Source organism: Hydractinia symbiolongicarpus, chromosome 6 (genome assembly GCF_029227915.1).
Source record: "Hydractinia symbiolongicarpus strain clone_291-10 chromosome 6, HSymV2.1, whole genome shotgun sequence".
Lineage (NCBI taxonomy): Eukaryota > Metazoa > Cnidaria > Hydrozoa > Anthoathecata > Hydractiniidae > Hydractinia > Hydractinia symbiolongicarpus.
The window spans coordinates 21,799,908-21,871,996 of NC_079880.1; the positions used below are offsets into that span (position 1 = coordinate 21,799,908).

Below are 72,089 nucleotides of genomic sequence, written 5' to 3' on the forward strand. Positions count from 1 at the left end.
AAAAACTGACGCAGCAGGATTGTACATGGAAATTTAATTAAAAATAACAAATGACTTTGTGTATTTCTCTGATCTTCAATAACAAACTCGTCCCCGGTTCATGTCTATTTTCGTTCGCATAATCAAAATAAGAAAAAGAAAAGTTGCGTTCTTAATAATTTATAAAGCCAGAAATTAGAGTTAAAAACTTACGACCGGGAGTCCGAAAGTAAAAATATACTTTGTGGTGTTCACTTTTGGATACGCTGTCAAAAAATCACGGAACATCTTTCATTCTTATAAAATTAATCGTTGAAATGTCTAAGTTGTATCAATTAATCCTAAAAACATTTTAGGTGACGACTAAGGCAACTCTTTAAAAATTAGATCATCATCTAATTGTTAATTCAAAGCAAATTATAATCTTTCCTTCACGTCACATTTCCAGACAATAGTGAAAAAAAATAAGAAGAACGAGTTGGTCAATGATATTCAATAGCACGTTTCACAACGTGATATTGAATATCAGTGGAGTGAAACAGTAACAGAAAGGTATGCATAGAGAAAAATTGTGAAACAGAGGTGCTAAAATGAACAAACAAAATTTGTATTCTTTAAAACAAGTTGAAATATCATATACAAAAAATATCAATATCTTTGTCATCAGCTATGTCTGCTGCAGGAAGATTATTTATTATTTTACATTCGCAGTGATTATTCGAGATTAAGCATTAATGCGAGATTTCTTCTTGGAATCTCTTCTAGAAAAAGATAAAAAAAATAAATCTTTATATTATTCATTTTTAGAACATATGGTGTACCCGTTTCTTTACGTAACCGGAACAAATTGCGACTGCAGGCTGAGAGTAAGCAGAATGCAATAACACGAACTTCAGACGAGTCGGAAAAAATCATAGTATCTGTCATCTGTCTCAAACATATTTCTAGGGTATGAAAAGACTGCATTTACACACTGGTGATCTCTAGCAGTACACATAGGAGCAACAAAATTGTATAACTGATGTCAAAAAATATCAAGTGAATTCAAAATAAACTTTACTGGTTTGGAAAAAGACGCTACAATTACAAAAAGTTAACATGGTATGTTAATAACATTTTAGTGTTCTTTTAAAAAAAGTGTACTTGGGCTTATATATATTTTTCCAGTGTTACATCGGCCAATGCTAGGCATATAATGAAAGAATTACTGACGTTATGTGGTTGCAACATTAACAGATTCCGCTGCTGTGTTACTTCTAATGACATTATTGATAGTTTATCAAGAATTGGAAGGAAAAAACGAAGGTATATCTACTTACTAATTGTTTTCTTTTTGACCAAAACTCGTCCCAACATTGCTAATTTTTATGTACAACCTTATCTTCAGGTTGAACGTTTCAAACATCAAAGATTTGTCGATAACCGTAGAAGCTAATTAAAAGAAGTAAAGTGGAGAGTACAATTCAGGTCACCTCATTGTGCCCCAAAAGTTTGAAAAAATGGTACTTCGAAACAATAAAGTTGTTGAAGAAACCTCAGGCGGAAAGATGAAACTGTCAGATACCGAGGTGACATGCTAAGAAAACATAGGCAATATATGAGCCTTCACACCAATGAAGAATTGCACGGCATGAAAAAAGAAGAATTACTTGATCTTCTAAAAAGTGTGAATGAGTACAACAAACTGGTCAAATAATGAAGAAATTATTAAAAAGGTTCAGGAAATATAGATAGAAAAAACACGGCACTTGATGTGCTGGTATGATGGTTAATCTCTAGCCAGCCATAGTAACCTTCTAATGTTAGTTTCATGCATGTATGTCCCAGCAGTGTTTAATACCGACGAGGAATAGATGAAAAGGACTGACTAAAAGGTCAACGTTTAAGCTACAGTAAAGAAGCCGATTGGATTTACCTGTTAGCTAGGTGTCCTTCTAATGATCAGCAGCTGCTATAGAGTCTTGATAGATTTGAAGATATTTTGAACATAACTTCACCAGTTGATAAAGAATCTAACGTCACAAAGGTGAGAATATTTACTGTCACGTTTGTGGAATTCATGCTGATTGTGCAAGCAATATGGTCCATTCATGGATTATCTTTCGCTGCACGATAGAATCATGACAAGGTGAAAGTATTCTAGAACATAAAGAAAGATCAAATAATTCTCGAGCTTCACCAAAAAAAAATACAATTCTCATGCTCTACAACAACTAAAGAGCTGCAATCCCTTTTACTTAAAGTGTTCATGGCATACAACGATTACCAGCAATAATGGTTGAGAACATTAGCAATACACTGGAGGAGGTGAACCTTGGGAACTATAAAGTGTTAAACAATGAACCATTACACGATATACCCAATTACATTAAAAGCATATACACTGAACTTTCACACCAAATTGAAACAAAGCAAGAGCTAATACAAACTACTGATAGTTCGTTCAACAACAAAGAAGCTAAAAATTCTAGTGACTATAGAAGAAGCTTATTGATAGTTACCAATTGGATAAGATACTTTTGCCTTGAAATGTTGGCAACTTAATGTGAAATTAAAATTTTTTTATACCTTCCTGATAAAGAACAAAGCACTCTTTATTACTTTAAAGCCATATAAGGGTTAACTTAAATTCTTTATTGTTTCTTTGTATTTACTTGTCTCTTCGTCTTTTTCTGTAACTTATTTCACACCGAGTGATGCCCATAAATTCAAGGGGCTTGAAGACAAGATGGGAATTTTATCAGCAATAGCGAAAAATACTTAGATATTGTTTTAAAGAGTAGCTCTTGTAGAAGGTGCGAAGTCATGGATTGGAAGAAAAAAAGAGCCGAAGTAGACGCATTGGCATATATACAGTGGTATATACAGCACGAACCTGATTGTTATTTTAACCACGATGAAAGTCCTCAGGTATTTATCACAACGCTTTTTTTAATACTGTGATGTAACAACGCCGTTTGTTTAAAATCTCAGGGTATCGATTCTTTTCTTTTACTTTTTACTTAAATAATGATCTAAGCGTCATAACAACATTGTTTGTCTGAATGGTTACAATTACACTGTATCTTTGTTTCACACCAAAATAGTTACCAGTTTTTTTTAATGCTCCTTTTTCAGAAAATGGAGTATGAAGGGATATTAATGATGTTCAAACGATCCGTAGAATTGAATGAAGTGCAATATCGACCTGGCGACAGCTCATCATATTTTATTGTTGATAAAGCGATGCGGTATGAATCACTCTGTTTCATTGAGATTGCCGAATGCACTAATCATGTGAAGAAAAGAATCGATTCGGGTTTACGATCCATAATAACAAACAATAAAAGTAATTGTTATTAGCTTGAAATAATTTTCTACTTGAACACAACAACAATTCTGTTATCATTAGGGAAAAAACTATCCAACGAGAAGTCTTTGAGCGAAAGAAGAAGAATAACTTGGCAAAGTGTTGTGCGATGCAAGACCTTTATGGGAGAACCATAAGAGACAATAAAGGTGACGCTAAAGCAATGTCGAAAGGAACGTGGGCAATATTGCACTATAGTTACCAACGGGATATAACTATAGGAAAGAATGCGCATTAGCCAACATCACATCAATTTACAGACGCAATGGTCGAAACAATGATTCCATTGTTTTCAAGGTTGGAGAGTGAATGCTTTCTTGAAAGTGCCAAAGGATATTACACGCAAAACCCCAACGAAGCTTTGAATCACGTTATATGGAGTTTAGCCCTAAATGAACAGTTCACCTATCTTCAGAAAACTTCCTTATACATTTACCAAAACGAGTCTGGGGGAGTAATTATCGTGCGCAGGATAAACGAAAGGAAGTTCGATAAAGGAAAAAAAAGCCTGATGCATTTAAACACGAAAAAAGAGTACACCACCAATCACAACATTTCCATGCAGATATGAATACTCCACGAGGACAAAGAGCTAGTAGACGAACAACGGGAGGGCGTAGTACTCAATCAAGGGGTCGTTGAAGACGAAGAGCAGCGCAGATAATAAACAATGCGTGACATTTTTATTTATAGTGTATATTTTTGTTTGGTTCTAAGCAGGAAAAGGAGCTGGGGAAAAGTTTAGAGGCAGACGAAACAAATGGATTAAATGTGACATTGGAAACAGTGATTATTGGTTTCATGCCCTCTGTGCAAATGTTAAGATGACAGGTAGGACAAAAGACATACCCTTTACATGCCCAACTCATACCGTTTGAAAAGTTTTTGTTATAAGCGTTGTAAAGTTATACATGTTTGCATTTTTATTATTGTTTTATGTTATTTATGAAAAAGATACAAGATTTTACTTTCGACATATTTATCAAACGTTTTATTCTTGTCATTTATAAAAAATATACAAGATTGTACATTCGATTATAGCATCTCCACTTTGATAATAACCATATCTTCCAATACGCACAAGTAATTCAACGTAAAGTTGAAAACCGATAACAAATTAAAACACAGGCATTACACGCGAATTCATTATTGCCAAAAATTCAATTGGTGTGCCACTAACATTTACACAGATATCAGCAATGGAAACTGGCAAAAAAAAATTTAATTCTAATAGAGGCAGCAAATATGTTGTAGGTGTTTGCAATGTTAACTTTAAAATGAACGATGTAGTAGACACACCTATAAAGAATAAAAGAAAAAAGCGTTGGAGACTTCATTGCTACAGGCTGTGTGAAAAGGATCAATGAAAAACAAGAAAAAAAAACAAGAAAAAAACTTTGAACTCTTCGAGAAAAAATATTCTGCGTGAATGCGTCCTCATTGATACCACAGATACCATCTGCTTAACATTCTGGGGTAATTTCATCGACAAAATTAAAGAAAAAAACTGGTACCGATTCACATCGCTAGCGATTAAAAATTATCATGGTGTAAAACTATCCACGACACATTCCACAACAATTAAATGAGTTAAAGATAGCGCTAGTTTGAATTGGGATGATGATGTGCCCAACTTTCTTCAGCATGAACAAGTGAAGAATAAAAATGGAGTCCATTTTGTGCTGCCCAGATATTTTGAAAATATCGGTTGCAATGTTCCTATTATGCACCAAAGATGGATGCAATAACAAAGTAGATGTGGTCTCTGGAGAAAAATTTGCAAAATCTTTTAAATGCAGCAGAAAAATCCTTCTCAGATCATGTCCCACTGGTTTCCAAGGGAAAATCGAACTCGCAAAAGATGATTACGGTGACACATAGCGTTACTCCTGACATGTTGACCATTATTTTGATTGTTCAGTCGTAGAGAAATACATTAATAATAGCAACAAGCTAGACGACGTTGTGCTTATAAAAATATAAATCTTACTTACAACAACTTTAAACTTGTCCTAGTAAATAGGAAAATAATTTACAAAGAGCTCAACTTGTTAGGTCTTTGGAAATAAGCTAGAGGTTGTACTTCTCTAGAGAAAATGCCTCTAAAAGCACAATTCTCCCTTTTTTCAAGGAATTAATTAAAAATAAATAAATAAAACGGACACAACCCATTTGATAAGATGAACAGAACTTTAATCAAGGGCAGGTAGGTTTCGACCTATATTTCAGAACCTACGTACCCTGGATGTCTAGCTGGGTCCCCTCGAAGAGGTCCGCGGATGGTTATCAGCAGAAACTAGACATCCCTATCTCCCTGAAGTAAACTTTAACCGCTTTCTGTTCAACTGTGATATTCCTGCTTTTTAACTCAGGTAATAAATGGAGTCGTCACTTTCCAAAGACAAGACCTAGTATTTTGACTGGGGTAATAAGTGGAGTCGTCACTCTCCAAAGACAAGACTGAGTGTAGTCAAGCCCCCTTGCTGACTCATTCCGGTTAAAATATTCTATCTCAGCTCTTCTAAAAAGAAAACATATGACTCGTGTCTGTTAATAAGGCGGTCATCACAGAAAGTTACTGCTCTATCGTTGCAATGTATCCACCTGTGTACCATTTGGTCGAAGGCTATGGTTGTGTAGTGACCATTGTTTAGCCGCAATGGTTGATAATAGCCCTTAATTGAAAATTTTTACGAAATTTCACTTCTCCATCTACGGTTAAAGGTATGGAAAGGGTACCAGGGTAAGCAGTAATACGAGAGGCAATTTTTGACACAAGGCCGTTGGCGCTGGCAAAACGTTTTAGCTGTAAAATGAGATGGGAACCACACGACACTACTTCTTTTTCAACTAGAGTAGGCATTAATGTCTGACAACTCCTCGCTTTCGAAGAAATTATCTAAGGAAGATTGTAACATAGGGTGCACAGAAAGTTGGATGCATGGTGATATAACTTCTGAGGAGCTGGTAATATGACATGAATTGCAAGTGGTTGATGTCTTGATGCCAATACTAAAAAGACTTCCAAGAAATAGAAAGTCTAATGACAGACCAGGTAGGAGATATTCAAGAACCACGGGGACGTCGTGCTGAGCAAAGATATTAAATGCACTTCCCTTCGCAGCTGAGATATGATGTTTCATAGCACGCAAAAAAAGGGAGGGATCAACTGGACTTCTAGAAACAGCCAAACTTTGAAGAACACCTACAAATGCTTCGCCTAGCTTTGAGGTTGTTTTGCTGACAGAAATGGCTTCTTTAACTTTTGGAAGGTTATAAAAACATTGTAAGATGGAGTTTGCATAACATGTGTTTCCCAAGTTTTTTAGACCGCTATTCCTAAAATCAGGGTTAGATGGCAATGCGACTGTTGTTTTGGAAGACCTTGTAGCAAGTTTTTCGGGAAGTAGACGCAAAACAGAATCGTGGCGAAATGTAAACCGACCCTGTGTAAGAGCAGTTTTGCAGCCACCTAAGACGTGGGCTGTGGTGCGCACTTGCTTACCGCATAAGAAACAGGAGGTTTCAGTGCACAAAAGCCACCTTTTCAAATTACTTGGTGATGGGAGAACATCGTAGGTAGCGCCTAAACAAAAAGCAAGCAAGTTTGGGGGCATGCCCAGCAAGAAATTCCAGGAGAGATCGTTTTTATTGTAATTCTCCCATCTGGTCCAGTACCCTTGCACTTGCAACTGCATAATTTTTTAGATGACTTTCAGAATTGATGGGGCAGCAGGAAGACCGTCTAGATTCGTCAAGGGAACGTCATAGAACTTATCCTGAACAGCCAAAGATTTATCTTGGTCTAAGGTCTTTGCATTTTGGATCAAGCAAAGCCTTACCAGCTGCAAACGGGTTTGCCCTGAACGCAAACTGCGCCTTTCTGAACCTAATCTTTTTCATTAACCGTCTCTCTGCATGACGTATCACCTTTATTTTTTCTTGCGTTTCTGCTAGCAGCCCCTGTAGATCTGACTTCTGGACACGGTCGGACAAAGTTATTACCTGCGTCACAAGACAGTTTTTTAACTGTATTAGTTTAATGGACCGCAAAGTTCTCCTATTTTTTCCAGAAAGATTTTTAAACTTTTTAGCTTCTGGATGGCCAAATGTTTTTGCACCTTCCTCATATATCGTGTCTTTGATAAGTTTCACCTTAGCTGATAATGATTCGCTTAGGTTTAGACAACTACTTAGTCTGTTAAAAACAGCTATGTCCAAGGTAGACCAAAGAGGATCGATCATATTTTACCCCATTTTATTGGTGTTTTGATTCGCAAATCTTCAAGACATTTCTCATCAATGTGACAGGGATGGTTTGTGTGGTTTTTATCCGGAAACGCATTCGCTGTCTGAAACTTTTCAGCACCACGTTTTGAGAAGATATCCTGAAGGACGACGCTACACTTTTTCAAGGGAGGAATTTGGTCTGACTGGCAAGAATTAGCAGATCTATTTACCTCAAAATCAATATCCTTATCGCTGTAGCAGCTTTGAGGTTTTGGGTTGTTTAAACTTAGAACTACAGCGAAAGAATATGCACAGGACAAGGAACCACCCTGCGTTGCCTGGCGCACAGGGCAAGGCTATAATTTTCACAGCTTCGCCACGACTGTGAGGATTCGCTAGAGACTAAGAGTGTCACTAGTCTTTCCCAGTGTCAACCAGCTACCAAAGCATACTTTTGGATAAAAGATGTGTCCGAGTCACTAGATATGGGGATATTGAGATAAGGATTAGAAGAGGAAAAACTTTCAACAGATTTATTGTACTAAACGAGATTTTCTCCATCTCTTGCAAACCTTTTCAGGTGCAAGGTTAAAATTTCGCTATTCCTCGTAATCCTTGTTTCCCTAGTGCTCTCTTGGTGCAGGGAACATTGTGGGCAAAACCATTTATTTTCATTCTCCAGATTTTCAGAAGCTGGAAACATACTAACTGACAATTGTACGCTGGAAGACTGTGGCAGTGTTAGGATGTCCTGATTTTCAACAGTGACTAAAGAACAGAGACAGGTGTTACAGCTAACTGACACCGATACTTATGTCGAGATGTTCTGAGACGCAATTACCGAGAACCCTTTCAATTCATCAAAGACAAGAAGTAACATCTCTGCCACATCTTGCTGAGAATTGTATTGGAAAGTTGTATTACCAGAAGAGTGTATCTTACGTTCTAGGGCCTTGAGAAAGTTTGAAGGATCAACGGGGGTCAAAGAACGGTTTAACATGGTCATGTTAAGAGCATTCGGCGTCATAATTGGTGACAAACGGGATGACTCCGAAGCACTCTGGGACCATAGGGATGGAATAGTACTTAGTGCTTGCAAAATAACATTAGCATAGCACGTATTGCCTTTGTTGACAAAACCTGCATTTATAAAAATTGTCTTTATTTTGGCACTAGTTTTGTTACGGTTGATTTTTAGAGAGACCGGAGTGCGTGGACCTGATTACCGACCCTTGGGCATTTCTTTTACTGAAGCTGGATTACTTTGACGAGATGCAACAGAGTTGGGTGGAAGAGTCTTTCTCGTTCCGGGTGCCTTAATTAAGGAGTCTTGAGACCAGTCTGTTGACCCCGAGCAATCCATACACAGAAAGAAGGTGTAATACAGATTTTACCAAGGTTTTTTGCAGTGGAATATGCCATTTTGTTGGAAAAACCCAGCCTTTTCAGACACGCCGTGGTTGTTCTTGCGCAATAACCTCTTGCCTCTACTTCTACAGCAAAGAAATCAACTTGCCAACCACTGGACAGAATTACGTCAACCAAGCAGGAATATTTAGTGACTTGGTGGAGGGCCAATAGTTTGCATTTTCCTGGCAAGGGCAAGTAAAGAAAATAAGGAAACAAGCTAGAGGTTGTACTCCTCTAGAGAATATGCCTCTAAAAGCACAATTCTCCCTTTTTAATTATAACTCGTTTAAGCTTATTTGAAAATATAACTATATCAGGTCTTAGTTGTGACACAGCAATGTGGCCTGGAATAACAAAGTTTTGACTAGTGTCGGCAACAACTATCCAACCGTTGGTGAGATGCAATATAGCTGTAACCTTTGTCTTTGATTTGGGAATAACATAAGCACCTGCCTTAACAAAATTCATAGAAATACATTTCCTAGAGATGGTAGGTGGAAGTGCTGACAGGAATTGTTTTAAAGTGTCAACCAAGTGCACTAGCACCGGATCGTGCCTAAACGTATATCTTCCCTGAACTAGAGCTATTTTACATGCACCCAAAATGTGAGCAGAGGTGCAGATTTCTTTGTGGCACAAAAAACAAGATGATTCAGTAATTATCTTCCAACGTTTTAGATTGTTTGGGGATGGTAAGACATCATATGTAGACTGGAGACAGAAAGATAAAAGGTTTGGCGGGGTAGCTAGTATGTCTTTCCAGGAAAGATCGAATTTAACATAGTTCTCCCACCTAGTCCACTGACCTTGGACTTGAAGCTGCAATGCTCTGGAAAGGTAACTTTCTTCTTCAATTTTCTTTGATGTTTCGGAAACCAATTTCCTATACCCATAGGTGTCTTTGGGTGGTATAACGTCTCTTTTTGTAACTCCAATTCCGGCCTTTCCATATTGGATGGGACCTCTCATCGCTTTGTAATTTAATTCACTTACAACCGTGCCCACTGCCTCGTTCGCTCGCCAGGTACCAGCCTTTACAGTGGGATTAAGTGCAGACAGAATGGGATCTTTCGAATGGCGCAATAGTAGGTGACCGCTGATTTTTGCAGATTTTAATATGGAAGTGAGACTTTTTATGGGTAAAGGACGTGGGGATGGTTCGGCATTTAAGCTTATGTTGGTAATGGAGTGGTGCAAATTTAACCATTTTCTAAAACTTGAGACTTTTTTGTTCAATGCGGGCAAGAATTTTGTTTTATCATCACTGTGCCAAATATAACAATCACAAAGATATTATAATAAAAACTTTGGTTAAAAGTAATCAACAGTTGGCAAGTAAAGTGAAAATACTTAACAACAAAATGAAAAAGTTGGAAAAAGATTGTACGTGTAATGCTCCTATCGATCAAAAAATTTTAACATCAGATAAAAATGTACTTTTTCTTACTGGTTTAAAATCAAAAAACTTGTTTGACAAGCTATTCAATTACATCAAACCAAACGTCCGGCGAAAGTAGAGAGGGGCTTCTGTCAACACAGCCATTGTTCGTAAATACGAAAATAATTTACAAAGAGGTGGCAAGCCACCACAATGATGAACTCAACCTGTTAGGTCTTTGGAAATAAGCTAGAGGTTGTACTCCTCTAGAGAAAATGCCTCTAAAAGCACAATTCTCCCTTTCACAAGGATTTAATTAAAAAATATAAAAAAATAAAAAGGACACAGCACATTTGAAAAGATGAACAGAATTTTAACCAAGGCCAGGTAGGTTTCGACCCATATTTCTGAACCTAAGTACCCTGGATGTCTAGCTGGGTCACCTCGAAGAGGTCCGCGGACGGTCATCAGCAGAAACTAGACATCCCTATCTTCCTAAAGTAAACTTTGACCATTTTCTGTTTAATCACCAAAAAAAATTGGTCCACAGTCAAAGCTGTCTGCAGGAGAAGAATTTTTAATGTGTCTATTAAAAATTAGGCTTGGACTTTTAGATGCAGATCTTGCAAATCAATTTAATGTGTATTTGACATTATGTGGCAGAATTTTTTCCACTTGGATCAAAGCTATTCCAGCAGCTTTATGTTTTGTATTTGTTCCTGACATGGGTCACATCACTGCTTCACGACCCAATAAGTTTAAAAATTTTCCAAAGTTGCATACTATCGCTGATGCAAGAGAGATATACATCCAAACACCCAAAAACCACCAAGCTCAACGTATAACCATAATACCGTCAAAGTACTTATAGCCATAACACCAAATGGGTTTATAGCATTCACTTCAGAAGCTTATGGTGGTATTGTGTCAGATAAGGCAATCTCGTTAGCATCAGGTTACTTAGATTCAATCGAGCCCTATACTGAAATCATGGTTGATAAGGGATTTAACATCATTGAAGAATGCGCAGCATGATTTATTCATGTTCTTGTTTCTCCTGGAAAGTGTGGACAATCTCAAATGTTGACAAAAGACGTAAAGAAAACAAATGAAGTAGCGAAACTACACATATTAGTCGAACAAGTAATACAACGTTTTAAAACATTTCATATCATTGGAAAAGAAATGACTATCAACCTTACTCATCATATTGATGACCTTATTATCATATGTGCTGTCCTAACAAACTTACAACTTCCAATATATAAAACATAGTTATTTAAGTGTGTATTATTGTATAGGTGATATATATACTTGTGATGTTTCGGCACCATTCACAAATCCATCGATCGAAATTGCTGTATCTGTAACATTTTCCCTGTTTATAATCACTTTGCAGTCTCTTAATGAAGTCTGGTTGAGTTAATACTATGTAATGTGCAATATCGACATAATCAACAGATGGCCAACTTAAAATCCCGTCCTCTGTGTCGCTACACTTTTCCTTCACCCAATTATCTTTTAGCGCAAGAGGATCCGAGATGACTTTGTCTTTTACAATTATTTTTTGTAGTGTATTCCTCTAATACGGACCTTTCGCGGGTTTCCAGTACGGGGTCGACTTCAACTTGTTCACAATAAGCTGCGTAAGCCCTGTATGTAGTAGAGACATAAGATATAGGAACATTGTAAAGCAATGAACTTTTTTAAAACTCTTTAACAAATGTATACTTTGCTGCTAAATCATCAATTCCACCCTCAGTAATCTTTCCCAGGATGTGTAAAAAGGTTTTCAGAGCATTGACACTCCACATTTTAAATTTTTCAAATGACATTTCCTTAAGTATGTTATTATTTTCATCCAGGGTAAAAACATGTGTTGCCCCAGATATGTTTATTTACAATTTGCGACGCACGCGTCGTCCGTGGGATTTAAATTGCAGAATATACATAAACAAGACTGAATATTTAATTTGCTTCCATATGTTCTGGCATTTATACTATTAGTTCTTATAAACACAGATGGCAGCGAAGCTTGAGAGCGCAATCGGTTCCAAGTTTGTTTTGATTTGTTTATATAAGAAGGATTTATTTAGAGTAAGATAATAAAAACTAATAGCTTTAATTCTATTTTTTCTTTAAATACCTTTTTAATGATATAATACATATCAATTCCCCTCATAAACGGCTATTTACGGTTTTAGTTTGTTTACCTGCCAAAACCGCCATTTTGAAAATATGACCCTTTAAATATTGTCTGTTTAAAATGCGCGCGCATTACTTTTTCGAAATCGGCACAAGGTGTATGATATTAGAAACAAGCTTTCGATAAGCATAAGTGCCTTTTGGTGGTATATTTTTGTGGTCTAAGAGCCCTAAGCCAGCTCAACCAGTCTGGATGTGAGTCTCTAAACGTTTTGTGATTAGGCGCCCTACCAAAGTTACACCACTTGACGGTACTAATAAGCTCTGCGTAGCTTAAAATGAGCTCTAGGACTCTCCATCTCAGCCATGGCCCCTCCTGGTAATGATAGACAGGGTACATCCCTCGATATTTGTGAGGCTAGCCATGTAAAATATGCACATCTACCTAATGGCTGTTTTTGCGGAGAGAAGAGGAGGGCGCGTCAGCGCCCGGAGCGTAGCGGAGCCCATTTCCTCATTAAATAAGCCAAATATAAAAGAAAAAGGAAGTACGGTGGAGAGTATATAGGATTTCTATACGATTTCCGCGCCTCGTCCCCCTATACATTAAAAATATCCAAAATTCGGCCGTTTTTGAGTCAGTTTCCCAGCGATTTAATATGGTCATTCTTAATTACATTTTTTAGTAAGCGAGACAATATGTTTTCAGCACGGCGATGGAGTTTTTGTTGTTTTTTAACCAAGCGTAAATAGTGCTGTTTCCAGTTGAGATTAAGTTTGCCTACAATTTTTAGCCACGTGATACACATATTAATTTCACTAATATCACATGACTTTTTTCTCGGACACATAGCGCCTCAAACTCAAACTTTCGTTAATCTAAACTATATCGCAACTGACGGAAGGGCTTGTTCAAGAAAACGAAGAAAGGGTATGTTTTTAGCTAGCTAGTATATCACTATTCCTTTACATGTAATGAACTCTTTCTTATTCTCACTCACACTTAAGGCTAGCTAGCATAAAACTACTGACTGAGCTGGCTGGCATAAAATAGAGCAATAGAACAAACATATAACATATACAGCTAGCATAAAAAACTGGCTACAGAGCTAGCATAAATTTAACTACTTAGCTGGCATAAAATTAGCTAATTAGGCTAGCATAAAATTATCTACATAGCTAGCATAGAAAAATTCTTTTGGACAGATTTTCAATGAGATAGGCCACCTAGCTTATACTTATGACACAGTATATAAGTGATATAATTCTACTCTGATTAGGAATGTCCCATTACATAGCTTGTTCTAGCGACAATCCACAATGGTCCAATTTTAGACCAAAGTTCAAGGGCAAAAAATGTTTAGCGAAATCAGCAAAAGTACATACCTATATATAATTCTACAGATACTTCCCTTTCCACTTACGAGGTCAAGTTGGGTATTTTATAACATTGAATTTTATAGAGGGGGTGAGAGCCATATGTTCAGCTAGATATTTTGCAGATAGTAAATTATATACAGGTATGTCACGTGTAATTGTTTACGTTGCTTAGCCACAAATTGGCAGTTCTTAACATTAAGGGGGAATAGAGAGCTATATTTTCGTGGACGGTTGTAGCTAGCTATATATATATATTGTACACACGTCAGGAAATAAACTTTTTTAACCCTGCCGCTGAGCATACATCAGTGCGGCTTAAGTTGCAGAAGCGAAAATTATTTCAATATATATATATAAATAGATAGATAGATGTAGATGTAGATAGATATCTCGTTCAATCGTCAACATGTATTGAAAATCTCCAAGTGTATTCATTATTTTTTACCTAATTTCACGATATGTATGCAAATAATGTCCCAATAATTTCTGTTTTTGTAACTTGACCCGATCCTTACACATGTGGCTCTAATGATGTTTTTGTTCAGTCTGGAATAAGAGATTTTTATCCTACTGTCATAAAAACTTGTTTGCAAACAAAACATATACTGCTATTTGATTTTTAGCTACACAGGCTAACAACAGGCTGTTTCCGCTGTGTTTTTTTAAACCGAAGTTGCAGTAAAGGTTTTTTTAAAAATGTATTACGGCTGTTCGATTTTATGATTAATTTTTGATCTAGCACAAACTTTTCCCATAAAATATTGCAGGATTCTTTAGGAGCATAAAAACAGGTTTTAAGCAGTGTTTTTATTTTTAAATGTTACAAAAACTTTTCCGCAAAATAAAAGTGCTGCATGATTGTTTTAGCTGTGTAGGATAACAACAGGGTGTTTACTGTCTGTTTATTTGAACCAAAGTTTTTCGGATGTGCCCCACAGTATATTTGTACTAATCACTCAGCCTAGTGTTAACGACAAGCTATTACCTGTGTTTCTAATTAACAGAAGTTGTGCTAAAGTTTTTTTGAAAGGGTTTGTTTACCTATACTAATGGCGCACCACAGATTAAAGTACATATATCTTTTACGTTTTACTGGGAACATTTTGTAAAACAGTTTTCGCTATGACATGGCACAATATGTAAATTGTGTTTCTATTCAAGCTAAAGTTGAAGGAAATATATATTTTGTGAATCTGAAAAATATAATTACACACCCGACACACCTTAAATGTTGTGTGTTTCACTCGATTTATGATTGTGTGGTACAGTTTAAAATTTGTATTAATTGTTCCATCAAGCGTTTAACGCCAGGTAACACAGTTACTTGTGGCTTAACCAGCGTAAATTCCTAAGTGTATATAATACTCACCTGTAAAGTTTTGTATATATATTTATGTTTATGCCCTGCTGGTCTAATGGCTATCACACTCATGCAAATGAGAGATCCAGGTTCAAATCCTGGACAGGGCTAGGAAAACATAATTATCTTGCACCTACAACAACCAGGTTTTCATATAATAGGTAATCTTTAAGTAAGACTTCTCTGATTATTTCTATATCTTGACTTTTTAATGTTGTTGTCATTGGAACCAAGTTAATCTCAGATTTATCAAAAAATGATATGTCGTTATGACCGATTGTTTAAATACTTGTAATGGCTATGATTCACTGTATATTGACCTGAGATAAATTTGATAATATTGAGTATACGCAATCTTTGAGTTGTAAGGTGGAGATTTTCTATTAAAGTCATGCACCCCTGCCTTGCCGTTCCATTGCCTTGCCAGCACTGACCGTGCCTTTCTTTGCCTACCCTTCCTATGCCTTTTCTGGTGCCTGCCTACTATGTCCTTGCCTGTGGCTCCCATGCCTTGCCTACCCCTGCCTTCCTGATTCCTCTTCCTATTTCCTTGCCTGCCTTTGCCCTTTCCTTGCCGTGCTTAATGCCTTTGCCTTGGCAACCTCTCCGCAACACTTTCTATATTGATTTCTTGGTTTAATAGTTTGTCTACTTGGGAGTTTTGAATAAAGGAAAAGAACCTCTACCTACATGCAAGTCTGAACAGGTGGAGTATGTCACTGTGTCTGTGGCATTTTGTCAACTTTTTTCCTATTTATGCTCTGCGCGACAAAGGCCTTTGGGGTGTTTTAGGGATAAAAAATTTCTCCGTCTTGCTACACGATTTTACCTATTTTAACTTAGCCGGCGCTCCGTTAAAAGCTGGGCGCGAACATTAAGAGGTCAGATGGCCCATTTAGCAACACCTACACAGTCTAAATAGATGACTTGCTCAGGCAAATTTTCGTAAATTGTTGTTTTGATTGTGCTGCGCGTGCGCGAATTTTCAGCAGGCAAAAACCATTGTTGCGCCAGCGATAGTTCTTTAGCCACAAAGCTTTGTACAGTATCAACGTCATTGAGATGAAATTTTCTACTTATTACGAACACTTGGATAAAGATGATACGATTAAGTATAAATCATACCTGACTTTAACTAATGGATCAAAAATGCCAGACCCCGCAGCAAGTTTACAATACCACCTACTAAATAAACGTTAGAATCGTTTCGACCAACGACGAAATGATTATAAAAAAAATATAATTGCATGACCAACGACCAACTACGAAATTTGTTTGCAAATGACCATCCGATTTAAGTAACTCTTCTCACGGTAATCCACGGAGGGAAAAAAAGTGTGCGCATGCGCCAGCTCGCGGGCAATTTTTTTCTCCGCGTGGTCAATTCATGATGGCGGCGACGAACTTAAGGGTTTTATTGTGCCAAAAAAACTCTTTTTTAAGCCTCTGCGATAGAGATCTCTGTCAGAATACATTTTATTTTAGTAGGGTAGGCCCTCGACCATTTACAAAATCAAAATTGATTTGTTCGATCGCATGCTTTCTTCTTGCATAGCAGCCAACATATGAGGGTGTGTTTTGACTATATGGAATTGGGTGCTAATTAAAGAAGACGATTTCTCCTTCTGTACGCAAAGTTATGCTTCAAAAATTACCTTTTCTTAAAGGGGATTGATTGTTGGACCAGACTGCATTTAAGGTTTGTAGCTGCCACTTTTTTTGTAACGAGAATCGACTTTTAAATTTGAACTTTCTGAGACGTCAAAAATGGTACCATTTTTTCATTAATTAATGATAATGGAAACTGCCTTTATACAACAGTACCTTTAAATTAGCACTATATAGACTATATATAAACAGTATAGATTTACACAACAACATCACTTTTATTATTCCTCATGTTTCCTCTTTCTTATTATAGGACGTAGTTTCTGGGCATTGGGGTTAATCCTTGTGAGGTGCTCTCGAAGCATGGCCTCGACACGTCTGCTTGCTGGCTTCATGTGTTGGTATGTGCTCATTAACTTGTTAAACATAGGGTGTATGCTCTCAGCACCCTGCTCACCATAAAATCCAAAGCCAGTACCCCACTTTCTCATAAAATCTACGGCATGGTCCTCTAGCATGTGTAGCTTTGGCGTTATCGTAACATCTGGCCAATTAGTACGCAGGAAAGCCATCAGTTTGTCAATAGATTGCTCTATACATAAATTTTAAAAAATTAGCTCTTTGATGCAGTGATGTGACAAACAGTCAGAAAAAATCAATAATTAACAGTACTAGCCAGTTATTGTTAAAAATATTTTTAACTGTACCTAATTCAGAAATTAACTGTGGGCCAAAATCGTTTCTACTGTTTATCAAATTGTGACATTTTGCGTAACAGGAGAACAGTTGCTTGTACTTTCTGCAAACTTCAACAGACTCCATGTGAATTTCATTCCCCTGATGTCCCATGTCATACACTAGCTTTGGGATGGAATTGCATATCTGTATTATGTTACCATCCTACAAAAATATAAGTTGATATATGTTGAACATATTCCTTTTTTATTGTCATAAGCATTTTTTTATTATAGATCATGTTTTGTTGTGTAGCTGGCAATAAACAAGCATCTAACAGGTATATGTACGTTATCTCTACTTTATAGAAAAAACTTGATTTCTTTGACTTGCGACATTCAAAGTATATACCTTCAACATTTTATGGACATGGTTGCCAACAAAACTTTTTCCATGGTAGGCTTGTCGTTCAACGTTTAATTTTTTTAATATCTCGTCAAGTTTTTCAACACATGGCCCACTTGCCTGCATTAGATTGTGTTCTTTTCGTAGTCCTTCTGCTTCAGATGTCTAATATAAAAAATACAGAAAAATAGTCATCAAGAGTTACTGACACAACTTATTGCACAGAAGGATATGCACATTATAAAGGTCTCTGAATGCTTTGACTTGCATTAAATTGTGTACTCACTTTTTCAGTCATTTTTCTTTGTAGAAAGTCAATGCGTGGTTCATAAATATCTTTAATATGCTGCTCGGTTTCAGGTTTTTTCAGGATATTGAGTGCAATTGCTTCGTGAATAAGGCCAATTTTTTCTTCACAATCTTTCGCAGTTTTCTCACAATCCTTGATCTTATTGCAAATGGCAATAGAGTCGTTAAAGCTTAAAATCTTGTTCTTGCTTTTCGAAACAGCAGTACTGGCAGCTAATTTGATGTCGAGATTCATACATTCTGATTCCAACATGTTGAAAAATTTCAGAAATGTACCAAGGGAAATATGTAAGGCAGGCAATGCTATCTAAAAATTAAAATGCACATTAGAAAGGGTAACTAAATGTATATATCAGGTTTTCAGCCTTATAAATTGATCAACTAAAATGTACCTGATCAATAGAAACATTGAACAATCTCTTGCATATAACCTTGTTAAACTCCTTTGCCCTCTTAATATCGCCACCAGCCTCATTAAATCTCTGGAGGTCATTAGATAATGATTCCAATGTACGCGGTGCTATACTAAATCTTTCTTGTCGAGGAATTTTCATTTCTTGTGATGTTATATGGCAAAACAAGCAGTTATGTCTTCCTGTATAATAATAAGTATCAGTAACTTTCACAGAAATAAATCTCCACACATGACAAATTTGCAGAGATTGGTATTAAAATAGCAGTCATTGTTTAAAATAAGATGAAAGAGTAAAAACAAAAATTAGTCACAAAAAATATAGAAATAAGAATAAATTAGTTGCATACCATTTGCTCCTGTGATTCCATATATAGATTCCATATATTCCATATATATATTCCATAATCGCCACTAATAAATACACGTACTTTTCTTCCCCTGATAATTAAATAATCATTTGTTAAAACTTTTAGCAGACATGTACTTAACTTTTTAGGAAAACATACCTCCACTCCATCAATTGCAGATCATCAACTTGTGCGGTAAATCTTGATAACGCTAGCACTAAATTTGGTCGATAATCCTTTGCTTCAAACATGGAAAATACCACAGTGTTGTCCTTGCTATTTGGTTTTGCTGTGTTGCATAGCTGGTAGTTCATTTTGAATGATTTGCCACCATGGTCCCCACCCAACTTGATGTGGATTTCATTTTTTAAAAAGGGATGATCAACCATTAAATCGTTACTGTGAAAATAGAGAGTAATAAATGATATATGTAGATATTATTTCTGTCTTTTATACAGATATTATGTATATTTTACACATGTGTAGTCTTATGTAGTTTGTGTTGTACTTTGTATGTTACTTACTCCTTCAGAGTGTCAAGATGGTTGAAAATTTGATAAGGAAGTGACTTTAGGTACCCCCATGGAGCTGCTTGAATAACATACGAGCCCTTTACTTCTTTGTTGGGAAAAGTAAATGGGACCTCTTCAACCACCAAATCTTCAGTGCACCATGTTTTAGCAATTGTTCTTTGCTGATTAAATGCTGCAGGCATGACATTAAAAGTTTTCAGCCATCTATTATATAATTTTATTATTTAAATACTGCAGTATGACAATTTATACACACTAATTAGCCAGAAAATTTGGTGCTGTGTCAGGGATCAGTTGTGCTTATTCTGTTTTTAAATATAATGTTTTTGTATTCAGTAGGAATTTCTAATTTTGTGTACTTTTGTACTTAATTTTATATTCTAAGTGTATAGCCTCACATACCTGGCCATTGTTTTCAGCTTTTCCCAAGGGATCCCCATGTCTACCTTCATTGCAACCAGCGATTCGGCGGTAATCTCAGCATTTGGAATGTTTGCCTGTTTAATTATGTTTTTTCTTTGTTGCACATCAAATCCCTGCAATAGTTTGCCTGTTTGTTTTGCAAGTGCATCCACAGAGTTGCCTGATGTAGTTTGTAGTTGTTGTTTTATAAACTTTGTCCTGTTTGAGATGGTCTTTGAGCATACATCAGTACTGCTTTTATTTGACTTCGGTGTGGGAGTCATGACTAATGGCTGAAAAATCATCAATCTTACAGTAATATTGACAGAAAATTCTTTTATTGCTTAGGTGCAAAATACACACGTTTTTATGTAAGAAACATGCTTTTGGGTTATGCTGGATGTTTCTTAACTTTTTGAGAATGCTTTTCAGCATAGCATGTTCTTAAAACCTAGTTTCTTATAATAAAAAGTTAATTGAGTATTTTGTTATTTAACTCACCCTGCCGCATGTCTTGAATAAAATACTACGATTGGGAAGAGTTGACTGCTCCATTTTTGTCCGAATTACATGCAAAACTGCATCATTAATATCTGACGTGACTTCACTTTTCGTGTCAATGTTCATTACTTCGGAAAGCATTTTCTCATTTTTTTGCGGGCCAGTACAACAAGACAAGTGTTTAACCTTTCTTATTTCTTCTGACACCCTGAATGGAATTTTGCACTTACTGCATTCGGTTGTCAGGTTTTCACTCAGCCGTTGAAATTTAATCGAGGGGTGAACATTTTCAAATCTTGCAGAGATTCTACACTCCGGACATTTAAAATCATTCTCCTTTACACCCTCGACCCAACTTACAAAGCATTTGTAGCAAAATGTGTGTTCGCAGGGAACAACGTTCAAAGGTCTTCTCAATATGTTACGGCACAGACCACACGTGAACAGTTCAATAGATGGGTTAAGTTTAAAGTCCTCAATATTATACTGCTGTGGAATTATATCATCAGGCGTTTTATTATCTATCTCTTCAGATATTTTTTTTGTCCACACTGGATTGTTCAAAGATGGTTTGCCTGACTTGTTTTTTTGTGGCCTGGAACGTCCTTGTGCTTTTTTAAGGCCTAAGCTACACGTGTCACAATGTTCTGTGCCCCCTTCTTTGTGTGGTTTCCACGTTTTTATTTTTATTGAAGATGTAGTTCCCCTTTTTTCAACATTTTTCATTAAGGAGTAGCATCTGAGGCAAAATTTTGGTGGGTGTACATCTTCTATATCTCTAGTTACATCCTGGTAGAAACATTTTTCTATTCGTGAGGCAAACTTTAGGACTGGAAATTTGTTTCTTTCGACCTTTCCTGTATGTTCTCCACATACTCGACATAACTTGGACAGTAAAACGTTATGTTTGTTTTGGTCGTCAGCCATTTTTATTTTCTAATCGAAGCTGGTTTGTGTGCTTCTCAAAAATTTAAATTTATGTTCTTTAACAAAGTGGCAGCTACTGTGTATTACCACAGGAGTCTAGTTTAAGGGTTTATCTAACTTTGTAAAATTATGTTTTTGGCAAATCTTGCGTTAAAAAGTCAGAGAGAGGTGATCAAAACCCTCAAATTTGTGAAGTGGCGCTCTCGACTTTAATCGGCTATCCTGTTTGTTTATAAAATGCTAGGCAGCAAGTACGAAAATAATTAGCATCCTTGGTCATCCTTTCTCAAATTAAGTCGGAAAAAGTAGTGAATGTTTCCTTATTTTGGTAATAAATACAGTATTTAGTGGGTTAGGTCAATGTTGATGACGTCATAATTTTAGTCGGAGAAATTTATTTTGCTTAAGATTTTTAGCGCATGCGCACACTTTTTTTCCGCAAAATCGCGGTTTTGAACGACCGTGTTCTGTGTATGTTTTTTTTTTCTCAGCCACGAAGCGTTTGGACGTATGTTCCGAGTTGGCTGATTAAGTTAAAAACACAATGGTGATTTTTTTTCAATCTGATTTTTATTTTTATTTATTTTTATTATCTACTTTTAATTTTTATTATCTACTTTTAATTTTTAATACTACATGACATACTGCAAAAAAAATATATGTGAAAATGTATAGGTAGGGAAGGTATAGAAGTATTCAATACACTCTTTTAAGAGGTTAAGTATGTTTTTATATAAATTCTCAAAGTTTGAAACTCACCAGAATGAATATCATGCATTTTCATTAAATGCGGTGCATCTGCAAAAAAACTAGATATACCTGTGGGGTGCAAAAACATTTAATGATCGATGAACAACATCGCAATCCAATTTTTCATCCATAGCACTATGCATCCTATAGAATTTTCGATTTGGAGATGCGCCATCTGACACAGCAGCTATAACTAAAAGCTTACACAGGTCAATTCTAAGATGGATACTGCTTCCCAGAATGTTGGCATAAGTTGGTAGGATGTGATACCTTTTGTACCAAAGTAGGCAAATGCAAACTTGAGATCAAATGCTAAACCTCTTACATAAAACACTAAAGCATGTGTCGACAATTGATCTGTGGTGTCAAAAGTAGAGAAGTTAGGTTCCGGATCACCAAGATCAACGGTAACAAATAAGTTCTCCAGAATGCTTATCAAAAACCCGGTTTTCCTAAATTTTTATTTCGTCAAAAGATAGCACTATATATCTTTGATATCCAGTGAATAGTTGAACTGTTTTGATTAATTCTTGCACAACATCAGATGAGGTAAGAATATTTTAACCAGAATGAGTCAGCAAGGGGGTTTGATCATACTAGGTCTTGTCTTTGGAGAGTGACGACTCCACTTATTACTCCAGTTATAAAAAAAATAAATAAAAAATATAATATTAGCAGGGGGGTTTGATCACACATGATCTTGTCTTTGGAGAGTAACTACTCCACTTATTACCTGAGTTAAAAACAAAGAATAGCAAAGTTGAACAGAAAGTGGTCAAAGTTTACTTTAGGAAGGTAGGGATGTCTAGTTTCTGCTGATGACCGTCCGCGGACCTCTTCTTGTCTTTGGAGAGTAACAACTCCACTTATTACCTGAGTTAAAAACAAAGAATAGCAAAGTTGAACAGAAAGTGGTCAAAGTTTACTTTAGGAAGGTAGGGATGTCATTAGACAAGAAATATCATTACAGCTAGCTGTTTTGTCACCTCATCATAAATTATTTCAGCAGTCATATTCACCTGTGTTATAGGGATTATGGATGACAGGATCTTACGTGCTGTTTAGCTGTGTTTTACCCCTAGTAAATGTAGGTATACGTAACACAGCACCACGGGTTGCAAGCTCCTCTTCAACTAAAAAACCTCTATCTGCAAGTACACAATCTCCATGCGTAACTAAGTTCAAAAATCTGAAATTGATTGTCATAGTCTTGTCAGATGGACGACCGCCCCATCCTGCTGATCGAAAACTGACTGTAACAGTTGGGGTTATTCCAATCAAGTATTTTATTGTGTTGTGGTTTTTGTAGTTGGAGTAGGTCTGTGCATGTGCGGTTAAGTTTATTGGTCTTTCTATAAAAAATTCTGTGCAGTCGTTAATGGAAATGCAGTTCTTAAAACTTTTAAATGAAGGTGGTAAATTTGAGGGCATTGCATCGTTATCTGGCCAAACTTTGAAACTTCTAAGCTTTAAGACCAAGGGTTGTATCTAATTGCGAAATATTTTAGAAATATTCCATTCACTGATTCCAAATCTTAAGCTTATGTCACGGTTCATTAACCCAAGGTTAAGTTTCATTAGGACTATCATCAGGTGTTCTTCATAACTAAGATTTCAATATTCTCCTTAATCAAGTTTTCTGGTAATCCTTTTGCCATATGATTTTGGATTTTCTTTAAATTTAGAATAAAAAGAGAGAAGACTTTGTATTGCATCACTTCTTCCATAACCAATGAAGTGTTTTGGAGTAAGTAGCTGCTTAACTTTGTTTTTCCGGATATCAACATGTCTTTGCTTGATGTGAGGATTGAGATCTTTGTTGAAATCCTTTATGCTCCCTTCCAGCAGATGCATTTGTTGACGATTCATGCCAGCATTACGTAAAAACTGGATAAAGAAACCTAACGATGTAAATCTGGATCGCAGAGTACTAGCTTGCACGCCAGATGTTTTACCAATCATTTTAAGCGATGGATAGTGGTAAAAATCGCGAAATAAATGGATGTTCGTAAAGGTATGGCTTGGGAACATTTTCATATCTTCAGAAAAGACATGCCACATCGCAGCAACCTGATTTCTATGTTGTTGCGCTACATTTTTGTTATCTGTGTCTGGTCCCATTGAACAAGCCATGCTCTCCTGAAAGGCATTGAGCAAATCGTCAGAGTTTTCATAAAAGATCAAAAAATAATCTTCTTCCTTAATTTTCCACTTATCACGCTCATTTTGTGATAACCGAATAGCATTAGGTGGAAGGTAGCTCTGATCGATTGTCCTTAATGGCTTTAATTTCTCAGGGGCCGATCTGCGCACAAATTCCTCTGTCTCTCCTTCTCTTGTGTCTTCGTTGACCTTCTCTTTACCCTTTTCTTGGTTTCCTGAATGATCAACTTCTGCCATCGAAGATTTGAAGCTAACTTTCCAACATGCTGCCCGTGATTCGCTTAAATTGCGTTTTCGCTCTTTTTCACTTAAGTTTCGATGTCTTTTGTGATGTTCTAGGTGATGATCGAAACGCAAAAACCACTCTGAGCACTCATCACAACGTAAAGGTAAAGGTGCCTTATGCTTATCCGATCTGCACCAAAGAAAAAAAAACTCTAAGTTCGCTTTGCTTTAATTTTGCATCGGTTATGCTAGACTTGTGCTTCATGATTAAATGTCTACTAAGCTTGTCCTTTATAAATATTTTACATTCAGGACATTTGTACACATAACTTCTCCGCTCGCCACAAGTGACTTTCCTCCACCACGTCGATACCACCCAAAAATTCCTTCATTAAATCTTTAACCTTTTTTTCCTTTTTCTCAACACTTCTTTGCAGTCTCAATTTAGTAACAGACGATTTGATTTTTTTAAAACGTTTTTTAAAATTTTCTTGTGTTTTTCTTTGTTTTTTTACCACCGAAAATCCTCTTTCTGCTGCCATTTCAGCTTTTCGCATCATCCCTTCATTTTTAAACGAAGCCTGTAGGGAAAATTGCAATACGATCTAAAAAACTTGACAACGATTTTAAACCCTATTTGCTATGAGTAACTTAAGTGAATTAGGTCAGGAAAATCGTAAACTTCAATCAACTTTAATTTAGAAAACGTTTTATAATCTGGCTAATCGAATTCTTAACAAAATGTCTTTCCTTAAGGAAGGGTTAACGCAAAAAACACTTCTTACATTCTCGTCAAAGGTGTTTCCTGCATTATACCAGTCCAAGTCTTCTTCATCAGACGATTCTTCATCTGGTACACAGTCCTTTTCCGGTACATATCGTCGCTTTTGAGCACGGGCGTAATTCCATGCATCTCTTGCCGAAACATATCCCCTTTTTAGATTCTTCTTCTAGATAAAAAAAGCAATTTTGGCGTCGTTGTACAACATGGACAGTAAATTTTGTTTAACATTTACCTATGGACAAAACACTTTTTTTAACTTTTACCTTATTCAATGTTTGGCCGTCAACCTTACTTGCATCGTCATCATTTTCAGATTGTACAACATTGTCACTCAAGTCAGATTGCTGTAAGTAAATTTGTATTGATACATATAAAAAGAATCAATATAAAAAAGTAACTTTGGATCAAATTTTCTTAACAGTTTAAAAGGCAGCTGAAAAAGTCACAAATTAAGAATATCAAGAACAAGAGCGATGATAAAAAAATAAAATAAAAATAAAAGAAAATATGCATACTTCAATGTCAATAGAATTTTCTTTTGCAACCATCGTGTCTTTCGCCGCAACTTCATGTTCCTGTTTAGGCGGCTATAATTGCGAAGCATGAAAATTATAGTCCGGAGTTTATAAGTATTAAGTTACCAAGTCTAAATCAGCCCCTCCTTACAGTTTTAATGGAGGAAGTACTGAATAGAGAAATAAGGCTACCTTAAAGATAATAAATGGAAAATTAGAACCTACCCATTGTTTGAAAAATCCAGGCTCAGTAATATCTAAAATGTTTTTACATACTTAAGCTTTGGGCAAAACTATTTTATAATAGGGACCAAAACGTATAGAAAAATACTAGAGGCATACATTACATACCCTACATACATACATACCCATGTCTAAAATACTGCAACAGTTTTTCTCCGAAGGAGTATACTCTTTCTCCCAAACAGGATCCTTTTCTATCTCAAGTGAACATAACTTGCTTAAATTCCTCAATTGTACAAAACGTGACCCTGTTTAAATCGAAATAAAAGTAAAAAGAATCTTGTAAATTTTAAATTAAATAAATCTTCACCTTTCTCTATATTTGTAATTGCATCCATGTAGACAAGATAAGTTTTGAAAAATCTGTTTGGGAAAGACCATATAGTAAGCATAACTTTTCTCCTAAAATATCACTTACATTCCTGTGGAAAGGGTTCCTCTAGTTTGGAAAATTTCATTATAAGAGATTTATCTTTTAAACAACCATAACCGTCTTCTACTTTGATGAAAAATAGATTTTTGATCAATATAATGTCACCAATAAAAATTTCGGCCAAGATTCTTTGGCCCATGACATCGATTTTAACTACTTCATCACTAGTTTGGTCACGAAGCTTTATCATCCCCAAGCCCTGGCACTCTTCTTGAAAAGATTCTGTTTCTGAATGAAATTCTTTTGTAGTTATCTTATCTACCACTACACCCAAAATGTTACATTTTGCATATTGTCTTTTAAAAGCCTTCTTTAAAGGGACTATAATGGGACGTTTTCCTTTCTTAACATTGACACCCTGTAAGATATAATACATGTGAAAACACATAATATAATCTCTAACGTTTTTTACCATTCACATAAAATAACCAAAAAATAAATATTATGAAATAAATTTCTTTAATATATAGACCATCACTTACGTCAATTTCTTTTTCCTCGTTGGCTCCAGAGTCTTCATTTTGCGTTTGGCTTCTAGAACTATCCCCTTTGTTGTATTTACTCCCGTTTAATTCTTCTGCTGTCACCTCTATACTTTCCTGTGATCTATCTAGATTTTCCTTTTCATCTCGCGATTCCAGTTTGTCTATAACAGTAGAATTAATAAAAAAATGTATAACTATCCGCACTAAATTAAAGATAATCTAAAACAATTTTGAGACAATGAAAAGTTGTTTACCAAAGAATCTTTGACGCTTTTTGCAACTATTTAAAACCATTTCTTTAAATGTAGTTGCACTATCGTCTTAAACATTAGAGACATATTAGATCGTAATATGGCATCAAGCGTATGTCAGCAGTTTGAAAAGAGAGAAAATAACAATATATTAAATATAGCATATTAGTACACACCAATTTCCTCTAAATCCCTTTTCCTACAAAAAGAAGAATAAAAATAAAAATAGCAAAAAGGAAAACATACTTTCAAAACCTATACAATAAATAATATATGCTTACTCTAATTTTTTCAAATATGCAAGTAATATCTGGAATGCCTAAATGTAACTTCCATTTATTATGTAATTTACGTTTTGTAAACACATTGATAAATTATTCAAGGTAATTGAATAATAAACTTACTTCTGAGCGAGTTATCTTTTTGACTTTGGCATACATTAATATAACTGCTTCCTTTATTAAAACCTTTGTTACATAGTCAATATGCTAAAAAAGGATTGTCTCATGTAACAAGTATAGTTTGCTACTTGGATATTTCTGAAATCTATTCATAGTCAAACAATTAATAACTACAAAAAATAAACTTTGTTTCTCAAGCAAGAAGTCACAATGTTACATTCTTACCGTTGTATAAGTTGAACTCGTGATCTTGATAATGCTTCCTATTCTTTTTTGACTTACTAAATCTTCAAAAATTGCAACTCCCAAACTCTCTAGCATTGAAAACATGTTGGATTTAGGCGCAAATGATATTGAATACTGCTACAGTACTGTCAAAGTTATTTGTCCATTATGCATTTAATACTTGGCTTGGCCATTAAAAGTCAATCAACACTTTTAAATATTCTGAAATTTCAATGAAAATAAGACACTTGCATAATAACCTGCATACTCTTTAATTAGTTTGAAAAATATTTAGTGTCTTTTATACACAGTTTGACTGTAGTCCAAACTTAAGTCTAAAGTCAAAATTATATTTACTTCTGTTGTTGCCACCTTTCTTATACTGTTCGTGTAGTTCTGAGTATATCTAAAATTTACACAGACATACAATTAAACATTACCTCATCCGAAGGTCAGTTAATTTTGCAATTGTGGTCAAGATTTGAAAAAGCTGAATGTCAACACTATTTTTGAAAATTGATCTGTACATTTCGCAAATATAATAAGATCTTGGTTAGAAAATTGTTAATTTAGAATTACAAAACAGTAGAAATCAATTTCTGATTTATATAGCTACATTTCAAGCATCTGTGAAAATGTTAGAATTTTTGGACTGTTTTTGAACTGACCCTTCCCTTACAAATTTTTTGAAACTTTTAAAGTATACACATTGATAAAAAGATTTTATATATAAGTGTTATAGAACTGCCAAAAAAACGTTTTCTATATATACTTGTCCATTAAAAATTCCATTTAGTTCATTTCCTTTCACAACATCCTTAATATCCTCATAAGACACCTTGCATAAATCTAAAAAGATACAGTAATATAAAAAACACTAAAACAGAACACAACTCATATTATGTCTCTTTATTTTTTCACGAACATAACGCAGGTATTGTAATTGTTAGCCGTAAAGAAAAAATCACAATGAGAGGATATGTGAGCTCTTTGGATGTTTTGTAAAATCATAATTAGTATTAACTTGAACATTTTTGCAAATATTTGCCGTAAATAAACAAGAAGTTTTGCTTTTAAAGATGAAACTTTTAATAGTAGGGTTGTAGATTTAAAGGCGCGTACTCACCCTGTAGGCAACTTTCTTTGAGCCACCTATTTTATTGTAAAAATTGAAAGATATACATGAGAAAACATTACCCAGAAAATTTTATTGAAAACTGACAACCAGAACATGTTCAAGTGTTTCATAAAAATGGCAAACTCACCCCAATTTCTCTTCGCCTACAGAACGGCCATTACATTTCATTGCACGAATCTTGCGATAATAAACGCACAGCAAAATCAATTCATACCATTACAGAAAAAATAATGAATGAGGGAGAGCATCTGCATTTACATAATATGACTAACCTGCCCCAACATCTCCAAAATCTATGTCCATTGTATTGTGTTTACAGCTACTCAAAGCAATATTTGACTATATATCTATTGTATAGCTATTAGACAAGCCACTTCAATAAACATAAATGTGTAAATAAAGGAATAAAAACATAAAAGGACTAGAAGATTTGATGTCACTGACAACATTATATACATTGTATTTTGACAAACATATTTTTCTTATGGGTTGCACTGTTTCTTGAAAAATAGCTGAAGAACAAAATAACTTATATATATGTACATCTTATAAGTAATCTGATACTGTCTTTGGTTTTACAGTTCAGTATATATATGTATACGGATCTGGGGGAACTTTAGAATACTTATATATACAAAAAATATAATTTATAATAAAAAATGCGAGCATATACACAGATAAGGAATTATAACGAATAAGAATTTTCAAACATCACATAAAATCTGTAACACTTGTAAATAATAAGACATTTAAAGGGACTACAAAACGCCGGTTGGTTTTTAACTTTAGTGAGTTACACGAGACTTGAGCAAATGGCGATGAAATAATTTTATGACCACTGAGATCAAAAACATCTGATATCCAACTAGCTATAAAGATAACATTAGGTATAAGGGGTTGAGTTTTTTGTATCGTTTTTGATTCAAACCTTATTGGGATTTCCAAAGTCTGTTTTGAGCTCAAAAAAATGTTGTTCCTTCGACTGGCTTTATATGCAATAAACTGCATGTTTATGTAAAAGTTTGAAGGTTAGCTAGCTCACAAAGAGTTTAAAGTTTCTTATTAGTAAACCTAACCCTGCCACAATCTTACTCTCATGTTTGTCTTTCAGTTTTAGTTAGCATTGAATTATAAACCAAACTGACAGAAAGGTTTTCTACATGTAGCTAGCTAGCTGATAAAAACTTGGTAAGAAGAAAGAAACAAAGTTACTTCACTCAAAAGGAGTACATAGCTAGCTATAGCTATGGCTATCTTAGTGGAAAAAGCAGCTCTGGTGGAGATTTCAAAATTATTTACTCCAGTCGTAGGTACCCTAATCAGAGAATAAAGTTAAACCTGACCAATATGAAACAAAACTTTCTGATTACCCTCTACATACAGACATAGCTACCATATTGTTGTTCTTTTGTTGTCCAAATCGGAACATCAAACTAGATGGGTATGGTTTAAGCACATCGGCGAAAGCCAACTCGGTGGCTCTAGCTACATAATATGATTGTATAATGCAGACTTTGGTAAAAAAAAATTGCAAAAAATCGGCATTTTGTCGTCCTATGAAGAAAATATTATTATTATTATTATTATTATTATTATTATTATTATTATTATTATTATTATTATTATTGTTATTGTTATTGTTATTGTTATTATTGTTATTGTTATTATTGTTATTATTATTATTATTATTATTATTATTATTATTATTATTGTTGTTATTGTTATTGTTATTGTTATTATTATTATTATTATTATTATTATTATTATTATTATTATTATTATTATTATTGTTATTGTTATTGTTATTATTATTATTATTATTATTATTATTATTATTATTATTATTATTATTATTATTATTATTATTATTATTATTATTATTATTATTATACCGTATATACCATTTTTTAAAATATTTTAGATAATATGTCAAAGGATAGACCATGTAGTGGTTGTTCCAGGAACTCAGTTAAACCTCCAAGGCAGGGGGCCGAGAGAAAATAATATGCAACCAGATAACAAGGCTAGAATATCCTTATATGATAACACCCCACTTAAACCATCGCACTGCAAGACATAACTGAGTTCCCCGCTCCACAACTGACAAAGGAAGACAACGGGGAAACTAAAGAAAACCTAATTCAGGTATAAAAATTTTACATATTCTGCAAAGAATATGATTTGGAATCCAGTTTCTTATTTTGGTTTTAAACTTGAATAAGGTACCAGCGTTCCAATACTCGTTAGGCAAAGAGTTCCAAAATTAGTTAGGCAAAGAGTTCCAAAGCTTTAACCCAACATTAGACAGTGTTTCGATCCCATATCTCACTGAAAATATTTTGTTACTCTTGAGTTTGTCCTTCCTCAAATTATACACTGGTTCAGGACAGATAAAAAGCTCATTCAGCATTTCTGGACCTGTTTTTGTTTTAGCTTTATACAGCTCAGTAACAAGGATGCGTAAGTTCGTTTAGTGAATTGTAACGCTCCCATTTTTTGATAAAAGCTCTTCAAATGAGGATTGATTTTCTTGATAGATAATTCTTAGTTCTCTTTCATGTATATGGTATATCCTATTGTTTAGTTTATGACTGTGAAACATCCATACTAATGGACAGTACGAAAAAGGACTAGTGACAAAAGCATTAATAATCAGCTTTCGCTGATCTAATGTCATTAAGGAAGATAACCTTCCAAGCGCACTAACTTTCTGGCCTGCCTTGTTACAGAGCTGATTAACATGTTCCTCGAAAGAAAGTTTGTGGTCTATGGTTATACCAAGCAGTTTCTCAGTTTGAGACCTCGAAGAAGGTGTATATTTGGTCATACATGCATCTTTCATAGATTTTTGAGATGTTCGATAGGACACTTACAGGTCTATAGTTCGCCTTTTCAGTGCGCAGTCCTTTCTTATGTGTAGGAGTAATATCTGCGTTTTTCAAAGATGTTTGAAGTTTAGAACTTTTTAACGATTGAGTAAAATTTTCAGTAATGAATTGGCTAAAAATATCACTGTTTTCTTTGATGATGTTAGTAGAAATGTCATCTTTCTGCTGCGCCTTTTTTGGAGAAAATTTTGTGCTGCTTTTTGTGCTTATTCTTATCTTTTCTACACTAGGATTTATATTTATATATTATCGAATTTATTTGATCTTTGAGTCTGTTTTCATTACTTGAAGGTTGTATATTTGATGACTTTATGCCTGAATTTTTAACAACACTGCCAAAATAAATGTTGAATATTTCAGTAATATCTTTATCATCAGATATTGTAGTCCCATTTTCAACTAAGGTAATATTTTCACTTGTAACTGTCTTGTTGAGAAACATGGTTTTACTGTTTTCCAGAATAACCTATTGTCGGTTATATTTTTAACATTAAGGTTGTTAAAGAATTTGTATTTACTTTTTCTTATTAGTGAAACACAAAAATTCCTTTGTTTATTGTATGCTAATTTACTCTCTGAAGTTTTATCCTTCCTATGCTTATTTAAAAGTTTTGATCTGTTCATACTTGTTTATTTCTTTACTCATAAAAGGTGCCTGGTTATGACGTACATACCTTTTCTTTCGAGGAGCATGATTATCTAAGATGCTTAAAACATTGTTTTTGAAATTTTCGAAAATTTTAAAATCATCGAGATTGTTGTCATCATTTAGAGCATCCATTATATCATGGCGGAAATTTACATTATTGAAATTCCGATATGCTCTATAATTTATAATTTTTGGTTTTCGTTTAGCAAAGTTGGCCAATTTATGAAAATTTATGAAAATCAGACAAGCCTGTTTTAATAGCCCTGGAGTGACAAAAATATCTTGGGTGGTTTGTCAAGATGAGATCTATGTTTGTAGGGTTATCTATGCTTTTGACGCGTGTAGGCTCTTTTATTAAAGAGTTAAGTTTATATGTTGTTAAAAATTTCATTTACATGTAGGTTGCTAATTTCAGCGTTAAAATCACCCAGTATTACATAGTTTTCATATTTGCAGGAAAACGAATCAATGTTTTTACTTATGTGGTTTAAGTTTTGAGCAATAAGATTAGTTTTTGGGTTATATAAACACACAACTAACCATTTTTTGCTTCTTAAATTTAGTTCAATATAAAAAATTTCAAACTCACTACTTTCGCATTTGGGTTTTAAAAAGTTTTGAGGGAATATCATTTCGTACATAGAGAATCATTCCTCCCCCATTGCCATTTCTGTCGAAACGGTATGCATTATAGCCTTGAATCAAAAACTGATTAGTAGGAAATGATTCATTTAATTTTGTCTCTGAAATTAAAAAGAGATCGAGGCTCAAACTTATTTTGTAGTGAATTGATATTAACATGCCCAAAAATTAGTCTATTTATGTTTTGTGATCTCAAATTGTCAAGAACCTTTTTTGTATTCTCGTAATTGTTTTCACCCAAGATATTTTCTACACTGCAGTTTACTGGTAGTTCAACATTGTCTTTTGCAGAATATTCTTGACAAGTCTTCCCATAGAGGCATTCAAAAAGTGTGGTTTTTGCATCATCTTCTAATTCCCTGAATACGACGGCCTTTTTTAATTTACGAAGTTCCGATATCTCGTATTGTTTCACTAGAACAAAAGTTTTCTTTCTTTATAAGAAAGTGGCTGAGACTCCATCACTCTATTTCTAACATAAGTTTGTATTCCGCTTCATCGCCATGCCCGTTACCTTTAAAAAGTCTATCCTCTGTACTAAAATCTGCTAAGATCAGCGGTCATTTTTTCCTCCGAGATTCGGTTGATCCTCTAGTCTCAGACTCTCCTCCAGACTTAAAGTCTGAACACTGGAAGATAGATCAGACAGTAAAATCAGCAAAGAGTCAACTCGAGTTCAAGAAAATACTTGGTTTCCACCAGTTTGGTAGAGCAGGCTTGGGACTTGTTAGCCATAAGAGTGTCCCAGAAATTGGTACCCATTCTTACCGCAAACTTGTATCAGATGTTGTGCAGGACAATGAGGAAGACATCTATTATGCTCTAGCCGTTCAGCTTCATGTCCAAGGTAACTGGACTAAATGGTGCTCGTTTATTAAATACGATCTTTCTTGGAAGAACCTACTGTCTCTGCCGCAAAGTTTATCTTCGTTTTGCATCGGCGCAACCTATGACACGCTTCCTTCTCCTACATATCTTGTCAAGTGGGGAATTCAAAGTGACAAAAGTTGCACCCTTTGTAAAAATCCCTCTTGTAACGTGTCCCACATTTTAGGCGCTTGTAAATTAACCCTTTCACAAGGTAGATTCACGTACCGCCACTATACTGTTCTATGTGTGTTAGTGACAGCCATTCAGAAGTTCTTATCCGATTATGAGCCAGCAAAACCATGTAGATGTCATAAAATATCCTTTGTTCCAGCTGGTAAACGTCTTCCCACCAAAAAGCGTTCAAAAATTCAAGGTATCCTTCACCTGGCCTCTGATTGGAGATTATTGTCAGACTTAGATTCAACCTTAATAGTACCACCTTATCTTGCTGTAACGCAACTTCGTCCGGACATACTTTTAACTTCTGCCATGACCAAAACTGTAATTATCCTTGAATTAACTTGCCCATGCGAAGAGAACATGGAGACTTGGCATGGAGTTAAGGTTGATAAATACTTTGTTTGTCACTGTTCTGTCATGAGATCAAACAATTGGTCTTGCTGTTGAATTAGGAGCTAGAGGATTTTGTTCCGAAACAGTTAGAATCTGCCTCCGTCGCCTCGGCTCTTCTAACATGTCTGTGCGTTTCACTCTGAAATCTCTTACTGAGTCATCTGTGCGATCGTCGTTTTACATCTGGATATCTCTAGATTCTTTGTCTTGGATTCATCCTGGTAGGGAGCCACAGCATACCGCTCAATTGATACCAACTGTTTCAAAGAAATCATCCAAATCATCCCAGGCAGCAACAGCGGCTTGCTAAATTTGGGCAACACATGTTACATCAATTCCATCTTGCAATGTTTTTAAGTGTTACCCGCAGTCGCCACAGCCATCTCTGCAAATGATTTCAATATGCCGATAGGTAAAAGTTTTGTAAGTATTCTACGCAAAATATCCTCCTCCAAGGTTCCAGTGAACACTTCTTCATTTCTAAATGGATTAAAAGGCCATGTTTCTAATGCAAGAGGTGCTGCTTTTAATCTGTTCTCTCAGCAAGATGCCCTAGAGATTCTTGAGTATCTCATACCAGAGTTGTCCTTAGCCTTTCCTTTCTTTGGTAGATTATTCAACACTCGTGTGAAAATCTGCACTACTTGCAGCGCTTGCAATAATATTAGCACCTCTGAGCAAGTAAGTCCATTTCTTCAACTGCCCTTGACATCGACTGTACAATCTTCAATAGATAACTTTTGGAGAGCGAAGAATTGTCAACTCGTACTTCTGTCACTACTGCAATAGTTACCAAACTGCAATAGTTGAAAAAGAGGTCGCAGAGTGCAGTTCAATTTTAATTCTGCAATTAAAGCGCTTTGCCTATAACAAAGGTCTTGTGTCTAAGGTTTGTTCTTCTGTCACATCTTACCCGGGCACCGTTTCTATACCTATCACTGTAGACAGTGAAGTCTCTTGTCGCAAGCACTACAACTTAAGGGCTGTAATTAACCACTCCGGAAATTTGAACAATGGCCATTACACTACTGTTGCTTATAACCAAGTGCATGGTAAGTGGTTTCATTGCAACGACAGAGCAGTGGTCCCTTGCAAACAAAGCTTGCTTAATGGTGTACAACCTTACATCCTTTTCCTTGAAGAGATTAGGTAAATTGCAGTCAGCACCACAACTTCCGGCTTATGTCAGCAAGGGGGTTTGACTATTCTTATTTTTTTTTGTAGTCTTGTCTTTGGAGAGTGACGACTCCACTTATTACCCCAGTCAAAATAAAAGCGAAAAACAAAAAAAAAATTACGCCAGCAAGGGGGTTTGACTGTACCAGGTCCTATCTTTGGAGAGTGACGACTCCACTTATTACCCCAGTCAAAAAGGAAAAAAAAAACCAAAAAAAAAACAAAAAACAAAATAAAAATTATGTCAGCAAGGGGGTTTGACTACACTGGTCTATCCTTGGAGAGTGACGACTCCACTTCTTACCCCAGTCACACAAGATTGTACAGAGTAGGTCAGATGAAAAGTTATGGATAAAAGAAATGTCTAGTTCCTGCTGAAGACTGTTCGCAGAACTCTTTTGTGGTGACTCAGCTAGACATTTTGGTCGAAACCCTTGTACTCTTTACAGAAGTCCTGTCCTACTCTCTCTGTCTGTTTGTTTGTTTAATTTTTGTGCCAATTACCTCCTTGGAAAAAGGAAGAATTGTGTTCCTTTATATGAGCATATTCTTTAGAGGAGCAAAACCCTAGAATTTAAATTTTAAGACTTAACTGGTCGAGTTTATCATTGTGCGTGCACTTTGTAATTTTCATTCTTCTCGAGATTTCATTTTTGTAATAAAATTTACAGCCAATTTCCCTGCCTCCAACCCACTCAAATGTAACCCTTTTTTCCCAAGACATTCAGATGAAATATTGTCATTATCAATAACATTCAGAGGCAGTTATTTTAAATGCCTATTCAAATGGTTAACCGTTACTGCGGCTTTTGCATTATCAGTTCTTTTAATCACGGACGAAAAAATCACTTTACATCTAGAAAGTTTGGTGTTAATAAAAGTCTTCAAACTCAATAGCTTGTCCAAAATCAGTCGCGAGGTTTCATTAATAGTATTATTGGTTCCAACATGTAGAATTATTTTATCCGGTTTCCTTTGTAACAGAGGCTTTACATAATGAAACATATCTTCTACCCTCGCTCCAGGGAATGAACGAACTTTAACGTTACGACGTGCTGCCATTCTTTGTTCATCAAGTCCGTACAACATAGAATCACCGACAACGAGTGTTGTACCAGGTTTCCATGGAATTACCGATTCATCTTCTTTTTCGCCTTCGTTATTTACAACATAACTATTCTCTTTATTTACAACAAAACTATTCTCGAAAACAACATTATTTTTCTCAGTTGTTGTGATACTTTTCACGTTTACGTTTGAATAATAACTACTATGACATTTCTTTCTGTAATTTGCTAATTGCTGTTCCCATGTTTGTATAGTTAAATCGAATTGTTCCGTTCCTGTGGGAATACTTCTCCCTTAAATTAATTGCCAAATCATTTACAACAACATTAGCAGATTTATCCAATTCAAATGTAGAAATATGAGTGGAATTTTTTCCTTGACCATTCAAAATGATGGACTTTTTCTCGAGAAGTAACAATAAACTGTCAATAACTTTTTCTTTATTGTCAAGCTCTTTAGGTAAAAATATTACCTCATCATGTAGGTAGTCCTCTGGCAGAAGTGCGTTTTTGCCAATGCCCTTACTAAATTTAAAACGTCCTGGAGATGGTGTACATGGGAAAAACGTATTCACTACAGATTTATTTTTCATTTTTGTGAGCGACTCATCCAACATCATGTCAAATTTACCAAACTCATCGAGAGTAGTATTCTGTTCTTTCGTACCTGTAACAATTTCGTTTCCAGTGTTTGGCGATGTCACAGATAATTCCATATACGTACTAGTATCAGTATAAAAATACGAAGCATCTTCGTCAAGTCCCTTTTCATAAATCATTTTGCACTTCTCTAGGTTTTCCAAAGCATCCTTTATCCTACTTTCAGAAACCCAGCACGTACCTTTACTAATAAAATTAAGTATAATAGTGTTACTTTTTTCTTCTTTACCGTTCGTATAACATTTATAGATTCTAAAATGCGATTTTCTATCTCCCCTTCAGAAAGATCACGTCCTGTCGCCATCTTGATCAATTCTAAATACATAGAGGCTGGTTATTTCTATCGAATGAATGTTGACAAAGTTAAGCCAGAATCCGCTAACATACCACTATCATGCCTCCTCCCTTCATCAGGACCATAAAGGTTTGCTACGAGACCATTTGGTGCAACTACGGACTGGAATTTAATGCAATGGTGTCTTTTGTGACCATTATACAGCACTCTTTGGTGTTGCCCAGGGCGACTTACAGATCTTGTAGTCCCATCTACGAATCCCCAGCACGTATCAAGTGGAGCTTCTTTTTCATGGACAATATTTGCAAATAACTCCAGGTTATGTCTAGGGAGCCAATTTTGCTCCATATTCGAAAGCAAAAAGCCCCAATTCTCATTAATGACATTCAGAATATGATTTGATATCATGCATATTTCAGGGACTGGCCTTTCAAACCTAAACATAACATCTTGGTACAAGGATATGCAAATCTCTTCAAAAATATACAAAGAGCTTCTTCCTTTTGCCCAACCACTCCATTGTAGCATCTGACTTTGTCAGGCAGTTCAAAAACGTCACAAAGGCGGTATATGCCCCCTTTACAAAATCTGAATTTAATTTTACAGTCATCTTCATCCAGTAAATCCAAATCAAATTTTTCATAGTTGTTATAGCGAAGGTCATGATTCGAAGATCTGTTTAGGTCATAGAGGAGCAAACATTCGTCATCATTTATCAAACGGTTAGCATGGGCTAAGAGAATTACTTCTCGAACAGTCTTGAGTTTTGGCATATTTCGATAAAGTAAACAAACAGTCTGGTATCCGCCAAGAAAAATCGTAATGTAAGTTTCACGGAAGTCGAGAGCGGCGACGGCAGCGGTCGAAGAAACTTGTGCTCCCGTTGCCGTTCCGATTTTCGTTGTCATTTCGTAAAGTCCCTAATAACAGTACTTTAATGTCAATATCCTATATTGAATTAATTAAGCCATTACAGTGCACCTAAAGCTTTGAGGCTAAGTAACTTGGAAACGAGGTGGTAACGACAATGATATTTTACCGCGTGGGTAACTAGGGACCACCTAGGACCAATTTGGGTAAGCTTTCCGAACCTGGGTTAACAAATGCGTTTCGGAATGGACGGATTGATGACGTCATCACAAAGCCTACAAACCCCAATATCTCTACAACCGTTAGTCAAAAGTTCATGTTCCTATACATTTTCTTAATCAGCATTTCAAGATCTATACGATGAATGCAACCAGGTGTACGAATTTTAAAAAAAATTTTTGGAACTTTTGGTAGGGATTTTGCTGACGTCAGCAAAATTTTTAAACTCTTATATCTCATTAAAAACATGATCCTATACATTATTTTGATCAGCGTTTCAACCTCTACACATTTCAATCATAGAATAAACTAAATTTCACTATTTTTTCAAGATATGCACTGCTGACGTCAGCAAAACGTCTAAAACAACATATTTTTCATTCCGCTTCTGCCTAAGTGGATTTCTACACGGGCCTTATCGACTAGTATTTACATAGTTACAATATTTTTAAGTTGTTACTTTTAACTGTGTAAAAATCCAAAAGCTGACTACAATTAACATTTGCCATTATAAAATATTATGTTCCTTTTGAGTCCTTGAAACTCCTGGGTTTTCTGCATATTTCTGACTGTTTAGAACAGAGCTGTCTTCAATGGAATGGGAAAAAGCTGTCTAATGAAGACCAATGTGGCCAACACGTAGATTGTCAAAAGCGCAGTTTAATGTTAAATTTTTTACAACTTGGTAAGGTATGATAAACATTAATTTAATGACTAAAATGGGTCAAACTAGAAGCATGGGCTGTATACAGCTTAATTAATAAATCTTAGTTTTCAATTACTTCTGTTATACACAGATATTTTATTAATGGTGCAAAAGTCTTATTAATAACAGCCATATGGGCCCTGTATTTTAACCTAGAAAAGTACTGACTCGATCCAATTGTATTTAAAGTAAAAATCAAAACATTGTATTGCATTTTTTTACCAATCCTAGACTTGCTGTTCTTGTAAAGAATAAAAATATGTTAAAATTATTTTTAAAAAATCTACGTTTCAATAGGAACTGGGGCCACAATGTTGGATTTCTTTTAATAAATATTTCTTCTGGTCCATTGAAAATCCAGGGGGGGATAATTTCAGGTGGTATATCATTACTGATTGGTTTGTTTTGCAGGACATTAAATTTGGTTGGTGTTGAGTGGAGAGTTGAGAGGCTGATAATCTGTAATATTTGAAACTTTAAATAGCCCAGAGAACATTTTCGACCAATCGTATGTCGTCACAAGAACTCTACCATCATGTGTGCCTACCAATTCAGCTGACCACAAAGGTGTCATTATTTTGTTTTTTTGTTTTTAATAACTCAAAGCACCTGTCTCAGCTAAATTTAGTATGACCTAAAGTCATAAAAGAGTAGGTAATTTTATGATGCCGGCCAACCATTGGGCGCCAAAGCAAATACCACAGAAAAAAGTTGGTGTTTCGACATATAATGCAAGAACGTTATGTGTAAAAAGGTTTTAAGATTTTTGAAGCTATTGAAACTATTACATTTTTAATGTGATATAAAATAAGAGGGAAGTTGGTAAAGAGTAAAATGGGCCTTTTTAACTGTTCTAAAAAGATTTTTTTTGTATTTTTTTAAATTTAAGTGCCAAATTGGAATTAAAGACTTAATGTAATGGATCATCAATTTTTGCTTTTGTAGTTATTGTTGCTTATTTTGTTCGTTCACTTAATTTTTATAGGTATTTGTCACTGAATTACTTACCAACACAGTTATGAGAAGAAAAGAATTGATTGACGTATGATATTGTAGATTTGACACCCTTACCTGTACTAACTATCTCATCAATAAGGTAGTTGTACTATGTGTCAGTACCATTGTTGCAAAATTCAAAAAATTCCAAATTACCGAGCAGTTATAAAATAAATTCTCCTGAAATAACTTGTCCATGTGAAGAGAACATTGAGACTAGGCATGAAGAAAAAATTCATAAAGATCTCTTTGTTTCCCCATAAAATCAAACAATTGGTCTGTCCATTTCTTTGTTGTTGCAGTAGAAGGCTTCCTCGGCTTTTCTAAAGTGTCTGCGCGTTCCACTCTGAATTTTCTTACTGAATCTTCTCTGAGGTCATCTTTTTATATCTGACTATCTAGAGATTCTTTAACTTGAATTAATACTGGTAGAGACCCACAGAATACAGCTCAATACACATCAACTATATCAAAGAAACCACCCAGATCGCAAAGTGATAAGACCAAGCCACGGTGCGTAACAAATAGCTGTATCAGATGCTAAATTTTGGCACATGTTACATCCATTCTATTTTACAGTGTTTTAATGTGTTACCCTCAGTCACAAAAGCCATCTCTCCAAATGATTAATGAATTTCACCAATCCTCATGTTTCTACATTCATAGGTGTTTGTTTCAGTACAGCCGAAATCCATTAGCTTTTTGATCTTCCCTGTAAACGGGGAAAAACAGAAGTTGTCCAGTGGCTTCTTATTCTCTGGAGAGAAACCTCCTTTTTTTCATTAACATCTCTGTCTTAAAAGGCTAGTTATATCTGCATTGCGATGTAGTTACTCCTATTCTCAACATAGCGATAGGTAGAACTTTTGGAAATATTCTTCGCAAATTATGCTCCTCCAAGGTTTTGGTAAATCCTTCTCTATTCCTTAATGCATTAAAAGCCTGTTTTTCTAATGCTAGTGCTTTCAATTCGCTCACCCTGCAGGATGTGCAAAAGATTCTTTAACAGCTCATAGCGAGTTGTCTTTAGCATTCCTTTCTTTTGTGCATTATTCGGCACTCATGTAAAATCGGTGCTATTCGCAACACTTGCAATAATATTAGCACCTATGAACCAGTAACTCCTTTCCTTTAACCAGCTTTAAAATCAGCTTTTCAATTGCCAGTAAATAATTTTTTGGAGAGCGAAGAATTGCCAGGTCTTTACTTTTACTTCTTCACTTCTTTCAGTACTGCAATAGTCAGCAAACTGCAAATTTAGAAAAAAGAAGTAGCAGAGTGCAGTTCATTTATTCTGTTCTGTAATTCTGTAAGAGAGCGAAGAATTGCCGGGTCTTTACTTCTACTTCTTCACTTCTTTCAGTACTGCAATAGTCACCAAACTGCAAATTTAGAAAAAAGAAGTAGCAGAGTGCAGTTCATTTATTCCGTTCTTCTGTAATTCTGTAAGTCATCATTGTCCAATTCCTGAAATGTACATCGGTGAATGGTTCTTCGTATAAAGACAACAGGTTGGTCAAGTGCTTGCCTAAAAAACACTGTCTTAAAAGTGCCATCCCACCAAACTGATGACGTGTGTTTTAGTAATAAATAAAATTTATTTGTTACCATCGACCATTCAGGCACATTAAAAGCAGGAGATTACTGGGCCTTTGTCAAATAAAATTTTAACACGTTGCTCAAGTGTGAGAACGTGCCATTTCACCAATAGCTTTGTCAAAGTTGACCTCACTTACTATTCCTGTAGGTGTTAGTTTCCCTAGCGTTTGGAATTTACCCCAGCTGACCAGTGATGTGTCGGCTTACCGTGAAATGGAGTTTGCTAACTTCCTTCTCATTCTTGCGAATATGTAAGAAGCATAGCAAGGTGCTTGACACTTCTTGTCTTTGTGCTTCACCATCCCACTAAAAATTTTAGAAAACATCTGCGGACGGCATGATGTTCTTCACAGATTTGCGGTAAATTCTAAACGCTTCTGCGAAATTTTATTACAAGGACATTAACAAATAAAAAAATAGAAAATAAAAATAGTAAACACTTTTATTATGACTACCAGGTAAATCACTTGAGAGGGAAGTTGAGTCACTGCTGATGACCCGAAAGGGACCTTAGTTAAGGTGAAGCCGCTCAACTTCTTAGTGCACCAGTTAGTTCAGTGAGAGGGTTCGAAACTGCTGGTGTATTTTGTAGGATTGGACACGTAGTAGTCTTTCTGATTATCCCTGGAAAGGGGAGAATAGAGAAGTTCTCCAGCGGCTTCTTATTCTTTGAAGTGAAACCTGCTTTTTTTTCATTAAACTTTCCGTCTTAAAAGACTGGTTTTATCTGCATTTCGATGTAGTTCTCCTATTCTCTTGTAGGATGTGTAGTTGGTAGCGCTCTACATAAGGGTATGGCCAGTGGCAGTGTGAATACATGGAATGTTTATCAATACCTTGTTGTTTTAATTTTGATCTTTGTCAACATATAAACGATATTTATGGATTAGTCTTAGTATTCAAAGAATTCATGTTCAAGTCTTGAATACTACATTTGATAATTTTATACTGTGTTCTCCTATTTTTCTTATGATATATTTTTACTTGTACACATTTATTTTCTTTTTCTAATCAGTAGGTTTCAGGTATTTCTTGACAGATTTCTATAACTATCTTGATTATTACCCCGGTCGAGTAGGGAGGCAAAGTTTCCATATTTTGCCTTAAGGATTGACGATACTGCTGCCCAGAGTCCCTTTTCGAAATGAGTCAAGTGGGTGTTTTTTATCTTTTCTTGACTCCGTATAAAACCCCAGTTGCGACAGGCTGCTACTGTCTTTAATCCGTGGCATATATTATCTGTGTAAGGGTGAGTGTTTGGCCCATTTATTGTTTAAAGCTACTGCGGTAGTCACAAGTTTTGGAGCGCAGTTTGTTGCCTGGACTAGTTTAATTATTAGGTGCGTTAAGATTCTCTTTACCATTTACCCGCTTAAGGATAATCTCTGTCTGATGAGTTATTTTATGTGTTGGTTTAATTTTTTTGACTGTATCTGTTGGGTGTATGTATATATATTGTTCTTGTTTGTTTTATTATTTTGTATGTTATTTACCTTTTAGTCAGAATGGTCATTGTATCCTCTTCTTCTAAATCCTTGCAACAAAGTAGATTATGTACAAATGCACAATCCTTAGAAGGTATAACCTCTTCATAGCAACAACGAGCTGCCTTAAGACAAGTATTATCATTACAGTTTGATGTTCTATATCTAATGAAAATGAGGTCTCTTGTTGTAAGCACTACGGCCTAAAGGCTGTAATAAACCACACTGGAAATTTAGACAACAGTCATTACCCTACTGTCGCTTATAACCAAGTGCATGGTAAGTGGTTTTATTGTAATGACACAGCAGTGGTGCCTTCAAAGAAATCTTGCTAAATGGTGTACAAATTTACATTGTTTTTCTTCGAAAGCTTAGGTAAATTACATCCCTCAACACCACAAATTGCGGTTTATATAGGCAAGAGGGTATAACTATTATTTTTGTGTTTTTTATCTTGTGTTTGAAGAGTGATGACTACACTTATTACCATAATCAATTGTAAAAAAAGCCAAAATATATTTGCAGAGTGGTTTGATCACATTAGTTTTGTCTTTTGACTGTAAAGACTTCAATAATTACCTAAGTCAAACAAAATAAAAGATAACAAAGTTGAACAGAAAACGGTTGAATTTTACTTGAGAAAAATTGGGATGAATAGTTTCTGTTGGTGACCGTCTGCAGACCTTTTTGGGATGACTGAACTAGACATCCAGTGTACTTAGGTTCTGAAATACAGGTGAATACTTGCCCAAGACAATTTTTTCCTATATATGTGTAGGGTCGCACTCGAGGGCTAAAATATGCCAATATCAGCAGCAAAAATCTGAAAATAATATTCAAGGCGGTTGAAACAACAAGATTGATCTACAAATACATCGCACCAAACAGTATTTAAGAACAAATAATACGCGTCACTTATAAACTGGTGTTACAAGGATCACCAAAAACATATAATAAGAACTGGTCCCTGACCACTTTCCCTAAAATGCGGAGTTAAAGATAATGACACCATTCAGTCTCATTGCCAAATACAGGGTTAAGACGAGCCTTTTCATTACAGCTTGCTGTTTTGTCACCTCATCATCATTTCACTACTTACAGTTTTTACACAGACCTCTATCGTCTTTATTTTCATCTTTTGACATACTTTTGCTTCTTTTTACAATTTCTAGTCACGCTTTTTCTTGCTACCAATATAGCTGCGCAAAAATTTGGACCTAATTATTAAGCATAAATGTTGCGTTCTGATTTTGAAAGAAACAACCAACAAACCGGTTTCTAATTTTGGACCCTTCACCCAAGCTTAACACTTGCTTCCTCGGGATCCAGTTGGGATCTGGGGCAATGCCCAAAAGCTCTTGCTTATTTCAGCACTTTGAAATGCAGCAACTAGGACTTTCACAAATTTTCTTATATGTTTTTTGAGAAAAAATTCTTAAAGCCAAATAATGCTTTCAAAAAAGATAAGGCTAAAATTAGCTAGCAAAAATTAGCCATTCTTTTTTCCACATCCAAAAATATAAGATTTAAAAATAACGTTTTTTAAAGGTTAGAAGATTAAATTTTTAATCCAGTAAAAATGTTCTTTCTTCTATCTTCTAGCTTCCACATTAGATAATAGTTAAGTTGATGAACTTGTCAAAACCAAGCAATAAATAAATCAATAAACAACAATCAAAACTGAAAATTAATAAACTAAATTTAAGCCAGGTCAATATGAAGCATCAAAAAAATCTTATAATCTTATAAGACATGTCATTTCTGTCATGTCAATCAAAATTTTAGCCTTCTGTTATCAACGGAAAATGTTATTTATAACTGCATTTATATCAATATTTATTTCTTTGTAGATGCGGAGGAGAGGTTGGCATTTATTTTATCGTTTGTCGTACTACTGCAGTTATAATTTTTAATCACTGAAGTGCAGAGAAGGACTTTACTTTATTTTTAAAGGCAGGAAAATGAATTACTTTAAGTGTAGAGGAAACACTATCAGGTGCATCAAATTTGTACGAACTCTAATATTCTTCCTACGTCTTCATTTCAGTTTTGATAGATAATGAATTATGCATATTCTTTCTTCCTAACATTTTACAGAATTTATGAAGTTATTCTTCCAAGATTTATAGTGGTGGTAAAGAAGAGAAATCATGTTGGACGGAATTACTACAAGACCAGAATAAGCTGCTAAGGAACTAGATTGAAATCGTTAAAAATTGAAATTGTTAAGCTGCGCAGGTAGTAATTCGATATAGTATCAGCTGACACATGACTTCTACACACCTGTCAAGCATAAAGTCTATGTCTGTTTTCTTGCACACGAACTGTATAAGCTAAGGAAACAGCCTCTGTACCAACTGTTGTCATAATAGTGAGCTTAAGGAATGGATGACGGCAATCTTTAGAACGGCGTTCGCGATTAAAGTCGACGTCCACGTACTGAATTAAATGACTTCATTAACCGTCCCTGTAGACAAGATACTTCAGTGCAGCGTGCTGTATTGTAAACCTTTTTCATCAAAATGTCTAGACAACGGTAATTCATTTATAAACAAACATGGCTGCTGTTCGTGATGTTCGACAAATTTTATTGTACCTATATTGTGAAGAAACGGTAGATGAAATTGAGTTTTGAATCTTCATTATTCCATCTTGTCAAGAAGTCCAGATATACCCTATTGGCAGTACAGTCAGTTCCAGTTAGATGAATTAAACGACTCTGAGTGCAAGGCAGATTTCGTTTTTATAGAAGCGACATATACGTGTTAGCTGATTTGTTTCGGATTCCACAGGATGTCATTTCTTATAATGGAACCAAGGTTGAGAAAATTGAAGCTTTTAGCATAATTCTAAAGAGATTTGTGTATCCATGTAGGGATGGCGACATGATCTATCGATTGGGAGATCTGTTCCAGAACTGAGTATGATTTCAAACTTTGTGTTAAACTGGATTCATCAGCATTTTGAGTACAAATTACGAGACTTCAATCAAAATTGGTTAGCTCCAATAAAGCTGAGAGAGTATGCTGATGCTGTTCATGAGAAAAGCTCTGTTATAAATCTCTGTTAGGGATTTGTTGACGGAACTGTCTGTCCCATATGTCGCCCTATAAGACATCAACGAGCCTTATACAATGGCCATAACCGGGCCTATTCTCTTAAATTCCAAAGTGTTGTTGCACGGTTTGTACAGACCTATGAAGGGCAGGAGACACGATTTATAACAACACCATTCACATTCTCCTAATGGCCAGTTATTGTGCATTTATGGTGATCCTGCGTACCCCTATTCGTCCACAGTTATTGGGGCCTTTTAAGGGTGCAAATATTACTGCTAGTCAAAGTTCGTTTGATAAGGCCATGAAGAAAGTGAGAATATCCGTGGAATAGATATTTGGTGACATTGCAAAAACTGCATTTTTAGAAAAATTTAAAGATAGGTCTGAGTGCTGTGGGGAAAATGTATTCAGTCTGCGCACTTCTTCATGACGCTCGAGCTTGCTTATAATAAAACACACATCGTTATTTTTTGATGTTGACCCTCCAACACTAGATGATTATTTTGCGTAAGTGTTTTTATATCTATATAACATAAGAACATAACTAACAAACATAATGTAACTGTCGTAGATTACATTTCCTAAGAAAATATTTATGTCTTGCTAAAATATTCTGATATATGTAGTACTCCACACAATTGTTTTTCCGAGAAATACAACAACAATGCATAAATTATAAGAATTTTGAGACAGCAGACAGTTCTACAACTGGTGTTTTAAACATAAATTAGACGATAAAAAAAATTTATTTCATTACTTCTTGGCTAGTTTTTCTAAAACGACATACAATGCTTGCGTTTGAGTTTGCTGTTCCTGTATAAACGAGCTAGTCATTTGTTGCATTTGAGTCATTGAATGGCTCATTAAATTCATCATGGTATCTTGCTGTTCTACAGCTTGCTCCCTTGTCTGTATTTGATTTTCTATTTCCTTTTTCTTCAAATCTTACTTCTCACGAATTTCAGCCTCTGAGATCATCTGTTCATTCAAAAAAACAATCGTATCACTGCCAGTATTTCTGGATTTTTTATTTTTCGTTGATGTATCCCCATCGGCAGACTGTGTTTTCTGTGTTGTTTCTAGTGCATGTAATCGTTCATTCCCCTATTTCCTTGTCTGTTTGCCACTTCCAGACTTTTTCAGCAATAGAATTAACACGTTCAACTGACCGTGCTATAATTTCTTCAAGCCAAATATCCAACTCTGTTTGTTCAGGATTAATCCCCAAAGCTTTTTCTTCAGCATTGTTTTTCTTTTTTTTATTTTACTTGAAAGACCTTGAATCTTTCTCTAACTGCCCTCGACGATACTGAGAAACCTGGGACTTGATTCAGAATTTCACTTATTTCAGTCCACGCTTGACCTCTTTCCCTGGTCTTAAACTTGAATTTATAGGGCTGCTAAATTTAAGAAAAGTTCAAAAATATTAACTTTAAAAAAAGTGATAGTTTGCCAATCTCTACCCTCAACACTGAAAAATAGTTGTCCTCAAATTATTTGCAAATAAAACTATTTGTGAATTCATTTGAAAAATTAAAGTTACTCACGCTCGTTTTCCACTATTTTCTTCAGCCATTTTTTGAAGTTCTTGCCACAATAGTGAACAAAATAAAGTCTTTGGCATTAAAAGGACGGAGGTAATTTGGGGTTTCCTTGGAGAAGAGCATTCGCACTAAGAAGTCAGACAAACCCCGTCCTAGGTAACCCCGATTCTCGCTAATCACTTCGTGAAGCTCTTGTAGTATTCTTTAAATTTTGCATAAGATGCAAGCTGGCTTCAAAGTCAATAGTTTTTTCTTGTATATTTCTAGTAACTGACACAGTATGTCCACTACTGACCGTGTTACAACTAGTGAAACAATAAAATCAAAATTAGTAACAAAATGGAAGAGAGAAGTAGCTTTTGTGGAAGTGTCAGGGTTACATTTCTTATTAAGATTTATACTCGTGTCCTCCAGAGTATAGACAATTGCGACAAATAATTCCTGAAAAACATCTAAGCCAATTATTCGTTCAGTTCATCTAGTCCAACAAATATCAAATAACTTCTTTTTGGCTTCCGGACAATGTTGCTAAATATTTGCCTCCAGCAGCTGTTGCCTAACTTGAGGTTGAAAAACAGGACAGTTCCTTTACTCTTTCTAGGGTATTTTTGACTGATTGGATGAAGCATGAGCCACAAAAAACTTAAATACAAACAATGGCTTTGACAGTTAGTGTATACACCCTTCCTATGCAATCTTAGAAGATGAGCTGACATTCTATTTACTTGTCATCAATCAAAATGTCAATTAACTGCCTTGCCCCAGACATTATTAATTAAAGAATTAAATAAAGGGGAAGTATTTACGTGTAAAACCTGTTAAGACTAACAAAGACGGCCTATGTTTTTTGGTTTAAATAGTGACCCTGAATGATTTACCTAGAAATTTGTCTCTAACTACGACACAAGAAATACAACAGGCACCATTTATGGTAGGCGGATATGTCAGCCATGGAAAATCAGAAAGCCAATTAATTCAAAATTTTCTATTACTGACATGAAAACATTAGCAATGAGTTTATAAATATCACGAACATATAAGTTACCGATTTTTTTTTTGCAAAAGATCCAATATCATTTTCACAAACAAACTATTTCAGGTTCTGTATAATCGCAAGTGGAACAATCTTTAGAGCTGTACTAGTACTGTAAGCATAGGTTTTGTTAAGAAACTCAGTTTGTATGCAATTTATCACTTCCACCGATATCACCCTCGGTAAATGCCTTTTTAGAAAAACTTTATTTACTGATAGTTGATTGATCAGAACTTCGTTTCAAAGAAGAATGAATGAGAGGCACAAAATGGTTTGACTGTGATTTTGATGACAGAAGAATGCCTTTATAGCAAAACATTGTGTAGATCAGCCTCACAAAAACCTTTAACTTTTCCTCACCAATATCAGGGTAATACCCGGATATAAATGTCCCATTAACTTAGGACAAGACTAAAAGGCAAATAAAACATATCCAATTTTTATTATTTAATTTAGGACAGCTTCCCTTTATATTAGCTCCTCTCCCCTTTTATTGCTGTCACAAGCAGCATAAGAATCACGGAAAAATCGAATATATTTCAGGGAACTCTAAGAACCTCTTTGTTCTTAAAAAAGGAATAAATTATAGGGTGATTAGAATAAAAATTTGGGAAAAGATAAAGCTCTAACAATATCAAAATCCACGCCGCCCTTAAATTTTTATCGTCAGAGAGTGAACAGGGTGTCCTTGACCTAGACGATAATGTTCTAAAAGAAATTAAAACCAAGCATCCGGAACCATCGCCTATCAAGGAAAATGTTTTACTCCAAGGACCAATTGCCAGATAAGTACCATTCTGTTTCGACAATATCGACGAAATTATGGTTGGAAAAGCCGCACGTCTAACGAAAGGATCAGGAGGTCCATCTCAGCGTTATGCCAATCAATACAAACACATTTTGCGGAGCAAAAGTACAAAAAAGAAAGCAAAGACTTACGAACACAAATTGCTTTGCTAGTCACGAGCTGCCGATTGATCCCACTAAACAAAAAACCCGGTGTTCGACCAATCGAGGTTGGCGTTGTTGAGACGCATTGTTGGAAAAACAATTGGATGGACTTTGAAAGACCATATTCAAAACACAGCAGCTCCCCTCGCTACAAGCATCAACAGGGCTAAAAGGCGGTGCCGAGGCAGCAATCCACACCATGAAAGAGATATTCCACGACGATGACACCGAGGGGGTTATTCTAGTTGGTGCTGAAAATGCGTGCAATTCGTTTAATCGCCAGGCTGCCTTTCATAACATTCGATAATTTTTCCACCATTTGCATCTATATTAATAAACACATATAGAGAGCCGACGCGAATAATATAAGGAGGCAAGGAACTTCTCTCAAAAGATTTAAAAAGAAATCTGTACAAGCATATTGCAGAAAAGAAAAAATGGTACTATGCCAAATTTATTTGAAAGTTCAAAAAGCTTTTTTACTGTAATAGAAAGAGCTCCTTTAATAACATCATTGTTAAACTGCCAAGTTGAAAGTATTACTCAACGCTGACACCCACAACATAAAGGTTTGCGATTAATGTTGTTGTATCATCAGTTAACTTTGCTAAGGCAATATCTTCTAGGCTGTTAGGGATATGAAGTTGGAAATACTTTTCAACTTTTCAATGAAAAAGGGGATTTACTCGAGTAGTTGGATGGCTGAAAACTAACTTGATGGTAACGAGAAAGTAGGGAATGCATAAGGAAGACGATAATTCCATGCTTGCTGGAATGCATCTGTTTCCAGGCCATGTAAACTGGAATCTAATGACACAGCAGGGATGCAAAAAGATCCACGTCTGGTCGACCCAAATTTGTGATTTTGAACACCTGTGGATTCAAAAGCCATTTGCTGGTGTCGTGGAAATGGCGAGATGCCCAATCCGCCTTCACATTCAACACGCCTGGAAGGTACTCGGAAGTAAGTGTGATCTGATTGGAAAGAAGAAAAGCCCAGATCTTTTTTAGTTAGATGCAGCATTGGAGTATTGTGAGTTCCCCCCATTTTCACTACATAAGACAACGCAATCATGTTTTCCATTTGTACATGTACAATGGTTAGTTTGAACATTTCGCTGAACGTCAACAATGCTAGGTGAACTGCCTTCAATTCCAAAATATTGATGTGAGGCGATGCTTCCTGTTTGGACCACTCCCTTCCTACATATTGATCCCTGCAGAAGGCACCCCATCCTTTTTTGGAGGCATTTGTCTGAAGAAGGGTCTGAAAGAAACTGATAGGAACAATTTACTTTGAGAGCTTAAACCTGATCCTGTTGTAAAAACCGATACTGTAATCGTGCTGGAATAACAGCTTGAGCTGTTAATGAGGGCCTATCAGACTGGTCAAGTTCCATAAAGTCATTAGAGGCGTTTTTTGCCTCTTGACATTGTTGAACTAATTTCCGCACCTTTTCTGGTGGCAACAGAAGTGACATAGTCCTCGAGTCTATTTCTAGACCTAAAAAAATGTTTTTTTGAACCGGAGTCAAAATAGATTTTTTCAAGTTTATCACAAAACCCAAATGTTGCAACAGGAAGATCAATGTGTCCATAGCCATCTTCAAACCTTCTATAGTTTGATGCATGAGGAGCATATCGTATATGATCACCCGGATATTGATCCGACGTAAAATTGACAAAGGAATTTTCACTAACTTCGTGAAGATCCGTTCTACCGGTCCTAACCCAAAGCAAAGGCATAGAAATTTGGATATTAAAAATGTGTGATAAGTCATTTTATCTATAACATCTGTTTTGATTTTTAATCCTTTTACCATAAAAATAATTGAACTTAATTTTTTTCACCTGAGATCTGCATATGACAAAGTTAATCAATATAGAAAGTGTTGCGGAGCGTGGGACAGGGTCCCCTAGGTTCGCAAACAAAAAATGTTAGGTGGCCTTTATTTTTGAAAATATTCCTTGAATTTGTACTAGAGACTGCCTTTTCTAAACATGACGTTTTTGTCATATATAAATGAGAGTGTGTATTGTAGAAGCAAGATAAATACCTTTTTTCTAGCCCTGTTTGGGATTTGAACCTGGATCTCCCATTTGCATGAGTGTCATATCCATTAGACCAACAGGGCATAAAAATATATACTTTACAGAAAACTTTACAAGTGCATCTTATATATGCTCACAGTCTATTTACTATCTAGACGGTGAGGACCTGGCATTAAAATTTCTGGTTTAATCAAAGTAACTGTAATACTCCGCGTTAAACGTCTGGTGGAGCTATTAATACGTTTTGTAAACTGTGCCACACATTCATGTGGAATGCTTTAGTACAAGTATGCAATATATCATAAATCGTATGAAGCACTCACAACATTAAGGTATTTCAGGTGTAATATATTTTTCAAAAAATAACTTTCATGCGAAAATACAGTTTACCTGTTGTGCCCAAATACGGTTTACCTGTTGTGCCCATCTTAGCGAATTTTCTGAAAATGTTTCTGGCAAAACTTAAAAAGTAAGTTATTTTGTAAACAAGTTTTCATGACACTAGGATAAAAAGATCTTATTCCAAATTGAACAAAAACCTCAAAAGAATAGCAATTAATTAGGCTAGCTTGGTAGCTGGCTAGAGCTGGAGTTAAGCATGATATCCCACATTGGTGTAAAGATCAGGTCAAGTTACAGAAAAAGAAATTATGGGGCCGTTATATGTATGGGAAAATTTAATAAAAAAATAATGAATATGGAATATATTTGAGGACTTTCAATGCATGTTTTCGATTGCATGATAACTGCTCATCAGGATTTAAAACGTCTCCATAATAACAAATGTTGATGTTGAAAAAGTATATAATAATAATACTTATAAATATATTGAAATAAATCTCGTTTCTGTGACTTTAGCCGCGCTGGGGTATACTCAGCGGCAGGGTTTAAAAATTAATTTTCTGACATTCCTATAATATAGCTACAAGTGTCCTGATAGCCTGATGTGTCTAAATTCAAAATTAGATTTCTGATACAATTTTTCACACTATCATACAATTTACGCAATCCACGTATATCCCCTTTGTTCTTAATTTTACCAATTTTAATTAACGAATCCATATGTGCGGAGACCAATACCCGTGGATCTCCATATCTCTCTCTTAAAACCTTAACAGCCTCTTTATAATTATCAGAGCTGAGGGTAAGCCGACACACAGCGTCTAAAGCCTGCCCACTCAAATACCGTTTTAAATAGTTAAACTTATCTATATCGGTTAGACTTTCATTTTCATTAATAGATGTATTGAATTGATCCCAAAAACCTTGCCATGTTAATGGGTTACCAAGAAAACTTGAAGTTCAATCTTTGGAAGTTTAGAATGAGGCCACACTGAACTACCGCTTGAACTTACACTGCTGCCTGAACCTTTTGGCACTGATAAAGCTAATAGTTTTAAATCTACCTTTGCAAGTAACTGATGCAAAAGCTCTAAGAACTTCATGCTATCCAATACATCACTCTCAACATGATTAGGTTTTAAAAGGGCTAAAATTTCATCATCAAAAACGGTAAGCTGATCTACTGTAGTAGTCAAACTATTTTTAAACCAAGTAAAATATGTTGAGCCACAGCTTCGTCATTCAACGCATCTGAAAGTTGTGCAAGTACTGATTCGAAATGAATCCTCAACCCCTTCCTACGACTTTGTTTACGAACAAGAGCCATAACTCACACACGGAACTTCAAAACAAAATCAAAATCCCCCCCCAAAAAAAAATTAAAATATTAGTAAAGTTGCTATTATCAACACAAGATAGCAAATAAACCACAGCTAAAGCTAGCATTAAAAAATGTAAACAACACTCCTATGTACAGTGAACGCTAAAATAGAATCTATGCCTTTGTTAAAAGAATATGCACTCCACCGTACTTAATAAAAAACATTCGTTGTCATTAGCCACTGTCATAAAAACACGTCAGTTCTGTTATAAAACTCATTAAGTCAAATAAATAACACAGAACTAAAAAAAGAAAACACAGCTGACCTCTCATTAGTCGTTGTCACTGTAAAACATCAATTTGAGTAGAGTGTAGTCAAAGAAAGCACGAATTACAGTATACCTCTTCTTTGTCGATCACTAGTTATTCCTCTGGAGTCCCTCATCGGGCGCCATGCAGAAACAGGTTAAAACTTCAACGCATAAGAACTGACACACGTCCTGTTTCCGTAAAATTATATTAGCAGAGAGCGAGAAGAGTAACATGGGGCCTGGGAAATATATACAACTTATAAAAACTAGAATGTCTAATTCCCACAATTTCTATTGTATTTAATGCAGGTTTTGTTCCAGGTTTCAAGAAGCAAGCTACCTTTCCTTTCACCGTCTAGCAGGAACAGATAAGTTAAAAGTGTTCAGTTAAATACACTGGAGTCACGTTCGCAATGTTGCAGAGGCAATCCAGCGTTTAACAAAAAAATGGGAAAATGCGGGATTCATGGTTCTTTATAGGACCAAAAATTACGTGTTTACTCTGCTATATCTTTAACAAACTTTGCTTTGGAAGAGTTAACTACGAGCTAAATCTATAAACAAAAAATACAAAAATAAAAGAAAGTATTATAAAGAAAAAAAGTGTCTTAGTAATATTAAATTTGCTTTATTCAAGACTCTTATATCAACGACAATTTAAGGAAAAACGTAGAAAACAGATAGACAAACTATTTTACAATGGCTTTGCAGAGAGAATAGTTTTCAATTAAGTTCACGAACTACAAACTATGAAAATTATATATATGCAATTAACAGAATGGTGTTAAAACATTTGCATAAAGGTGATGACCAGCTAATCAGAAATAAATTAAAGGCTAGTAACAACCATGGTTTTATCTTTATATCTAAACTAATTTGTGAGATACAGAAGAAAATCCTGTTTTTAATCCATATTATCCACGTTTGTTTCCGGAAAGCCCTATTGCAACAAATCATAGTGAGCACAAAATCTGAATTTTTCGAATCTCTCTCCAACAGTTTTGCTTTAATTGTAGAACGAAGCATAACTTTTGAGCAATTGGAGCACGTTACTAACAAGACATTTGCGCTCTTATTGTCTATAATCGATTTTGTACATTCCAGACATATTGATGTAGATGCTTTAACTGATTGTTGCATTATGTCTTACATGCTCTTTAACAATTGGTATAGGATCATAATAAAAAATTTGCTCATGAATTACAGAATAGATGGTATTATGCAATGTTTGTAATTGAATATCCGCATAGTATTTGCTTTTAAAGACATTCCTAACATCATATGTAGGTCTATTATCTATGGAAAGTCAAATTAGCTGCGTATGTAGTAAAAATGCGCGTCATTCCTTTACATAGTCATTTCAACGGAAAATATTAGAGGAATTTGATATTTATGTTCATTTAAGCCCTCTTTAAATAAACAATGAAAAGCCCTTGCAGGCTAAAAGATTTCAGATTCTTGTTCGTGCGTAAATTTGTTCCCTATACCTAAGGTCGCCAGTAGCCTGTTTTGTACAGAACTTCTACAGTGTTGTTCCGTTATTTGAAATAAATAGGTATTATCCCGTGGTATTATCTTGAACTTGTAAAATGTTTCATGTAGTACGAATGTCCAAAACGTGATTTGTGAAAATTAATACTTTAACAATATAGCACTACACTTAACATTGATAAGAAACGAAGACGTTTTAGCATATCCATTTATTAAATATCATTGCTTGTGGTGTAGCGATATTTTGGAAATGTTTTATTATACCTGAGACATGACTAAAATCTTTATAAAGTTTAAGATATCTAAGATTTGACCAAAAAGTTGGATCCTACAAGTTTAAAAACAAATAAAGAAATAGAATTAGGCAAAAGAAATAAAAAGGGTAAACTACGTTCATCGGTTTAGAATTAACAATAGAAACTAAATGCGATTCCGTGGTATTAATATTTAGTCCAGTAGAATTTTGGGTCAACCTAGAAAAAATTTATATAAAGACATATTATATATCGTTAGAAAGATAATTTTATTGGTGGGTTGTGTCACATTTTTACCCTTGGGCAAAAAAAGTTATGAACGAAAGAGTAAAGGGTGGTAGAAACTGAAAATTTCCGAAAAATCGAAACCATTTATTTCGAATTTTTTTTTAATAATTCGAGAATGGGGCATACATAAACCTTTAAATTTCATGTCAACTTAGCAAATTTGAAGTTAATTCAGATAAAAGGCCAAATTTTAACACATAACAAATTTATGCTGACATCAGCAAAAATATTTCAGGAATTTTCATCGAAGGATATATACTCTTATTTTCAAAGATTATTTAGGGGATTGTTATGACATATAGAAATTGGGTATCTTCAAAGTAAATAAGTAAGTTTCATCAATATTATACTGAGAGACTTGGAAAAACTAATATCATTGGCACGAAACTGAAGTACTGTAAAGCAGTGATTATGAAAAAAAATCCACGCAAGTACTACTGAAGGCTATCATCAGTCATTTTGATATAATAACTCCCAATTGTAAACATCACATCAAAATTTAATATAATAAAAAATAGCGTCATAAAACATCTTAATGATATGAAAAACTAATTCACAAAAGCGTCCATGAAGTGTCTATCTTCAAAATCATCATCAAAGTTATCACCACAATCATCAACGTTATCATTCTGAACATTCGAACATGATGACCCGTGACATTCTTTACATGATGAGGTGCAACTCAAACCAGCTTTCCGACATGTGCACCGATTGGAATCGCATTCTCTCTTACAACCACATCGAATTACCTGTAAAAGGTCTGAAGGGCCTGCTTCTTCATCTGTCATAATTGGGACAATAGATTGTCCTTGAGATTGAAAACCCCACTGGAAAGGCATAAAGTCAACGTCTTGAAGATACCGCCACACTTGAACCTGGTGATAAACTCTCAAACCGTGATAGTAGGCTGCTCTTGGTGATGGTGGTAGAAGTGATGGGTCGATGGTAGAACGGTTTGACAGAACCATTTGCTCGTATTTTGTTTTTCGAATGACTGAAAGAGAATCACATGGAGAATGAAGCAGTTCGAAAAAACGGATGGTAAATGCTCCAATATCTGCAGGAGAAGCTTCTTCGTAGAATGTACGAGCTATAGACATGAGTGCTGGTGATTCTTCCAATTTCTTAAATATCGTTGTCTTTCCAAACATGTGGATCGCTGATGTCGTATCGCACCCTGTAAAAGCATGAGCGAATAACAAAATTTCAGGCAACTCTGTCACACTAAACTTCTCGAGAACATCGGAAACTTTGAGATATTCCCTTGGTTGACCTTTCTTTCGCGTCATATCGGTTAGGCTAATTTCTTTCAGTGATTTATCTTTTGCAACATGATGAACCAGAAGACACAGGATATCAGTGTCATCAGCAAAGATAATTACTGATGATTCTTTCGCAACCAAACGCGATTCCTTAACGATGGTGGTGTCTGCATCACTTGGACATTGAATCACCTTGAATTTGTTTTCCAAATGGGCGGCTAACGTCTTGACGAATTTCTTCTTATTCACATAGTTACCAAAGAATGCTGTTCGATTTGCTGGGCATGGATTATCGCCTCTGACATCAATTCTTTGGGATATTGAACCAGCCCTTTTTTGATGAGTTACATCCTTCGTTGAGCTGTCGTATCCATCAAAAATAACAGTATTAACGCCCAGATGAACTAGGTAATTTTCATACCTCTGGAAAATTGCGTTGAATGTTTCGCCTTTTTTCCAGTCACAGCACCATAGCAAGGCACCTCCATCTACAATACGAGCAGCTTGAATGGTCTCAACAACAGCAGACACGCCCTCTATCAAGAAGGTCTTCAGTTTAGATTTTTGTGCCGTTCGCATGGTGCCATCCTTGAAAAGAGACATCGGAAAGGGTGACAATTCGTAAGCAAAGTAATCTGCTATTTCTTTTTCCGGCTTTCTTTCAACAAGAACTATCAATCGCAAGAAAAGGGTCAGGGGATCGATCGTGATTTTGTCGCTTCCAATATTCACGTTGGAATAAAGGCATTGTAAGGTTGATATGTGACTGCTTCGTTTGATGGAACAATGAGTATAAAGCTTCCCATCCATTTCTGTCTGGATGGTAGCGCCAACTTCTTCAGCTTTATCGCAGGTCAAACGCCTTTCAACGTCTACCAACCCTGATTCGAGTGCGACCAGCTCCTCGCTGATGGTGAAAGGATTGTGATCTTGGAACCAATCCTGTGAAAAAAGTACCGCTGTAATATAACAAAAATAGTAGAAATCGTTGTCCTGTATGTACATGTAAGAGCATACAAAGAAATGGTTAAATTTGAGCTAGACTTTTCGCTGTTCCCAAGGATACTCCAGGCTGGTACCTCGTATTTCATATCATCGCTACTTACCAATATAAATATTATATAATTATTCTGATATGAAAAAACTTAAAAGGAACTTAAAAAGAGTATATTGAAATAGCATTCTTTACACAACTAATTTAGAATAACCTTAATTTTTTGGAAATCTTGATAATCTCGTCTAACTCTTCCATCCATTAACTCTTTATGTACAGATGATATCTTGTGTTCAGAAACAATCGATTCCATAGCATCCGTTATTTCTGCACAACGATGCATCGTCTTCGTCCACACATGTAACACATTTTCAGTGATGCCCTTTGCGACAACACCCGACCGTCCCTTCAGTGACTTCATCAATATCTGTTCTATTGACAAATCTGTCCAGATTCCTGCCCAGCCCTTCCATGTTCTTCTCACCGTGTGGTTGCCATTTACGAATTCCTCGTAAACTTTCGGGCGATTCTTCTCCAATTCTAATACTGATTGAAGATACAATCGGCATGATTTGGCGTAGTTACTGTGGCCAGTTGCTGCATAAAGGTTCAACATCGCTTTGGAGGATATGATGTGTGCAATCCAATCATTGGTTCTTTCAGCCCGGATAAAATCTTGGACAATGTTGACGTACTTTATGTAGCTGGACCACAATGCTGCTGTTCGAGATGATTTTGATAAATCCTTGTGTTTAACATCTACCCAATGTTTCAGCTTCATGGCAAGCTCTTCATCATCGTACTTGTATGGATCTTCAGATTTGTAGTACCCTTCCAATTCACTTTTTTCGTCAGGACTCAGACCATGCCAGAACTCTTCAATTAACAGTGTTTGAACAGCAGATGCACAAAGAAGGTGTCCACGTATCGCTCGGGAATAAGCCTTTCCTGTGAACATATGCTGAACAGTCACAGGTGCGTAGACAGTCTCGAGAGCTTTGTTCAAACCAGATCCTTCCATAAGTTTTCCGATAGAGCCCAGGAAGCTCATTAGCTAATGAAATCCACCAAGTCTAACGAAAACGCTCAAGTTCTTCGATGCCACAATTTCGTAAGCTTTTATATAAAGCTGTTGATCAAACGTTATGCAGGGTACAGCAAATTTCAACTTCGTGCACTGGTCGATAACAAATAATAGCAATGAATACAGTTCCATCTTCGTTGAAGAAATGGGACGACCAGATGTTTTATTTTCAGATGTTACGTTGCTGAAATTTGTTCTGCATGCTACGTGGTATCTTGCTTCAGCTGCTACTAGATCACTGACAGATAACAATCGTGTTTCTAAGGCCCTAGCAATTTCATCGCTACGTGTTTTGCATATGTCAAGTGTTTCCTTATGTAAATTTGACGAAATTGTTCGAACTTCGATAAATTTATTTCGATCCGGGTGTTTTCTATCAAGTTTACATATCTTTTCGCAATAAAAACATTGTGTCTTAAAGTCAAATATACCTCCACATACTCGTTTGCTTGAAGAAGGTTGTTCCTCAGTTGATGATTTTCGTCTACTTCCCCGTGCTCGATTTTTTAGCTTTGTTCGACAACTATTATGAACGTATGTTCTTGTGTTGTTTTCCTTGTAATTAGTAAGCTTGGAAGATAGTTCTGATAATTCACATTTAGTAGCTTGCGTGATAAGTGTATTCAATGGATGTTCAGTTCCTTTCTCTGGGTTCCAATATCTGCCAACTTGATTTAATAAATCTCCTTCCTTTTCTCCTTCACTACATAACACACATAACACTGCACAATCGTCCATCAAATTAAATTATCAATTCATTTACACTAAAATGAAAAAAGGAAAGAAATATAAAAGATGAATAACAATGTAGAAATCACAACAGTGCTTCAACATAGGCGAAATTTTCACATTACACATCTTATATGTTTTTCGAAAAAAAGTTTGTATACTTTGAAAAGGTAAAACAGAATGAGTTATGCAGGTACCTGTGCACTAGCTATATTTAATAAATAATTGATGTATTTTACATTCAAAAAAGGTTCTGCAGTTTCATCATTAATATTAAATTATTGAACCACCTTTTCTCCATATGTTATTTGGGGATTGCAATCGAAGAGGAATTTTGCTGACATCAGCAATATGTAATGATTTTTTTGTATTTTTATATACATTTGGACTTATAATCATAGTGCCAAACGTTTTGCAAAGTTTTAAGGCATGGGAATGTTCCAATCTTGAGTTATAAAAAAATCTTTAAAATTTATGTTATAAAATTTTGGAAATTTTTACTTTCTACCACCCTTCACTCTTTCGTTCATAACTTTTTTTGCCCAAGGGTAAAAATGTGACACAACCCATCATGAGAAAGCCAATAAAATTATCTTTCTAACGATATATAATATGTCTTTATATAAATTTTTTCTAGGTTGACCAAAATTTTGGTCAAATTCTACTGGACTAATTTAGACTAGGGTGAACACGGCACAGTCTAAAGTCATGATTAGTAGCATTGCAGCCAAGTGTGACCTTGTAGTTGGAAAGTGGCCTTGTGGAGTTTGCAGGAAAGGAGTTGGTAGTAACTCAATTTTTTGTCAGACTTGCAAGCATTGGGTACATAAGAAGTGCAGTAGTATTGGTGGAAGGTTAAGAGCTGACATTCAGTTTGTAATCAAGCGTTGCAAAGGTGAGATTATAGAGAATGAAGCATTTCCAGCTTTAATGATGTACAGCAGTAGCTCGTTAGAGATAGTTGAGAACTTCTGTTACTTAGGTGATATGTTGGGCAGTAAAGGGGGTGTTGGAAAAAGTGTTACTTGCAGAATAGGTTCTGCTTGGAAAAAGTTCAGAGAGTTACTTCGTTTGTTGACTAGCAGAGTCTTGTCAATTGAGGTAAAAGGTAGGTTGCATGAAACCTGTATGATATGAGAATGGTTAAGTGGATGTGTAACGCCATTCTGAGAGACAGAAAGAGTTCAGATGAGCTAAGAGTCAGGCTAAGTATCCGTAGAATTAAAGATGTTATGCAGATAAGAAGATTGAATTGGCTGGGGCAGTTGGAAAGAATGGAGGAGGATACTTGGGTAAGAAAGTGTAGACCCCAGAGGCAGACCGAAAAAGACTTGGCAGGTTATAAGGACAGGCTTAATACAGAGGAAGTTTAGTTTAGATCTAACACAGTCTAGATCAGATTGGAAGAGGGTCATTAATATACCCCATCCAACCTATGTTAGCATCGAAAACGGACGTTAAGTCGAGAATGATGAAGATGATGATGATGATGATGACTAGCCAGAGAACCCGGAGTCGAAACGCCGGGTTAAGCCACAAGTAACTGTGTTACCTGGCGTTGAACGCCTGTAAGAGCAATTAATAAGAAGTGTAAACTGTGCCACATTTAGGTTTAGTGTGGTATGTCATAAATTGAATAAGGAGCAAAGCATTATTGTGTTTCCGGTTGAATATATTTTGAAAAAAATAGGCGCAGAACATTGTGATCCTTCCAGTGTAATATATTTTTAAAAAAAATAACTTTTCACAACTTTAGCTGAAATAAAAACACAGTTTACAACTCATTGTTCCCCTGTTTAGCAAAAACAGTTGGCCAACCTTTTTTATTTTTCAGAGAACGTTCCCGCTAAAAGTTCAAACATACACTGGGCTGAGGGATTAGTACAGGCAAACAATGACACATATCCATAGGCAGGCATAATACCCTTTTTTGAAAAAAAACTTTATCGTAACTTCGGATAAACAGAAATTCAGGAAACAGCCATCATTAGCATTGGACTGAGCGGTTAGTACAGGTAAACTGTGTTGTCAATGCGTTTAGGCGTAATACCCTTTTCAAATAAACTTTATTGCAACTTTAGTTTAAATAAGAACACGGGAAAAACAGCCTGTCGTTACCCTATCCTTCTAGCCTAATCGACCGCTGCATTAAGATATTTTTTGATAAATTGTTTCAAGTCAAAACTGTTTCTAAGCATGAAGTTATTATTGTATTGCTTTTTCTTGAGAATGTATCACTGAGTCTTCGGGTTTGTTTAGAAAATACATTCTTCAAGCATTTACCATCTTGTAAGGTTAAGGTAATTTTTACTTCAGCTCTTTCTGCTTTAAAAATAGACCCATAAAGGCTCTACGTTCAAAAGTCGTATATAAATTTAAGTGCTATATACATTACGACTCAAAGACGTCTTTATTTGGTCTCTGTAAGACCACTACAATAAAAGGTCTTATCATAAATGTGTTACAAACTCGTTGGAATAGAATGACTCGAAGACGTCTTTTCCTGTCTTTTTCAAAACCGCTAGAAGTCTGTCGAATAAACTTCCTATGCCTCATATTCCAAGAATTTGAAAATATAACGGTTCGAAAAGTATAACCGCCAGCCTTTAGATTTTGTGAAAATTACCGAGTGTGATATTTTCTACGCAGGGGATAACCGGAATTTACTTGATTTTTATGAGAAACATTTTATAAGAAAAACATAGCTAAGATTTGCTAGAATTTTTTTAAAAAAAATAAGAACATTGACAAGTCTGGTATATCTTGGTTCTTATAAAAACGGGTAACCAACCTTTCTAAACAATAAAACCTATTAAGCCCTTGGGAGAGTTGTGTTATTACTGCACTTATTAACTGTCTATCATTGCTTTTCGTTTTAAAGATAATTTCACGACAATGCAAATAACGTTCTTTCTCTGCCCATTCGCAAAAATTGGCGTCCAAATAAACGTTTTTTGATATTTCAGAGCTTCTTATACAGAGGTAGCCAAAAATTCGAATTAAAACTGTCTAAAAAAGGATACATTATACAAGGAAAACTGTGTTCGAAAGACCGCATAGAATAAACTTGTAAAGAACATCGTTTCATTTCAACAAATGTTGCATTTGACGTTTACTTTTGAACAGAAAAGAATGTGCAAAACATTGTGCTCCATAAAACAACAAGTAAATAGCAAAGCAAAAGGATGGTTTTACACGAGATATGAATGGACAATAAAGAAAATATTTTGATGGTTAAAAGTGAGTATCTTCGATTTTTGTTGTACTTTCTCGTGTCGAAACATTTGCGATTTTGGCTCTTTTTCGCAGATTATTCTTGCTCATTTTAGGCCAGTTTTAAATCGAGTAGAGTCTTTTATCAATAGTTGGGAATAGAAAACTTTGAATGCTTAGTTTTAACTCCACTATCCCTTCCCTTTCACGGTACACATGTTCTAAAGTTTTAGACCTGTAAAGTTTGTTCTTAAAAATAGTATAGTAGGTACTTTATATATTGGTTTAATGAATAAAATTGAATTTTTTTTAAATATATAAATATTGTTTGAATATATCTTCAAAGAAAGCACATCATCCAACGTGCACAATATGACAGACATTTTCTTCAAGCAGGGCTCAGACCACAGTGTTAGTGGTTGGCAAAAATAAAATGACGCTGTTGTTCAAGACAATCTTCAAAGATACTAACTGTTATTGTTCGTGGTCAACAATTTTAATTTTGTAGTATTAGCTACACTGTATATTTTGTGTTATGCACGCTCTTTTATAAGTAACAACAAGGAAAACAAGAACATTAGTTTTAGTTTAGAAACTTTTCTTGTTCTAAAAGATGGACTTCCCTTAGTGCATGATCAATGAGCAATAGATAAGCAACAATAGAGTCTTTAAAACAGAAAAACCTATCCTGCACGGAGCCAAACTGCTGTTTTCTTTATAAAAAAGCATTGTATGTATTATTTTATTCTTATAAAACTGTTTATTCATAAATATGATAGAAATGTAAACTTTATCTTAAATACTTCGTCATCATTTTCTTAACCCATTTCTTGTTTTGCTTTCTCACACCTCCTTCAAAATTAAAATTACTAAAATCCTAATATGCATACCTGCAGGCCTGCCTTGGTAGTATAACGTTTGAAAGAGACTAAATAAAGGCGTCTTTAAAACGTTTGATACCTATGGGAACGTCTCCAAAACGTCTTTAAAACCTTTTTAACACGTCGCAGAAAGACGTCTTTTCCGTCTGTCAAAGACGTCTTTAGGCGTTACGCGCTTTTAGACGGGTCAGAGACGTCTCAGAGACATCTCATCTGGTCTTTAAAAGACGTTTTAAAGACGTTGTTAAGACGTCTCGTGTTTACTGGGAACCCGTTGAATAGAAATATTGCATCTGTTCCGTTATTCCTATTTGCTGATTAATGAGAAACCGAAACGTCGTCAATATGTTTAATTGATCTCGACTTTTGATTAGTAAGTTTGATAATATTTGGCTATTAGATGTCTTTACAATTCCTTTTTTAAAATATATTATTGCTCAAGAGAATGAGCAATGATATAGAGCATAGAGTCTAATACAAATTTCTGGTTCATATCATATTTAGCTAGTCAATTCATAAACATCAGGATTAACATGAGATCCTAATTGGCAAAAACATAATTTCACGATGCAAAATTTGAACAGAATAGAAGCTAATGCAACATCATTTGCGTCACTTTTTGCAGCGTCATTAACATATGTATAACAGGTAAAATTTACATGCAAAACCGAATTATATATTTTTAATCAAAGCGAATCTGAAAGGAAATTCTCTAACACATTTGAAATAACGCTATTTTAATTTGCATTGTATTGCTATTATGTTTGCATTTAAAAACCAAGTGTTTTTCACAATATGTAATTTGCTGGAATTAGCTGCTTCTTATTAAACAAGGTGACGTCGAGAGCTTGTCCATTCCTTTTAGTTGGTTATGATATTGTGAAAGAATTTATAAGAGTCAACACGAAAATAACTAAATCATTTGAAAAAACATTGTATTTTTGAATTTATTGAACACGTGCTGTTGTACAAAGTATTTAATTGTTTTGATAATTAACACCGTATGAGAGAACTCGCTTGTTTGGGGCAAAAAAGTTAGCATTGGTGGCGATACCTACTGATTTAACAATTTTATTACAGGAAATTAATTCTATTTAATGTGCATTGACAGGAAGGGGAGTTTTTTTTTCTATCTTAGCCTTTTTTCTTCTTATAATTCACTCTTAATACGTACCACTAAAAATGATATTCATGATATAATTTAAAGGTAAAATCAGTTTTCCTGTTATTTATATCCAATCTGAGACACGTGTCTGTTTTTACCTTAACTTATGCAAAATAGTACCCTACTGGTAAGGTTTATCAATACAGAAACATTCTGTTATGATGATTTAGAAATAAATATGGGAAGATATAGTCGTATATACTATACATATATATGGACATTTACACGTTATAGACCAGTCAAACTTCTGAAATGGATTTAATAAGAGTGTTTTTGTTCTTTAGTGCAGTAATCCATATTTTATCAAAACCAACTAAAAGTTCAACTGATGTAAGCGTCAGGGGAAACATTAAGAGCTTGAATAATAAACCGTCAATTTCTTTTACCCAAGACTATCTCAAAGCAACAGTTACTTGGACGGAAGTCATTATGACTACTACGCAGACAGCAAGAAGGAAAATATTTTGTGGAAGAATCTGTAAACTTCATAAACAACTTATACGTATATTTGATGAGATGGATTCAGTGAACAGTCCTTGGAATACCAAAACGCCGTAGTAAACAAATGAATCTTTATCTAATTTTTAAAGTAATCAAAATTCCATTTGATTTTGAGTTTTGTTGCACACTTTGTCAATTTTGCAATCTTAAGTTGTGGAAAGTTTATTTTATTTATATGTTAGTCAGTATGTTGTTATGAAACAAATTATTGCTAAATACGACAACATATAAATATAATGTAATCGTAAGTATACGAGCTTTTTAATAAATTTTATTCATGTACAACAGTATTGAATGTTTGAAAAAATTCACTTTGCAAAACAGATGTATTCTTCTTCACCTATTTGAAACAGTGCTTTTTTACAGAGACTAACCTAGACTAGCCTGGTGGCTAAATAAAAGGCAGTACTTGAGAATTTTATTATAAAACATGCGGTAATAATACACGAACAAAAAAATATATATTTACAATGTACATTATAGAAAAGTAGGTAATTAACGGAAATTTTAATGATCCTGGTAATTCTAGCCGAACAGCAGCCTCTTTCTTCTGACTGTGGCGTAGTAGGGATTTTAACCCAAAACTTAGTGATTACAAGTTAAATGTGTTTCCAATACTTTTTTCTTGGTTTTTGTTCGTTTTATTCAGTCAGTTTTTAAAAAAGTAAGCAAGAGCTTTTTGAACAACGCATAGTTTTCTAGACGGAGACACGACTGTCTAACTAGGTGAACCAGATCTGAAAAATGATGAAGACGAACTTTTTGTGCTGTGTGTTGACGGCAAAAACCTTAGACTTAAAATTGAGATGAAAAAAGCTCGCAGAGATACACCTCGATTTCTACATGCATTAATTCTTTAAAACGACAACTTCATGGACACAAGAATACTTAACATTGTTTCTCGTCCACCATAAAAAAGTATAAAAAGATGATAATTCTTATAACAACAAAAAGTTTTGTCTTGAATCCATACAATGTAGATTAGAGTCGAAGGAAGGTAGAAACTGACATCTGGTCCGTTATCCTAACTCCTTTACACCCGAAGTTATAATTTTCTCCCCAAAACATTTTTCATGTGATCATTCCCTCTTATAAAGTTAAACAATTCCGATGTTAAATGTATTTACTGCATTTATTTTTATCTTGTGACGGTCATAGTGGATGTGTTCATTTTCTTTTGAAGTCGCAGAAATTTTTTTTTGAAATTGCCGAAAAAAGTATGTCTCAAATGTTAAATTTTATGACGTTACGGCGCGACATCAATAACACTACTTTAAACGTCAATATCCTATATTAAATAGATGAAGCCATTATAGTGCACCTAAAAGTTTGAGGCCACATAACTTGGAAACTAGGTGGTGACGTCAATGTTATTCCACCGCGTGGGAACTAGGGACCACATGGGACCAATTTGGGTAAGTTTTTTAAATCTGGGTCCTCAAATCCGTTTTGGAATGCACGGGTTTATGACGTCATCAAAATACCTTCAAACCACAATATTTCCGTAACCGTTTGTCAAAAGTACATGATCCTATATCAGCGTTTCAAGATCTATAAGATGAAGGCAACAAGCGTTTGTACTTTTATTAGGAACTTTGCTGACGTCAGCAAAATATTAAATCCCTGAGGTCTCCTTACACGTTCTTCGAGAACATATGATTCTGTACATTATTTTGACCAGCGTTTTAACTTCTAGACATGACAGGCAAAAAATAAACAAATTTCGCGAATTTTTTTATCTACACTGCACTGCTGATGTCAGGAAAACATCTGAAGCAACTTTCGTTTTATTGACCTTTTGCCTAAATGGATTTCTCCACGGGCTTTATGGACTAGTAATAGATTAATTTAGTGATATAATTATTAGTATTCATCGACGTAAGATCCGCTTTCGATTACTATAAGCGGAAAGACTTTAACAGACAATGCAATGCGAATTTTTTCTATCTAATTAACTTTTTTTTTTAAAAAAAAAATTGAATATTTTTCCTATACTTACGCCTTAAGTATCAAAACCTTATAAAACATTTTCAGGTAAAGCAGGGTCGTTTTCCCCAGTTAAAAAAAGTGAAAGTAAAATCCCCAACAGTAATCCTTTACCACAGTTAAAATAAAGATATGATATCTTAAATATTGTAGGCATGCTAATTGCTTAGCTTCTTTTAAAGATATTATGCAATTATATAAGGACAAAGTAAAAAACGACTGATCTCTTCTCTTTTTAAAAAAATAGTACCGACGTCTACGAGGTATTAGGTTAATTAAGCTTTCTGATTTTTCCCACGTGTCTGTTATGCCATTAAGGAATAGAAAGTAAAATGCCCTGTTGAGAAGGGTACTTTAAATACAGAAAAGGATGTTCAGTGCAAATTTACGCGTTTTAGATCAGTCAAGACTTTGAAATGGATTTAATACGAGTAATTTATTTTCAGTACAGTAAGCATGACTGTATTAAAACCAACTAAAAGTTCAACTAATATACACATCAAGATGGATATTAAGAGTTTTAGCAATTAACAGGCGATAACTTCCAATCAAGATGGCGCAAGTGGAACAGTCACATCGATAACTGCTATTCCGGCAAGGACAACAACAATACGTTGCGGAAAAATCTGTCGGCTTCATAATATTATAGAAATAGAAATTGACTACTTTGGTAGATCGATTTTTAAAATTTGTAACTTCAATCGTGCGATGCAAATAGATTGTATACACTAATTAACTTGTCTTTCATATCATAAGCGCATTTTTAACTGCCTCATTATTTGTACTAATATATTTTGTGGAAAATAGTAATTATATTGTTCATGCGCGACTATTTTAGTGGGAAATATTTTAATTTAACTTTATGGGTCAGTAAATAAGAATCAAATTATCATAGCGTTCATATAGAAATCATATGTTTCGTTAGCTTATGGGAAGCATGTCTTAAAAGTATTAGTTAACCGCGTACCTAAATGGGAGAATATCCTTCTTGTAAAATTTAAACGATTTTTAGCTAAGTATAGACTACAGATTTAAAACATAATGCCTCAGTAGGCAAGTTTCTTTTTTTAAGGTGGTCAGAATATCCGACAGACTCCATCTGCGAGGCATGTTCCTTTTCAATCAATTTTAGATATAACAAGGTTTATCAAAGACAGCAGGTAGCAGGAAAAATCTTTTGAACAGTTCTAAGTTCCTGTTTTCGAAACAGTTAAATCTCATTGCGCTTTCTCTTACTTATAAATAAGTCTAATAAAGCTAATAATATTATAATGGTAGCGGTGGTTTCTTTGATCTTGCGAAGTTCTTATAAAACTGGGGTCTTAATTTATTCCTTTTTGTTATAGGTTAACATGCTATCTGCTTTTATTCATTACCGACTTTCAAACAGCGCAGTCTGGGCACGAGTAAACGCTTCTAGGGACCATCACTCTCTCATAAAGAATTATTTGTATCATACGGGAAACGGCGGAAATGTTGGTTCTTTGCTTTTTATACTAACGTTTAACTTCTAAATCAATATTATATAGGGTTGTAGAGACTGGTCCCTATGTTGTGTAAACTGGTGCCTACGTTCGCAAGCGAAATATTTACATCATACTGCATTATAAAATGGAAAGAACTTTTATCTGCTCCAATAGACAGTTTAAAATAGATATTTAAAAAAGGTTTCTCGAGTAAAATGCAATCTTGTCCCCAGAGCTTTTTTTTACTTTTTGATATATGCGTGCTGGCGCAGCCCTTACCACTAATAATATGCGAAACAATAAGCCCTGAGAAGTATATTTACAATATGCATTTGCTTTCAGAGCGTATAAACTGCAAGCACTTTGCAGCATAAATTATCTTATAGGTTTCTATAATTAAACACACTTTTCCGCTTCCGGAGATTTTCTGTTTGTTTAACAAAAAATCTAGAAAAACCGGAGAACAAGAATCAAAAAATCCGAATACGCGCTCAGTATAAAGACCTTGAAAACATTTTCACACAAAGCAGAAATAAAGGTTAACTGAGCAATGTTATGTGTACTCACATAGAGCATTCTAGATATTAGCCTTCATTACACTGTCTTTAAATTTGATAAATCGAACAAAACATCGATAAATCGAACCAAATCATAACGTAACGGACAACATTGTTTCTCAGGAGTTTTTTTTTGTTGTTGTTGTAAAAACAGTAAAAACAACATTATTTTTCACACGTCGAAACGTCAGGTTAAGCCACAAGTAACTGTTGTTGAACGCCCTGGGGAGCGCTTAGTAAGAGTAGTAAACTGTGCCACACGGTCAGGTGGAGTGGTTTAGCACAGATATACAGTATGTCGTAACTCAAGTGAAGCGCATACACCATTGTAGTGTTGTGACTGTCACATATATTTTAAAAAATAACTTTCCTGCAACAAAAGCTGAAATAAAAACAGAGTTTACAAACAGTTGTTTCTCCGTCATAGCAAAAAAAAGAGTTAATATTAGGAAATTAATTGCGACACTGGACTGGGTGCTTAGTACAGTTAAACAGTGTCACACATGATTTAATAGCCGTATCAAACTATTTTCCAAAAAAAAGTAACAGTTAAAATAAACACAGAGAAAACGTTTTTTGGAAAATGTTTTCGGTGAAAGCTTAGTACAGTTAAACGGTGTTGCACAGGCGTACAGGTACACCACATTGCACATGCGCCTAGGCCTAACAGCCTTTCCCAAAAAACAGTCTGTTGTTAACACTCAGCTTAGCGCTTAGTACAGGTGAAATATGTCGCACATGCGTATAAGCTTAATAGCCTTTTCCAGAATACTTTAGTTTAAATATAAACATCGGAAATAGACCATCGTTTAACAAAACGGGATGGGCACATAGCACAGGTACTCGTGTCTCATTAATAAACTTTTGACTTTTGCTAAAGTTTATATTACAGTAAAGTGGTAGCTAACTACTTAATTGCATTTAGTATGAAAAAGATTACTTAAAAATTCTGTTGCAGCCAACTGTATTTGGTTACTTTTACATTTACCTAGAGGTGGCTAACCTCAGTTCACAACCAAGTAAAAATCAGATTGGCAAAGATAACACAAAAATCAGAAATGTTAGCTAACATCTACGTTGGTAGCCAGAATCTTAAAATTGGTTTTGTTTAAGATTAATATACGGCTAGAGAACGTGACAGTAAGAGGCAAGAAAAGCTAATACAAAGCTTTAGCTGGCTGAATAATAGGTAGCTTAGCTAGCTAGCTAACTATAAAGTATAGTTGAATAAACATGTAAACAAATAGAAAAAATACCCGAAAGTAGTTTTAAATGAAGTTGCAATCTTGTTAGAATACAAATAGAAGTATCAGAAAGAAAAAATAAACCAGACAGTTAGGAAACTTTTGTTTCTCCAGCAATGAGTTGGTTCAATCTGCTTGCAAAATTTCGGACTGTAACGTAAAAATCGTTGCTAAGAAATATAAAGAGATTTAGCAAATTGTACAAGGACTATTCTTTCCCAAAACAATGACCAATTCAAGCAAGAACGATTTTTCTATTATAGTTTTGCTTTTGAGTTATTGTGCCGGTAAATAGCTGGATTTTTCCTGTTTCTGCGTCATTTTTGTCCTACAAGTTCCACATCAGCTCCCCGAGAGATGATTTAACATTAGTAAAATCCGTTACGCTTAATCCACACACGTGACCCTTTGGGGCATGAACGTACTGTCTCATATTAGCAAATTCTCGTCAAAAAGCTTGAAAAAAGGAGTTCCTCGCGGTATAGTTTATTTTTTAAGGGAACTACCAAATTGGAATCCTGCATTAGTAGAAATCAGCTGGACCTCGTCATTTTCTGTATCGCTCTGCTGCTGGTCTTAAAACAACAGCGTGGTTTGCTTCATTTTAAAATGTGTTTCGTTCCACACATTTGCCATTACAGATCATATAGATTGCTGGCGCAGTGCAAAGAGTGAGAGTGACTTGTAATGACAAACAATGG

At 35.1% G+C, this 72,089-nt stretch overlaps 3 protein-coding genes across 3 annotated transcripts; all 3 read right to left on the reverse strand.

Annotated features, from left to right (window-relative positions):
* Positions 1 to 17,120: 17,120 nt before the first annotated feature.
* Positions 17,121 to 19,024, reverse strand: LOC130648181 (uncharacterized). Its single transcript, XM_057454219.1, has 6 exons — positions 18,991 to 19,024; positions 18,621 to 18,823; positions 18,206 to 18,535; positions 17,926 to 18,084; positions 17,547 to 17,739; positions 17,121 to 17,431 (listed from the first exon to the last, which is right to left on the reverse strand). Exons 1-6 carry the CDS (start codon positions 19,022 to 19,024, stop codon positions 17,121 to 17,123), a joined length of 1,230 nt encoding a protein of 409 aa, XP_057310202.1.
* A 5,759-nt stretch (positions 19,025 to 24,783) lies between these two features.
* Positions 24,784 to 26,056, reverse strand: LOC130647574 (uncharacterized). The gene is made up of 5 exons (XM_057453484.1): positions 26,016 to 26,056; positions 25,791 to 25,862; positions 25,539 to 25,619; positions 25,277 to 25,441; positions 24,784 to 25,072 (listed from the first exon to the last, which is right to left on the reverse strand). Exons 2-5 carry the CDS (start codon positions 25,821 to 25,823, stop codon positions 24,800 to 24,802), a joined length of 552 nt encoding a protein of 183 aa, XP_057309467.1. The 5' UTR covers positions 25,824 to 25,862; positions 26,016 to 26,056; the 3' UTR covers positions 24,784 to 24,799.
* Positions 25,437 to 28,727, reverse strand: LOC130647573 (uncharacterized). The gene is made up of 8 exons (XM_057453483.1): positions 27,829 to 28,727; positions 27,607 to 27,690; positions 27,484 to 27,521; positions 27,379 to 27,401; positions 27,206 to 27,271; positions 26,949 to 27,112; positions 26,452 to 26,824; positions 25,437 to 26,281 (listed from the first exon to the last, which is right to left on the reverse strand). Exons 1-8 carry the CDS (start codon positions 27,931 to 27,933, stop codon positions 26,121 to 26,123), a joined length of 1,014 nt encoding a protein of 337 aa, XP_057309466.1. The 5' UTR covers positions 27,934 to 28,727; the 3' UTR covers positions 25,437 to 26,120.
* Positions 28,728 to 72,089: the final 43,362 nt, after the last annotated feature.

Excerpts from the sequence above, each read along its gene's own strand:
- LOC130648181 (XM_057454219.1), bottom strand. The coding sequence starts at position 19,024 with ATGGAATCTATATATGGAATCACAGGAGCAAATG. Across the intron at positions 18,085-18,205 it reads AAAGAAAAATGACTGAAAAA|ACATCTGAAGCAGAAGGACT; the intron begins GTGAGTACACAA and ends TTTTTATATTAG. Across the intron at positions 17,740-17,925 it reads ATGTCCATAAAATGTTGAAG|GATGGTAACATAATACAGAT; the intron begins GTATATACTTTG and ends ATATTTTTGTAG.
- LOC130647573 (XM_057453483.1), bottom strand. The coding sequence starts at position 27,933 with ATGTTTTCAATGCTAGAGAGTTTGGGAGTTGCAATTTTTGAAGATTTA. Across the intron at positions 27,691-27,828 it reads CGAGTTCAACTTATACAACG|CATATTGACTATGTAACAAA; the intron begins GTAAGAATGTAA and ends ATCCTTTTTTAG. Across the intron at positions 26,282-26,451 it reads GGAACCCTTTCCACAGGAAT|GGTCACGTTTTGTACAATTG; the intron begins GTAAGTGATATT and ends CGATTTAAACAG.
- LOC130647574 (XM_057453484.1), bottom strand. The coding sequence starts at position 25,823 with ATGGTTGCAAAAGAAAATTCTATTGACATTGAA. Across the intron at positions 25,620-25,790 it reads AAAATTCTATTGACATTGAA|CAATCTGACTTGAGTGACAA; the intron begins GTATGCATATTT and ends ATTTACTTACAG. Across the intron at positions 25,073-25,276 it reads GAAACACCTTTGACGAGAAT|GCTTCGTTTAAAAATGAAGG; the intron begins GTAAGAAGTGTT and ends TTTTCCCTACAG.